At 41.3% G+C, this 60,948-nt stretch overlaps 1 protein-coding gene across 1 annotated transcript; it reads right to left on the bottom strand.

The window, feature by feature from the left end:
- Positions 1 to 9,794: 9,794 nt before the first annotated feature.
- On the bottom strand, positions 9,795 to 41,983 carry LOC105006385 (ceramide kinase). Its single transcript, XM_013131658.4, has 13 exons — positions 41,619 to 41,983; positions 31,528 to 31,662; positions 31,304 to 31,426; positions 30,998 to 31,123; positions 26,511 to 26,577; positions 25,812 to 25,957; positions 20,602 to 20,676; positions 20,051 to 20,203; positions 13,437 to 13,542; positions 13,199 to 13,284; positions 12,891 to 13,096; positions 12,573 to 12,784; positions 9,795 to 12,432 (listed from the first exon to the last, which is right to left on the bottom strand). The coding sequence occupies exons 1-13, from the start codon at positions 41,767 to 41,769 to the stop codon at positions 12,345 to 12,347; spliced, it is 1,674 nt and encodes a 557-aa protein (XP_012987112.1). The 5' UTR covers positions 41,770 to 41,983; the 3' UTR covers positions 9,795 to 12,344.
- Between the last annotated feature and the right edge of the window lie 18,965 nt (positions 41,984 to 60,948).

Below are 60,948 nucleotides of genomic sequence, written 5' to 3'. Positions count from 1 at the left end.
GTCAATGTTAATGTCAGCAAAGTCCTTTAAACTTTAACTGAGGACATAAAAATGTTATCCCGATCTGTCAATTCATTGGCTCAGAGACTGTCAGCTCAGGAATATAAAAAAGCACCCCTTTTCAGTGTAGGAAAACATGCTGTGCCCCTGAGCAAGACACTTAACCCTTTTATAAGTCCTCTAAATTACATAAATCCTGAACTATTAGCTCAAATACCACAATGAATAACATTTATGGCAGTAATCCTTAGCAGTGAATTCCTGGTCTAATAACTCACTAGGAAGTTCATCTGTTAAGGTTAAGTACCCTCAAAGCTAAAAGAGGTTATCAGGTACAGTGGGGAGAACAAGTATTTGATACACTGCCGATTTTGCAGGTTTTCCTACTTACAAAGCATATAGAGGTCTTATTGTAGAGGTCTCATTTTCATCATAGGCACACTTGAACTGTCAGAGATGGAATCTATACCAGAGAGTTGTGTAAGGACATCAGGGATAAATTGTAGACCTGCACAAGGCTGGGATGGGCTACAGGACAATAGGCAAGCAGTTTGGTGAGAAGGCAACAACTGTTGGCGCAATTATTAGAAAATGGAAGAAGTTCAAGATGACAGTCAATCTCCCTCGGTCTGGGGCTCCATGCAAGATCTCACCTCATGGGGCATCAATGATCATGAGGAAGGTGAGGGATCAGCCCAGAACTACACAGCAGGACCTGGTCAATGACCTCAAGAGAGCTGGGACCACAGTCTCAAAGAAAACCATTAGTAACACACTATGCCGTCATGGATAAAAATCCTGCAGCGCAAGCAAGGTCCCCCTGCTCAAGCCAGCGCATGTCCAGGCCCGTCTGAAGTTTGCCAATGACCATCTGGATGATCCAGAGGAGGAATGGGAGAAGGTCATGTGGTCTGATGAGACAAAAATAGACCTTTTTGGTCTAAACTCCACTCGTCGTGTTTGGAGGAAGAAGGATGAGTACAACCCCATGAACACCATCCCAACCGTGAAACATGGAGGTGGAAACATCATTCTTTGGGGATGCTTTTCTGCAAAGGGGACAGGACAACTGCACCATATTGAGGGGAGGATGGATGGGGCCAGGTATCGTGAGATCTTGGCCAACAACCTCCTTCAATAAGCTCATTGAAGATGGGTGGTGGCTGGGTCTTCCAGCATGACAACGACCCGAAACACACAGCCAGGGCAACTAAGGAGTGGCTCCGTAAGAAGCATCTCAAGGTCCTGGAGTGGCTTAGCCAGTCTCCAGACTTGAACCCAATAGAAAATCTTTGGAGGGAGCTGAAAGTCTGTATTGCTCAGCGACAGTCCCGAAACCTGAAGGATCTGGAGAAGGTCTGTATGGAGGAGTGGGCCAAAATCCCTGCTGCAGTGTGTGCAAACCTGGTCAAGAACTACAGGAAACGTATGATCTCTGTAATTGCAAACAAAGGTTTCTGTACCAAATATTAAGTTCTGCTTTTCTGATCTATCAAATACTTATGTCATGCAATAAAATGCTAATTAATTACTTAAAATCATACAATGTGATTTTCTGGATTTTTGTTTTAGATTCCGTCAGTCACAGTTGAAGAATACTTATGATAAAAATGACAGACTTCTACATGCTGTGTAAGTAGGAAACACTGCCGATTTTGCAGGTTATCAAATACTTGTTCTCCCTACTGTAAGTGCACTCAAAAGCATTAGTGACGTGACTTCCTAATATGAAAAGCAGTTTGTAAAGAAGCAGAATGGCTAAACTTGACGCGGTATTCAACTCAACCAAGCATGTTTGTTGTTGGGATGAGATGGGCCATAGATACTACTGGATATCATGAAAATTGGCAGACACAAAATGGGGCAAAAATCAGTTTGGACACTCTCAAATGAATCATGAAGGGCACTCATTCTTGCATGATATCCTATGTGATTGTAAGTTATAAAGAGTAAAACAAAAACAATTAATTGAGCCTTTACCTATTACAGAAGCCCTAGCTCTCCTTGTGCTGTTTACCCATAGAAGCCAGGCTTTGGTCTCAATGCCCCAGGGGCAGATCCCTTTATGGGCTTATCACTAGCATTAATGGGGTCACCTGAGCATCCCATTCCCTCTCAAATGGCACTGTCAACCACTGCAGGTATAGTTTAAAAAACATATCTGTAGGGTTAATATAATATTGTTTTTCCACTGTCCTTCAGAATTACATTTGTGCAAAGGTTCAGAGAGAAATTGACTCGTTGTATTGAAAACAGCACTGTGGGAGGCCTGAACAAGTTTTGACTTTATGGCAATGTTCCAGTTCTCTGAAAAGTATTTTTACCTCAAAGGGCTGGGGCTGGGTTGCAATTCTCATTTATTTTCCTTTCCCAACACACGCCTTTATTAGGTTGGTTTAAAAAAAATACCTAACATGAATCTCTGTCTAACTGATCTTTGCTTATAAACTTTACCTTTGCAGAGATCTACAACTGCAATACAAATTGAAATAAATAGTTAAAAAGAAGAAAAAAATACCAAGACACAGAAGATAAATTATAGAGCAACACCCTAAAGCACTGTGTAATCAAACGTAGGCAATGCTCATCGTGATGTCAGTTGGGAGCAGTCTCTGGGGTAGTGCTACTGAGATTGTATGGTGGGTTGAGACCCACATAGCAGGAAGAGGAAGTGGCAGGTAATACATTACCTACACATTTGGCATGACACTCTGCCGCAACCTTGCAGATTTCTGCTTCCTGACAACGGAGACAGGCATTATTTTTGCACTGATGTTGCTTCAGTAATGTAGCTGAGAGAGTTTCTGGGGAGTTTGGTTTCTTTACATCTGGATATTTGAGGTGAAACGTTCACTGCCACAAATTACAAAAACATTACTTAGTAACTGCATCTTCAAGGGGTATGTTGTCTACATCAGAGGGCATAGAGGATACAATAAATCTGTTTTGTATTGGCTGAGTGGTGAGAGAATGAGCTTTTTATTGGTCTGGGGGTGAGAGGAGATGAAGAAAATTGATATTTGATTGGTAGAGGGGAGAGGAGTGACCCAAGGTCAGTTCTTTCTGCTACAAAGGCAGCCAACCCATGATCAATATGGTCATTTTGCCTGTTCACTGAACTCAGTATCTGTCACCCCTCCCTCTCTTTCTCCCTCCCTCTCACTCACACGCACGAACATACAAAATGAATTGACAGTAAATGGACCATAGTGGGAGGGGAAAATGATCCAATGATACTATGTTGGGTGAACTGTGAAGAAAATACCTAGTTTATTCTATTATTGGGATTTAGTACATTTGTTCTTTCTCATCTTCCTGTTTGAGGTAGGAGTGGAGGATGGGAGTATTTATATTATTTCTATATGAGGGAGTATAGGATAAGAGTATGTTATCTGTAAGGTATTTATTATATTTTTCTATTTGGTAGATGATTTGTTAGTGTTTTGGTAGAGTGTTATTTGAAGTTTATTCTGAAATAAGTTCATATTTTCTGTCACAATAATAACAATTGATATAATTAGCGAAATAGCATTTTTGTTTATCATGGGCAGTAATCTGCCTTAGCAGTATACATTTGTTATTGGCAGTTGCAAACATTCCATTTGCTGAGGGCACCACGCAACTTGAAAAACTCAAACTAAGTTGGACTAACTCCCGGCAGGGGTTTGAGCCCAATTTGTGTCGTAGCGTCTTCAGCATCTTTCGGTAATCCAGTAAATGGCAGCACAGGCTGTTCAGAGAAACAGTTCCCGGTGGATGATCTCCAAAATGTAGATTCTGTATCTAGTCGATTAAACCCGCAGTGGGACACGACCCATTACAGTAACGTACGAGTATGTACGCTTAATAGCATAATTTACTGGAAAGTGTGTGTGTAATTACAAGCATTATACAATAGTACAACTTACGGCATCATTAGCTATGCAAAAGCACATGCAGTTACTTCCCAGCCATAGCAGTGTGGTTGATTTGCATGTTCTGGAAACATCTTACTGATAGGAAAACATATCGCCACAAACCAGAATCTATGGATTCAGGTGTCCTGAGAGGACTCAACAACTGAAGTAAATGGTAAAGAAAACGGTTTCCTTCTAACCAGATTTGGAATTCATTTAAATAAGCCCTGCACTGCCATTGTTCCACAGATTCAGGGACCCTGACAGGAATTACAAAAATTAATTAATAGTAATTAAATGACTGTCATAAAAAAAAATGGAATGCTTTAATTCACTAGGCCACATTCAAATCCCTTTGTTTTTAAACACAGGTAATTAATTATGTCACATCTTGTCAATTTATAACCTACTCAGTCCCAATCAGCCATTACTGAACTGGTACACATATTTAGACGTTCTCTTTTAGATTTGTCCTTACATTTCTGTGCTCCTAGTTTTGGTTGCATGGTGGCAATGTTTTAGACAGATAGCTACAGTACTGTAATTAGACACATTTATTGGTTACATTTGAAAAAAATATAAGCTCCACTATGTAGGATTCTTTCAGTAAAAAAAACAATTACAGCATTTTGAAATTTCTCATCAGTCAGAAAGCGATTCTGCACCAATGCCCGATAGAGAATCACTTTCCGAATAAAAATATGAAAAATGGAATAACCTGTTCCAAATAAAAGCACTAACTCAGAGTTTAACAATGTTCTTCTTAGCCTTGCTAATGTTAGCTTAAAGTTTCTGGTAGCTGGCTACAGAGAGTTGGTCTAAGCCTTCTTTCGCTTTGCTATTTTTGTACTGTATGCTGTAGTTGACAGTTTGTCGTCCTGGTCTCTAGCTGCCATTCTAGTTTCTTACAATAAGCAAACTTCGCCCCTTAAGGCATAGTTATGCTATATATAATATCATCCAGGTAAAATAAGCCACAGAGGAAAGCCTGCCTCGCAGAAGGCAATTGGCTGGAACGGGATTGGCTAGGAAGTTGCTGCATGCTCCAAAAATGATAAAATGACATAACTGCATAATGATATGTAAGCCAACCAAATTGATTAAGCCCCCCCAACAGATTAACTAAATGTTTGGACAGTGAACAGATGCAATAGATTGAGGGAAAAAAGAGAAATAGGCAGGTTTCTGACAGAGTTGAAAGACAAAATTCTACTGTTTCTCCATGACCCCCGTCAAGGGTGGTAGGGAGGTGAAAGGCATCCTTTCACCCAGGGGTGCTTTCGGGGCCCCATGGAAATATATCACACTATTTTATGTGGGGTGGTGTTCAATACGCAATAGAGAGGCTCCCTGGATGTTTACTTTTTGCCAAAAACAAGAAAAAAAAATAGGATGGGTAGATAGTATAGTTAATAATTTAATGTTGATTTTCTTTTTTTACCTGTGTTCTAAATTATTCTTTTAGGGCCCCAGTCAGTCACGAGCCCGTAGAATCGTCCTACCCCCCCACCCCATTCGGCGCCCCTGGGTGAAAGGATGCCTTTTGTTCTTCAAAAATTTGAACAAAAAGTGGTGTTGCCCGATGGGGAGGTTTCCTATTTTAAATGACAGTGTGTGGACAAAAATGGTCTTAGGTGGGTCGATTTACAGATAGGGTTGTATAGATTCAGGCATTTTTTTCTGGAGTCTGTGGGTGATTATGTGGTTTAAAGTCAATCACATCTGGCAACACTGACAAAACATCTGACAAAAGAATAAGGCAGCGGTTCCAGGCGCACTCTCATGCCTGCCATGGTTGGTACAGTGACTTACTGTAGGGATATGGCAGGTTTTATGAACACACGAACACACAAGAACAGCTGTTCATTTGTTGCATGATGGTTATTTGTCTCCCTTATGTCCTCGATGAGACAGCTCAGAATGAGTCTGGACGGTCATTGAGATTTTACCTGTGAAGTGAATAAATAAAGATAGAAAATAGTGTGTATGTGTGCGCGTGACTGTGCGCGCCCGTTTGCTCACGAGTGAGATAGGAACCCACTTTGCAGATGCGACAGCGAATGGAAAATGACCCTGCTTCATTGTCATGCTGGTCCAGATAGCGCTGTAATGTATGGCCGGTATCATAACAGTGAGCAAAGACGGCGGATGGGAAAGGAAGAGAGCAGAAATATCTCCCCATCATGCCAGGGGCAGTGGCATAAAAGCGCTGGTGTAGCTTTATTTTTCTTCCCGCTGTCATTTTTATGTAACGAGCCCATTAAACCGGGTGGCGTCTCGTTTGTCTACTCCCTCGCAAATGTGTGTTCGTCAACAAAATGGGGCGCTCACCAGCGCCTGGTGTCATTGAAGGTCCTTTAAGATAACAAGAGAGCACAAACTGGCTTTGTGTCACACACTGATAATAGAGCTGTGAGCCTTGGAGACAGGCTGCTATAGCTTTCATTGACTTGGTAAAGCCCTGAATCGAGGTCATTTCCCCTCCTAAGTTTATAGACCTGTCATTTCAAAAGATTTTACAACAACGAATTGCTTTAATTTGGCGCACAAATACTTGTACATTTGCGATGATTTAAACTAATACATTAGTTCATATAGTATAGTCTTATTGATTCCTTACGTTTTGAGTAAGCCTCTACAGTACTTGGTACTAATTCGAAACTAGCCAGTAAAAGCCTAGACCAAAGGGATTTGGCACATAGCCAACTGTATTACTTTTTATGACATGGTCAACATAAACTGTGGTTGTTTTTCTGAACATTGCTAGTAATTTTGCACATAGAGCACTTCTCAGCCTAGGGTAAATTTAATTCTCAATCTGAGAGGTCATGTAACCACAGAACCTGTTCACAAGCAGGGCCTAGAGGTCTGGAACCCTCTCAGGTGAAATTCCTCTACATTGACTGACTCCACAGTCTTGGTTGACAGGGCACCTTTCTCCAGAGGCAGCTCAGTGAAATAACTCATTCTATTACCCAAAGGTTCTTGTCACAACCTTTTGACCGACCTGGTCTCTCCTCTTTATTAGGTTAGGCAGGAACCATTATTTTAATGCAGGTGGTGTAACAAAGTTCCCTAACCTTTCTCTCCTGACCTTGGCAGTCAACTGGACGTTAATCCAGTCCAGTCACAAAGACCCGGTTAAGACAAAAGTCTCCCAATCCAACCACATTTTAAAGGTTTTAGCTATAGATAGCCTTAAACCAACAGGATATGAATAGAATTATTGTCCCCCAAGAAAATTATTTCTCTGTTCAATTAATTGTCTATTAATTTAGACATATACGATAGTCAAAATCCTGACAGATAACATAACAAATCCATACTGGAAAGAAATACATTTAAAATATATTTAAAAAAAAGTGGGATACATTTAACAATAACAAATTTTTTTTTTTGAAATGTAACAAAATACATTTAGAATTCATTTACCATATTACCATATAACCAAATGCATATAAAATGTATCAGAAAATGCTGTAGATGCATTTGAAAATGCATTACAAAATACATACTAAATATATTTTACAATAATGTTTTTAAATGTACAATGTCCTTTGGCAGGCTGTGTCTCAAACCCATGGTGTTTGGCTTTCCCATGATATTTGGCTTTTTTTTAGCATGCTAACCACTGATCCAAATAGGAATAACTCTTAGAGGGGCGAGTTGTGGTCTTACCAAGGTTGCTACAGTACATTAGAGTATATTGGTGACTGCAAGATGAAATGCATTTTGTAAACTAAATAAAATATAAGTGATGTCATCAATACATCACTAATGATGACAATTATGAGTGTTATTTGTATATTCACTGTGTGAAGACAAGTGCGCTGCATTTGTTTAGAAAACTCGGTCCTCGGCCGTAATATCAGTATTGATTTCAGCAAAGACCCGAACCCTGGGTTACACCTAAGGGACTCCACAGTCCTTGCCAGACCCAATATCCACTAAAACCTGAGGTCACTAAAGGAATAACACCTGTGTTTAGCTGTAAAGGAGTTCTCTCAGTTTGTGTTCCTTGTTGAAATAAAGGTATAATAATCTTCAGGTCTGCTTTGAAGAGATAAAATATAGCAAGTTTTACATGAATGTCATTTTGGACTGTGAACATTAATTGTTTTGTAAAACATTTGGACAAAATAGAAATGTATTTATACATTTTGACATACATTTCAGTGTTAAAGGTGAAATAAATAAATACATTCTTCAATTAAAACCAGACTGAGAATGTTTATTTTGTATTCAATGAATCAGCTCTTTCAATGTCGATGTGTGTTTTTAGAAATTAATTTGCTGGGAAATTTACACGAGACAAAGCTTGAGCTTCCTGGCAGAAAAAACCTGGTTTTTGGATAAAATGTAATGGTACTTGGTGGAATTTATGATGCTGTTAATTGACCTTAATAAGGGCCTTAGAACCATCAATTTAGTAGGTGCTGACAAATGTTATTAAGTAATATACATTACTGCACCAGTTAGATGAGCCAGACACCTCATCACACTTTCCTCCAAAGACATAAATGCATAGAAACAAAACCACCCATTCATGTCAAGGTCATTGTCAGCTTTATTTATAAAGCACATTTAAAACAACCATGGTTGACCAAAGTGCTGAACAATATAAAAATATGAAATACATGAATAAGCAAATACACATTTAGTAACAAATAGAAAAGAAACAGAAACAGAACCGCAGCACAATAAAATAAATCGGATGCTGGCATTAAAAGCCAGAGCAAAAAGGTATCTTGAGCATTCAAAGATCCACAACTATCTTTTACCAAAGGTATCCATTTCATCTTGACATCAAACCCTTGTGTGCATGACCAAAGAGTTCTATTTATGTTTCAACCAATGATAGCACCTGGTTCCAATCCATATATTTTTTTAAACCCTTCCAAGTCGACTGTAGGCATGGAGGTAGTGTTGTAGATTCGGAGACTTGAGGACTTAGTCGTACTAGTGGTAAATTTTTTGTTTGACTATTTTTTGGTACAAATTCCCCAATCCATGAGGATCAACAACCATTTGCCTCATTTGAGTTATTTTCCTTTACTCATTGTAATAACCGAGGGAAACGGTAAGCCGTGGAAGGCCACAGTACAGTCCCTTATACCTCAAAAGCAGAATATAAATTCAAATGTAATTTTGTTTCACTTTAGTTATAAGAATCCTCAAAGGTACTAACAACTCAAAAACATTGTTAAAAAAAAAGCTGTCTTTGAGCATTTGTATACATTACCTTATTATCTGTGCTTACATTATAGTCTTTTTTGCTCATTTTTATCAAGGGTGCCCATCATGTTTGAGCTGACTGTATTTCACTAAGCCTGCTTTGGTCCTTGAAATACTGATTGTGTGAGTGTTAGTAAATTTGTTTTAACAATATTTTTATACAAAGCCCTGATGGGCAGATAGGATGGGCAGGACAAAGAAATCAATCATTTTTAAGTTCTATGGGTTTACCCGGAAGAACAGTCATTGATCTATTGTAATCAGATCAGAGTCTGCAGTCATGATCAGAGCCAAAAGGTCCATCCCATCTGAACAGGCTGAATTCCGTTTTCCCCATAGTGTAAATGTTTTCTACTGCAGTGCCCATTAAAGTTAAGTTGATAGTCATAGGTTCCTGTGTGTTTGTAATTGTGGAATTTGATTATGCAGAAAGAAATCACTTTGAACCACTGTGTAAAAAAAGAAGCTTGGTATGCAAAACTACATTGACCAGACTTCATCCCATAGATATATTTAAACAAATGGCTCTGCCACAATTCCCCTGACAACATATTAAGTATTTATTAACGACAATGCTTCATTTTATCATTGAAATTAATGTCTGAAAACCAATTCTTATATCATCTGATTGAATAAAATGTCACCAAGAAGTCAACACACTTATTTTGAGATTTAAATACATTTTATTCATTCATTTATTAATAATCTCACATTTCCAACAAAAATAGACCTCCACGTCATTATTCATACATATTTGTAACATCTTGAAGCCTGCAAGATTTTGAAGAGTGCTTTTCGTTGACTGCATGTTCGGTGTTGTATCGATGAAAACATTAACATTGGGATCCTCATTGGAGCCTCGTAATGAGGGAGGGGTCGGGGGCCAGTTGGGCTGGTATTTGCTAAGTTCATTAGACTCTTGCACTGAGAAACCTTACTAGGCAGAGTTGATTTGTGCTACGCAGTGCCAAGTCTCATTAGGCCTGCCCCGCCATGGCGCGTTTACACTTCACTTCCCACAGCGCTGTATTGACATCGCACACACACTCCACGGGGGTGACGGCTGGGGCCCCACAGCTTCTGGTGGAGTAATGGCCTCTCATACACACACCCTCTCCATAGGGGAGCCACACACTGCTACAGTCAGCAAATTTCAGCATCGCTATACTATAAACTGGACGGGCATAAATGAGGGGGGCCACCTCCAGCTTTTAAGAAAGTAACATTAGGAGTGCCTCCCGCTGATACTGTAAGATTCGGTTAGAGTGAACTTAAAACTGCAGAGGCTGGAGTTCAAGAGTTGCAGGGGAGCCCAGTGCCGGTGGGCTGGGGGTGTCACAGTGGCTGATTAAACAGTAGTCATTCTGTTCTGCTGAGCTGAAGGATCTTGGATGGATTGAGGACCATCTGTCGGACTGCTGCCTGGTGGACCGTTCGCAAAGCATGATTCCCTCCAAACGAGTGGATGTTCTAGTTTCGGAAGGACAGGGGAGGGTACTGGTCAATGTGTTTCCTGGCGAAAATAAAGTTCCTCTATGGTTTCTCAAATCTGTCCAGACGGCATGTATATTATGTGAGAGCCCTAGCGGATCGATGATTGCATTTCAATAGGCTGGCAATGTTATACTTGTGCACATCCAGGGCACTGTGATTTGAAAAGGGGGACCACTCAAATTTCACACAGCACACTTGTGCCAACTCTTGTGACCTAATAGATAAAGACTGTCACCCATGTAAAAAAAGAAGTTACAATATCACTCAGAATTAGCATATTCAGTGCTCCTCCTTTTTAATTGCAATTCATGAGGTTGACAAAGTACCCTCCCCCTTGCTCAAGGGGCTCGTCCAAACTCTTAACTACCGCTAGACAGACTGAATGTTTAATGAGTATCCCTGCTCTCAGTGGCACAGTAAGACTATTTGGATACTAGATTTGAGGGAAAACTAGCGTAGACAATGAACAAAGCTGCCCTTTAAACACGGGAGGCAGATGGATCGGGAACTGGAGTGATGTTGATTTTGAAATGACAAGACCGGATGTCTCTTGGTCCCTCAACTGTGATGCCCAATCTGACAGAACAGTTAATTTTCAAGAGGACGCCATGAAAAATCACTTTTCACACTAGATCCAGCTTTATTGACACAGCTTGTAAAAAAACAGACCACCTCACTCCAACGCAACATTCTATAAGAATGTACTACAGTATACTCAGCTTTTTGATTTGTCATTTTTACAGCAGCTACAATGTTGCAAAGACACAAGTGGCAGAGCAGAAGTAACAAGTCCTTAGATTAGAGAGTCTGAAACTCTGTACTTCCAAAATCAAGTTGCATCACAATATTTTTCGGTTGGACACTGGGGATACAGTGTGTGAGTTCTGCTCCTGTATAGTCAATAAACAGGAGTATACCAGACATCTTAGTCAAAACCATTGCACAACAACAACGAACCAAGCCGCCTCACAGCAGTTGACAGTTGAGACTAGTGTTTTGGTCAGATATCGGGGAAACAGCATGTTCATGTTGAGCCCCCTGAATTTCTACAATTTCCCTCTTCTACAGTCGCAAGACCAGCTTGACCGTGCATGGGGGGAGGGGGGGGACTTCCAGCACAGTGAGTTTTTGTCCAACAAGGGGCAATATTAAACGCACGAGCACTTTGAGTGCAAAAAATGCACAGCACTGTTTCAAGATAACTAATTATGACATCACTAGACACAAACCTGGATGACACTGCAGCAATGGCAATGATTGCCTAGTGTAATGTGCCTAACTTCATCTTTTTTTAAGCCACAGAGTCACACGGTTTAGTGCACAAACTGTGTTGAGATGCTACATTGTTGCTTTCATGCGAATCTGTTGACTAAGCCACATAAGATATTTATCCAAATTGGTAATGGTTTGTTTCAATGTCCCGTTAATACATTAAGTTGAAAGGCTGCCTGGTGTCTGGTACTCCCTAGAAAGTACTTGCTTTCTTCAAATATCCAATCATCCACATAAATGTAATTTCAGATTCATGCTTTTTCAGTGCAGGGCACAGCAAAGCCAATGAAACACATTGGGCTTATTTCGAATAACAGTGAAAGCAGCTAGCAACAAACATCCTTTGGTTCCATTTTTACTCCAAAATACATGAATAAACTAAACCATTTTCAACGGAAAACATTCTATTACGTGCAATAGGGAACTCTACAAATGTCCAACAGGGTCCTAGATTGCACACGTGGCGGCGACGTCCTCAAACACAGGCGGCTCTTCGATCCCTCGTGCAAACAGCTTGATCAACTGGCAGTGCACTCTGGAAGAATTGTCAAAAAAATTTAACAAAAAACACATTTGAAAGGAAGGCAGGTAGGAATTCAGTTACAATTTTAAAGGCATTTGACACCGTGCTTTCACCAGTGCACCATATTTGCTTAGCCGCATTTGTTTTCGTACCCAACTTCGATTGCGGCGTGGGGGAGAATCTCGCCGTCGCAGTTCCAGCTGCTGAAGGCGGGGCTGCAGCCGCGGGCCGGGTGGTCCCGACAGATCTGGCCGAAGAGCCGCTTACCGTTCTCCCTCAGGTCCTGCTCTGAGTCATTCTGGCAGTGCCGTGGCAGGAAGCGGAATCGGCGGACGCGGTGGACCTCCACGAAGGTCATGTCAAACTGAGTGGAGGGAGAACGGAGGGGGGAGAGTGAAGTCTCAGAATGGAGGGATTGGAGAGTCAACTCGGAATCCCGGTCGGAGTGGCCACGTCGCCACAGTGGTTACCTGGTCATCTTTGCTGGTGTGGCGTATCAGGTGGCGCAGGAAGTTAAACCGAGAGCACTTGCGAACGAGGATCAGGTCAGTGGTGCCGTCGGCGAGGTGTGCGGCTGGGGACAGGCCCTTGGGGCTGCGCGGACAGGCACAGCTCATACTGGCTGCGTTGATAGCAAGGAACTTCCCGCGGATCACACGCCAACCCCCTTCATTTTCTGGAGTAGAACAGAGAAGAGAGGTGCTGTTTTGTGCTTTTCTTTGGAGACCTGGGATTTGCGGACGTGAGGTCATACGGGTGTTCAGGCAGATATGCTTACCACTGTCGGAAAAATCTGTATCGGTCTTGTACTTGTCGGATGAGTCCTCGGAATACTGCTGTCTGTTGTGCAGGCAAGTCAGGCACCTGCAAATCAGGAACAGAGTGAGGACAGGGGAGAAGGTCGCCTAGCCAAATGTGCGTTGTCAAGTTATCAGCCTGAAAAAAGATACAGGTGTAATACTGGACCAGGGTTCTGAATATGATTCGACTGGATGAGTTGGTAGGACAGTACACACCCAGCTCTACAGGGGCTCTTGTCACGTGGTGTTCCCAGTGTGTCAGTGGCTGGTTGAAAAGACACGGTCCCTTCATAGTAGTGATGTGTCAGAAACGTCTTAAAACCTGCACAAACAACAGCATCAAATATCATCAGCCTGCTAACTATACCGCTGACCTCTTTTAGTCAGAGGGTCAAGTGTTTGGTTGATGGGCTTTTGGCCAACCTAGATTTATTTTTCACACATTGAAATCAAGAATTTATGGTGGAACTGAAACCTGCCTGGTTGGCACCTAGTTCAGGAAAATTCCATTGTGTGTTGGACTTAATTCTGAAAAGACAGGTATATGCTAGGGCTCTTGACCATGACTTTCATTTTCCACATACATTTTTTAGACAAGCTGCAATCTCCTGAAACTTCTCATCCAAACCACACCCTTTGCCTGCAGGTCCACACCTGTGCTGCAAGGCTCTGGTGTAAGTTGACAAGCTCTCAAAAATGAATAGTAAAATCAGACATTTATTTACAGGTGAATAAATCCAGTACCTGGCCTGCAGACCCGTTCGCAATTTGGTGTTGGGGGAATTTCTCACTTGAGCTGAGTTAGTGGGTCCCTAGACATGAAAAATCACTGAGGTGCTCGTCTGCCATAGTGCCACAAATTACGTAATGGTCGAATCAAATATGGCCGCCATCGGATGATGATGAAAATACAACTTCTTTGTTTCTGAATGCAAATACACATGTAATACCTCTATTTTGACTAATTATGGTCTATTTTGATTAATAATTCATTTATGCCATTGATATTACCATATTGGCTGACTTTTTACCTTAAAAGGTCATGGTCAAGGTCATTTTCCTATTCTTAAGACCTTGGCCATAACTTGGCCATTATTAGGAATAAAAAACAGATGCATTGAATTAAATTTTACTAAATGTGACTTTAAAATTCATTGCTAATATTGTTTTTATTATTAAGGATCATCTTGTCATTGAAATGTTAATGTCAACATCATTTATAATCATAGTATAATGATATAAAATAAAACAATTGGGTGCAATTGGAGACCCCGGGGAAGACCTAGGACACGCTGGAGGGACTATGTCTCCCGGCTGGCCTGGGAACGCCTCGGTGTCCCCCCGGAAGAGCTGGAGGAAGTGTCTGGGGAGAGGGAAGTCTGGGCATCCCTGCTTAGACTGCTGCCCCCGCGACCCGGCCCCGGATGAAGCGGAAGAAGATGATGATGGGTGCAAATAAAACTATGTAGCAATAAAAGGGAAACAAATGACATAATACCAAATGAACTTAAAGTGCACCATATAGTCTGATTTCTCTCAGAGTTTACTGTATGTGTGCATGCATGTTAGTGGGATGGGTTTTTACAGGATCATTTTTCCATTTTTCCATGGCAGAATATGGTGCATGAAACTCCAGCAGCACGACAGCTACACCGGCGATTGTCACACTTGCCTGCACACTTACATACTGTGAGCAGACATGGTGGTAAGGGCTTCAGACATTTTGATGGCAGGAGTGTGCCAAAGTGCTCCTTCCATCCATGTTTTGTTGGTTCTAGTCTTACTTTGGCGTCCATGGCTGTTGCAAGCAAGTGGCATGCCGAATGAACCAGAAAAACCCTCGTTGGATGTGGCCTCTGATCCCACTACTTGTGGGAGGGAGAGCGTCAATTCCAGCACTTCCACTGGTGTAGATTTCTGAAGTCATCAAATGTCTTAGCTGTTGTAGTTGACCTGGCCCCAGCCCAGACACACACCAAGTACTTCTCAGCTAACGCTGCATCTTGCTCTGTCAAGGTGTCTGCCTCTCCAAAGTTGGCTAAGTATTGGACTGGGTCAGAAGCCATAGCAGCATGTTTAGTCCCCACCTTGCTCATACAGTCATCTCCAGTCAGGATATGTGCTTTAATCACTGTCTTTGTCAGTGACACTCCAAGACGTGAAACTGCTTGATGGAGTGGAAGCATTCGCCGCCTCTCACCAGTGCCATACTACTGCCAGATCTCCTTCATCCCGAGTTCTTGAAAGTATGGGCTATAGTGGAGAAGCAATGCAAACGTGTCTGTATCATTGGAGACTATGACAACTGCAGCTTGTTTGATTCTCTCATGTCCTGTCTTTTCACTTGTTACAGGCAATTTATTATCTTCTTGACAGATGATGCATAACCTTTGATTAAGATTGTCCTGATCTGCCATTGAAGCAACCAAATTCAAGCTTTTGGGGCCAGGTATTTTAGAATGCTCCATGTTGATCAATATGTGCGATGCTCAATAGTGAGACCTTGGAAGTCTTTTAAATTGTACTACTTTTGGTAAAATACATTTCAAACCTTGTCTTCTTTTTTTCAACTCTGTCCAGTGCTGGAGAAATACACAGTATAAAGGCAGACTGTAAATTTGAGTTAGTAAATTTGAGTTACTCATGTACATGTGTAATACTCACTGTTGATCAATTGGTGCAATGCTCAATAGTCAGATAAAAAATTTAGGAACCTTGGAAATCTTTTGATACTCCTGGTAAAATACAAGAAAAAGATAAACCTTGTCCTCTTATTTTCTGTGAATTCTGTCTAGTGTTGTACAAATACACAGTATAAGGGCAGACTTTAAATTGAGTTAGTTTGCATGTACATGTCTTTGAGATTCTTCAGAATAGGAAAACGACCTTGACCATGACCTTTCAAGGTCACAATAACCCAATATGGTAATATCAATGGCAGAAATGAATTCAACATACCATAATAAGTCAAAATAGAGGTACTACATGTGTATTTGCATTCAGAAACAAAGAAGTTGGATTTTCATCATCATCCGATGGCGGCCATATTTGATTCGACCATTACGTAATTTGTGGCACTATGGCGGACGAGCACCTCAGTGATTTTTCATGTCTAGGGACCCACTAACTCAGTTCAAGTGAGAAATTCCCCCAACACCAAATTGCGAACGGGTCTACAGGCCAGGTCCAGGACTAAATAGGTGAAGTGGAAAATGAGATACCAAGAACTGAAAGTGAAAAAAATTAACAGGACCACAGCTAGCAACAGCAGGATTAGCTAAGCTTTGACATATCACTTTTGGCCTTGGTGTATTTTCCTGCATTTTAGAGAACTTCTGGAGGTCTTCAGTTTTTCTATTTGCAAACTAAAGCTATCAGGTTTTATTATGAGGACCTAACATTTTACTCTTGCTTGACCAAAATATACATATAGTTATGTCCGGAAATAATTGGACACTGACAGATGTTTTGTTTTTTTGGTCTGTTTATCAAAATATATTAAAGTTACAGTTAAATATGGACTTAAAGTGGAGTCTCTCAGCTTTGATTACTATTCACATCCAAATTGGAGGAAGGGTTTAGGAATTACAGCTCTTTAATATGACTCAAAATCTGTTTCCTGGACAAGTGTGGGCTATTCCTTCATTATTTCCTCATCAATTAAGCATGTAAAATGTCTTGAGTTGATTCCAGGTGTGGCATTCACATTTGGAAGCTGTAGCTGTGAACCTACAAAATGCGTTTGAAGGTGCTCTCAATGCAAGTGAAACAGGCTGCAAAAAAACAACAAAAACATTTCCATCAGAGAAATAGCAGGAACATTAGGAGTGGCCAAATCAACAGTTTGGTACATTCTGAGAAAAAAAGAAATGCACTGCTGAGCACTGCTACACAAAAAAAGCCTAGATTTCCACGGAAGACAACAGTGGTGGATGATCGTAGGATCCTTTCCATGGTAAAGTAAAACCCCTTCATAACATCCAGCCAAGTGAAGAACACTCCAGGAGGTAGGCATATCATTATACAAGTATACCATGTAAAAAAGACTTCATGAGAGCAAATACAGAGGGTTCACCACAAGGTGCAAACCATTCATAAGCCTCAAGAATGGCCAGATTAGACTTTGCCAAAACGCATCTAAAAAAGCCAGTCCAGTTCTGGAACAGCATTCTTTGGAAAGATTAAACTAAGATCAATCTGTACCAGAATGATGGGAAGAAAAAAGTATGGAGAAGGCTTGGAACGGCTGATGTATCTGTAAAACACGGTGGAGTCAGTGTGATGGCATGGGCATGCATGGCTTCCAATGGCACTGGGTCACTAGTGTTTATTGATGATGTGACAGAAAACAGAATCAGCTGGAGGAATTCTTACCAGGGCTACACCAGTGATTTATCCTAATGTTGGCACCAGTCTTTTCTGTTTCCACTATACACTTGGTAACAAGGACTTAAGGAGGGTCTTTAGTGGGGAGAGAGGAGTAAACTATCAACGCGATTTGGTTTTCCAGTTACAAAAAAGGTGATATTATTCTTGTAGCAGAATAAACAATAACGCCATGCTCAGTTTGTTTACAATAAGACGTTTGAACTTAAGTAATAAAAACACTTTCTTCCTCAAACTCCTGCCACCAACTTCATCTCCACGTACACTAGTGACATTGCAACCAAGCCAGTGTATTCATTGTTTAGTTAAATAAGTATTTGGTCAAAACTATCTATCTTTAATCGAAGGATTTGGGTGAATTCTGAGGTCATTTTATGTTGCAATAGGTTCTGAAGGCTATGTCTCAGTCTCAGCGCTCCATTTTTCTATTGAGTCAATGGCATCGTATCACCTTCGGTTGTTCCAGCTCTTTCCATTTTGAGTCTTTGCTTCCCCGTACTGTTACTTCATTTTCTTTATTTTATCAGGGATCTGTTTGTTAGGTCGGATGAAAACCATTATAAGAAGCCTAAACAAACGATACACATCACTATTCGAATAGAACAACATGCCGCTTTTTCACACCACGTAACGTGTAAAGTCCAAAAGTCCAGGGTTTGGCAGCAAGTGAGAGCCGGGCTACTCGGCCATGGCCTAGTGGCAGACTGGCACTGGGCCGTGTCAATGGAAACAGGAACATTTCTGGACGTTAGGATAAAACACCAGGGTTTGGCACCAGTGGAAATGAGGCAACTGTCTACTCAGATACAGCCAAACTCAGAGAAGTTGATTGGACGGCGCTTTGCTTTACAAATGGACAATGACCCAAACATACTGCCAAAGCAACCCAGCAGTTTAAGGCAAAGAAGTGGAATATTCTGCAATGGCCGAGTCAAAAGAACTTAAGGCAGAAAGCATGCATTTCACTTTCTGAAGACAACACTTAAGGCAGAAAGACCCACAAACATACAACAACTGAAGACAGCTGCAGTAAAAGCCTGGCAAAGCATCACAAAGGAGGAAACCCAGCATTTGGTGATGTCAATGTGTTCCAGACTTCAAGCAGTCATTGCCTGCAAAGTATTAAAAATGAAAATTTTGTTGATGATTATGTAATTTGTCCAATTACATTTCAGCCCCTAAAATAAGGGGAATGTGTATGAAAATGGTAGCAATTCCTAAAAGTTTCAGACGATATTTTATTTCAATGCCTTGAAATAAAGCTGAAATTATGCAATTCAACGGCATCTCGGTTGTTTCATTTCAAATCCATTGTGGTGGCGTACAGAGACAAAATTATGAAAATTGTATCAGTGTCCAAATATTTCTAGACCTAACTGTATATACAATGGTAGTCAGAAGTTTGGGCAAACCTACTCATTCAAGGTTATTTCTTTATTTATACTATTATCCATGGTGTAATAATAGCGATGACATGAAAACTATGAAATAACACATGTAATCATGTAGCAACCCAAAAAAGTGTAAATCAACGTATCCTCTGAAGCAGAGGGAACTTCTCCTTCCCAGTGGGCGGTCTTCATGACTGCCAGTTTCATCACAGCGCTTGATGGTTTTTGCAACTGCACTTGAAGAAACGTACAAACTTGTTGAAGTTTTCCGGAATGACTGATATTCGTGTCTTAAAGTAATGATGGACTGTCGTTTCCCTTTGCTTATTTTTATAATTTCTTGCCATAATATGGAATACAACATTACAGACAATGATGGTCTTCTGTATACATACCCTAGCTTGTCACAACACAACTGATTGGCTCCAACACATAAATTAAATAAAAATTCCATAGATTAACTTAACAAGGCACCCCTGTTATTTGAAATGCATTTCAGATGACTTCCTCATAAAGCTGGCTGAGAGAATGTGTAGTGTGTGCATCAAGGCAAAGGTTGGCTACTACAATACAATATGAAATGTATTTTGATATGTTTAACACTTTTGGTTGTTAAATGATTCCATATGTGTTATTTCATAGTTTTGATGTCTTCATTATTATTCTACAATGTGGACCACAGTAAAACCCTTGAATTTAGTAGGTGTGTCCAAACGTATGACTGATTCGGTATATTTTGTCATTCTGCCACCCATGGGCATTGTTAGGCCTGGGCCTCCGGGGCTATAGCCCCAGATCTTTTACAAATAAATATTTGTATTTTTTACAGAAAATAGCCCCTGATCTATTCATCTGTAATTCTGATTATGCAATAAAGCCCTCAAAAGAAATATTGTTGATTAAAAACGTTTTGGGTCCTCTGTGTGTCAATCAAGCAGCAGATATAAGCCCTGAATTTATTGCGATCCTAGCAATGCCTCTGCTGCTGCCCTACTACCGAAACAGTCTGTATTTTTATGTTTCCTAGGGGTTAAAGCTACTCCTCTGACCTACCTGAGAAGTCGTATCTTGCTGGTCCCATCCACCGTTTCCTCTCGCTGTCTGCCAACACATCGCCATAGAAACCATATCCAAGCAGGGACACCGAGTACTTCAGGAATGTTTTGTTGTGATGGACGGAGCACACGTCCATTGGCTGGGAGTCACCTGTAAAGACACGCCCGAAAGTCTAGAGTCCGCCAGGGTGTGATGGTTCATAATAAGCATCCTCTTGCTTTGACTAGAAACATAAACCCCAGTGCGTGAACACACCCACCCACAAGCGGTCAAATCGCAGACACGCCCACACCTGCTAATTCACACCCACATCCACCGTTTCTCTTATCTCAAACCCATTCATTAGGCCACCCTTTCATCACCTGGTGGTCAGCTGTGGAAGAGACAACGGAAGTGACTAATGCGACAAGCGTTTCTGTGTGTACTCAGACAACGACCTGGTGATAAAAAGCTACTTGACTTTCAGTTCCACTTGCTTGACGATCCTTTTTAAAAGGCATGCTAATGGGAAGTGCAGCCATTTGTTTAATGTAGACGGTCAGACTCACCCACTATGATGTGTAAGGCAGAGGTCACGGGGTCGTTGATGCCTACAGTTCCATAGCAGATGCAGTCTGTTGAACCTGGATAACGCGGAATGATACGTTATGTTTCTGACTGCACCGACAACAGCTTTGTGTTTGTTTGCCCCTAAAATAATACAGCTCCGGAAAAAAATAAGAAACCACTGCACCTTTTTCTTTCCTCTCCAAAAAGGTTGAGTTTTGAGTGAGGAACAGAAGTGTTCAATTTGCAGTGGTCTCTTTATTTTCAGACTTCCGTTACTCACGCAAAACCTTCCTTTTCAACTTTTTTGGAAAGGAAAGAAAAAGGTGCAGTGGTCTCTTAATTGTAAGTGAAGGGTAGAAAATCAACAGACGCTGGACTTTGTTGTTGCTATGGGTGTGTTTGAATAACTTGATAATTGTATGTACAGGTGCTGGTCATAAAATTTGAATATCATCAAAATTCTGATTTATTTCAGTAATTCCATTCAAAAAGTGAAACTTGTATAATGTATACATTCATTCCACTCAGACTGATATATTTCAAGTGTTTATTTCTTTTAATTTTGATGATTATAACTGACAACTAATGAAAACCCCAAATTCAGTATCTCAGAAGATTTGAATATTGTGAAAAGGTTCAATATTGAAGACACCTGGTACCACACTCTAATCCGCTAATTAACCCAAAACACCTGCAAAGGCCTTTAAATGGTCTCTCAGTCTAGTTCTGTAGGCTACACAATCATGGGGAAGACTGCTGACTTGACAGCTGTCCAAAAGACGACCATTGACACCTTGTACAAGGAGGGCAAGATACAAAAGGTCATAGCTAAAGAGGCTGGCTGTTCACAGAGCTCTGTGTCCAAGCACATTAATAGAGAGGCGAAGGGAAGGAAAAGATGTGGTCGAAAAAAGTGTACAAGCAATAGGGATAACCGCACCCTGGAGAGAATTGTGAAACAAAACCCATTCAAAAATGTGGGGGAGATTCACAAGAGTGGACTGCAACTGGAGTCAATGCTTCAAAAACCACCACGCACAGACGTATGCAAGATATGGGTTTCAGCTGTCGCATTCCTTGTGTCAAGCCACTCTTGAACAAGACACAGCGTCAGAAGCGTCTCGCCTGGGCTAAAGACAAAAAGGACTGGATTGCTGCTGATTTTGCATTTCCTTTGGAAATCAAGGTCTCAGATTCTGGAGGAAGAGAGGAGAGGCACAGAATCCACGTTGCTTGAAGTCCAGTGTAAAGTTTCCACAGTCAGTGATGGTTTGGGGTGCCATGTCATCTGCTGGTGTTGGTCCACTGTGTTTTCTGAGGTCCAAGGTCAACGCAGCCATCTACCAGGAAGTTTTAGAGCACTTTATGCTTCCTGCTGTTGACCAACTTTATGGAGATGCAGATTTCATTTTCCAACAGGACTTGGCACCTGCATACAGTGCCAAAGCTACCAGTACCTGGTTTAAGGACCATGGTATCCCTGTTCTTAATTGGCCAGCAAACTCGCCTGACCTTAACCCTACAGAAAATCTATGGGGTATTGTGAAGAGGAAGATGCAATACGCCAGACCCAACAATGCAGAAGAGCTGAAGGCCACTATCAGAGCAACCTGGGCTCTCATAACACCTGAGCAGTCCCACAGACTGATCGACTCCATGCCACGCCGCATTGCTGCAGTAATTCAGGCAAAAGGAGCCCCAACTAAGTATTGAGTGCTGTACATGCTCATACTTTTCATGTTCATACTTTTCAGTTGGCCAAAATTTCTAAAAATCTTTTTTTTGTATTGGTCTTAAGTAATATTCACATTTTCTGAGATACTGAATTTGGGATTTTCATTCAGTTATAATCATTTCAGTCAGTTATAATCATCACAATTAAAAGAAATAAACATTTGAAATATATCAGCCCCTCCAAGAACTGCCACCTTAACGTGGTGGAGGGGTTTGAGTACCCGAGTGACCCTAGGAGCTATGTTGTCTGGGGCTATATGCCCCTGGTAGGGTCTCCCAAGGCAAACAGGTCTTAGGCGACGGGTCAGACTAAGAGCGGTTCAAAACCCCTTAATGAAGAATACAATTTTGAGTACCGTGACGTCGCCCGGTATGGCGCAGCCGGGGCCCCACCCCGGAGCCAGGCCCGGGGTTGGGGCTCGAATGCGAGCACCTGGTGGCCGGGCCTTCCCCCATGGGGCCCGGCCGGGCTCACCACCCACAGGAGGGACCATAAGGGGCCGGTGCAAAGAGGATCGGGCAGCAGTCGAAGGCAGGGGCCTAGACAACCCGATCTCTGGACACGGAAACTGGCTCTAGGGACGTGGAATGTCACCTCGCTGGCGGGGAAGGAGCCTGAGTTAGTGCGTGAGGTTGAGAGGTTCCGATTAGAGGTAGTCGGGATCACCTCTACGCACGGCTTGGGCTCTGGAACCACACTCCTTGAGAGAGGATGGACTCTTCACCACTCTGGAGTTGCCCATGGTGAGAGGCGGCGGGCTGGTGTGGGTTTGCTCATAGCTCCCCAGCTCTGCCGCCATGTGTTGGAGTTTACCCCGGTGAACGAGAGGGTCGTTTCCCTGCGCCTTCGGGTCGGGGATAGGTCTCTCACTGTTGTTTGTGCCTATGGGCCGAACGGCAGTGCAGAGTACCCGACCTTCTTGGAGTCTCTGGGAGGGGTGCTGGAAAGTGCTCCGACTGGGGACTCTATTGTTCTACTGGGGGACTTCAACGCCCACGTGGGCAACGACAGTGACACCTGGAGGGGCGTGATTGGGAGGAACGGCCCCCCTGATCTGAACCCGAGTGGTGTTCAGTTATTGGACTTCTGTGCTAGTCACAGTTTGTCCATAACGAACACCATGTTCAAGCATAAGGGTGTCCATCAGTGCACGTGGCACCAGGACACCCTAGGCCGCAGGTCGATGATCGACTTTGTTGTCGTCTCATCTGACCTGCGGCCGTATGTCTTGGACACTCGGGTGAAGAGGGGGCGGAGCTGTCAACTGATCACCACCTGGTGGTGAGTTGGATCCGATGGCGGGGGAGGAAGCTGGACAGACTCGGCAGGCCCAAGCGTACTGTAAGGGTCTGCTGGGAACGTCTGGCCGAGTCTCCTGTCAGAGAGATCTTTAACTCCCACCTCTGGCAGAGCATCGACTGGATCCCGAGGGAGGTTGGAGATATTGAGTCCGAGTGGACCATGTTCTCCACCGCCATTGTCGAAGCGGCCGCTCGGAGCTGTGGCCGTAAGGTCTCCGGTGCCTGTCGAGGCGGCAATCCCCGAACCCGGTGGTGGACACCGGAAGTAAGGGATGCCGTCAAGCTGAAGAAGGAGTCCTATCAGGCCCGGTTGGCTTGTGGGACTCCTGAGGCAGCTGACGGGTACCGACAGGCCAAGCGGGCTGCAGCCCGGGTGGTTGTGGAGGCAAAAACTCGGGCCTGGGAGGAGTTCGGTGAGGCCATGGAGAAGGACTATCGGCTGGCCTCGAAGAGATTCTGGCAAACCATCCGGCGCCTCAGGAGAGGGAAACAGTGCCCTACCAACGCTGTTTACAGTAGAGGTGGGCAGCTGTTGACCTCAACTGAGGATGTCGTCGGGCGGTGGAAGGAGTACTTCGAGGATCTCCTCAATCCCGCTGACATGTCTTCCATTGAGGAAGCAGAGGATGAGGGCTCAGAGGTGGACTCGTCCATCACCCGGGCTGAAGTCACAGAGGTGGTCAAGAAACTCCTCGGTGGCAAGGCACCGGGGGTGGATGAGATCCGCCCTGAGTACCTCAAGTCTCTGGATGTTGTGGGGCTGTCTTGGTTGACACGCCTGTGCAACATCGCGTGGCGGTCGGGGACAGTGCCTCTGGGATGGCAGACCGGGGTGGTGGTCCCTCTTTTTAAGAAGGGGGACCGGAGGGTGTGTTCCAACTCTATACCCTCTACGGGGTGTTGGAGGGTTCATGGGAGTTTGCCCAACCAATCCACATGTGTTTTGTGGATTTGGAGAAGGCATTCGACTGTGTCCCTCGCGGCATCTTGTGGAGGGTGCTTGGGGAATATGGGGTCCTGGGTCCTTTGCTAAGGGCTGTCAGGTCCCTGTACAACCGAAGCAGGTGCTTGGTCCGCATTGCCGGCAGTAAGTCAGACTTGTTCCCAGTGCATGTTGGACTCCGGCAGGGCTGCCCTTTGTCACCGGTTCTGTTCGTAATTTTTATGGACAGAATTTCTAGGCGCAGCCAGGGGCCGGAGGGTGTCAGGTTTGGGGACCACACGATTTCGTCTCTGCTCTTTGCAGATGATGTTGTCGTGTTGGCCCCTTCTAACCAGGACCTTCAGCATGCACTGGGACGGTTTGCAGCCGAGTGTGAAGCGGTGGGGATGAAAATCAGTACCTCCATGGTCCTCAGTCGGAAAAGGGTGGCTTGCCCACTTCAGGTTGGTGGAGAGTGCCTGCCTCAAGTGGAGGAGTTTAAGTATCTAGGGGTCTTGTTCACGAGTGAGGGAAGGATGGAACGGGAGATTGACAGACGGATCGGTGCAGCTTCTGCAGTAATGCAGTCGATGTATCGGTCTGTCGTGGTGAAGAAAGAGCTGAGCCGCAAGGCGAAGCTCTCGATTTACCAGTCAATCTACGTTCCTACTCTCACCTATGGTCATGAGCTTTGGGTCATGACCGAAAGGACAAGATCCCGGATACAGGCGGCCGAAATGAGTTTTCTCCGCAGGGTGGCTGGGCGATCCCTTAGAGATAGGGTGAGAAGCTCGGTCACCCGGGAGGAGCTCAGAGTAGAGCCACTGCTCCTCCACATCGAGAGGGGTCAGCTGAGGTGGCTTGGGCATCTTTTTCGGATGCCTCCTGAACGCCTTCCTGGGAAGGTGTTCCGGTCCCGTCCCACCGGGAGGAGACCCCGGGGAAGACCTAGGACACGCTGGAGGGACTATGTCTCCCGGCTGGCCTGGGAACGCCTCGGTGTCCCCCCGGAAGAGCTAGAGGAAGTGTCTGGGGAGAGGGAAGTCTGGGCATCCCTGCTTAGACTGCTGCCCCCGCGACCCGGCCCCGGATAAGCGGAAGAAGATGGATGGATGGAAATATATCAGTATGTGTGTAATGAATTAATATAATATACAAGTTTCACTTTCTGAATGGAATTACTGAAATAAATCAACTTTTTGATGATATTCTAATTTTATGACCAGCACTTGTATAAACGTTGACGCTAACCTGCGGGGATAATGCCAATGCGGAGACTACAGGCTACCAGCTTCTCCTCTGGGCTGTTCTGGTCCACACCATTGTCCTTCTGGGTCCGAGAGACCAGGCCGTGAACTATCTCGCTGAACATACCATCCCCACCCACACACACCACTCTGCAATAAGGTCAAAGGTCAGGTCACCAACACAGGTCCAAACAACATTAATTACACTCATGTTTTTCTGTTGCTGAAGAAGAAAATACTGGGCCTGAGGTGTTTCTCATTTTAACTGGGCTTAGAGCCAGAATACAAAAGATTACAAAAGAGGGCTTCCCCACCAGTCTTTTGAATTCAGTGATAATGACACTGACACCCAGTAAACTGGGAATATTCCCTGGACATTAGCTCGCATTCTCATTTAGTAACATCGCAAAAACATTTAAATAATGTTTACATAACATTTTACACATACAATTTATCAAGAAATGGGTTCAAATTAAATATCAGTTAGATGCCATAACATTAACTAAAATACTAACAACCACAACAGAACATTGGCCTGGTAAATGTTTTTTATACAAAATATGTATTATCATCTGCACTGGACAGTTTTATTACTAATATATGTAAACCTAACATATATAGGTAACATATAGTAATATATAGATAACCTAATGAATGCTCTGGGAACAATCATGGAACCAAATTAGTGAAATCAATGACTTACCCATCATATTGTTTTAACTCCGCCACTGTCCTTAGGTGGTCTCTGGCATGATTGGCATGCTCTGTAACTATGGAATACAAGGAAAAGAAAGGTGTTAGCAAGTCGTTTCAGCTAGTAACATGTAACTGTGTCTTGTCTTAAGTACTGTGTTCATCACTGTGGCCAATGATTGACAAATGTGTATTTTTAAATATTTGCTAAAATGAGTAGCAAAACATTTCAAATCCAAAAAATAGCACAAACTGTTTAAAGGTGGACCAAAGAATTGTAAGACATGTTGAAAAAAGTTTTTATTTGTAAATGTATTGTTATTCAATCAATTCAGTATATTTGTGATATGGATTTCATTACAAATGGTACATAGAGATCTCAATAACTCGGTGACACAGTTATTGTATGGCCACACTGTTTTTTGTTAGGAAATATTAGTAAGGGAAAGAGATCTGAAATGGTGGTGCCAGTTTTTGCTGCAATAAGGGCTTCTGGTAAGTATGTACCTTCTTTGCACACAGTGTAAGAGAGATTTTGGCTCATTCTTCTTGGTAGATTTTCTTCAGGTAGTTTGAACAAACCTTGTGAACCACAGTTTTCAAATGGTGCTCAGATTCTGAACATGATTGAGATCAGGACTTTGACTGGGCCCCTGTAGATCAGTCTGCTTGTTTTCCTTGAGACACTTCAAATGTTGCTTGTGTTCATTGTCCAGCTGAAAGGTGAATTTCCTCCAAAATGTGTTGTCTTGCAGTCATTTCTAGTATTTTGCTCCATCCATTCTTCCTTTAATGTTAACAACGTCCCCAGCCCCTGTTGATGAGAAGCATCCCCACAGCATGATGCTGCTACTACCATACTACTGATGTGTGTTCAGACATGAGCAGAGTTTCACCACAAATAGCAATTTCCCAAAAAGTTCTATCTTGATCTTATATGATCACAAAATCTCTTTCCAAATCCCTATCATGCTTTCAGATTATAGATTTTTAATAATGGCTTTTTTCTTGCCATGCTCCCATAGAGTCCAATTTTATGCAGACCTCCAGATATGATTAATCGGGGCACCATTACTCCACCCCCACCCACTGAAATCTGTAGCTCTTTCAAAATGATTATTGGCCTTTGTGTGGCTTCTCCCACAAGTTTCCTTCTTGTTTGAAGGATGTTTTGAAGGATGTCCTTTTCTTGGCAGTGCCTGGGTGGTTTAATGTGTCTTCCACTTCCTTATTATGGATCCAACTGTGCTCAATGGTATATCCAAACACATGGAAGTTATTTTGTACCCTAATACATGGATTTGTATTACTTCATCTTCATCTGTAGAATGCTCTTTGGTATAGATTTTCCTACTGCAGAATGCTCGTTGGTATTCAGATTCACAGCCTGACCAATGATCCTTCAACAATGTTTTTTTTAATCCATCTGCAAAAATAATGGTTCACAGATGGAAGTCAATGGTAAAGTAAATGTGTCCTCTTTAGGGCAATTCCTTTTCATCTGTGTTAACTGGGTGCTTCCACAGCAGATGGGTTGAATACTTATGCAAGCAACATATTTCAGTTTTTTATATACATATTTCCCAACATAAAACAAATTTCACCATAGCATTTTGGATTTGTTAGTGGAAGTGTTAGTGTTTCAAAATAAAACATCAAATAGAACAATATTTTAAAGTACGATTTGTAATTCAGTGAAATAGGAGAATTCGTCAGGGGTCTGAATACTATTTCAAGGCACCGAGTCGGTGCCTGAATTGCAGATGCATTGGTTACAGAAACTGCACAATTATTCAATGTGTCAAGATTAGCTTAGCCTAAACAATTATTACAGCATAGTATGTCGGACATGGACAAATTGTTATGGCAAAAAGGAACAGTGGTCGCAAGTCAAAAATGACCAACAGGATAGTTGGTCAAGGTTCAACCTGAAAAAAGGCCAACTCCAACTATTTAATGTTTCTGCTGGCCTATGGTAAGCATTAATGTCATTGGCAGTCATTTTTATACAAATAATATTGTAATAGTGGAATTGACAAACAACATCCATGGTATACATACATTTTTGATCTGTCCTGCACACTTTATGCTTCTCCTGTTATTCAAAAACAGCATGGCTGAATTATGCATTTAATAAAGACCATCATGAACCATCCATCAGAAAAGCAACCTGTTTGCAGGCCCCCTCCAGAACCCCATTCAAACCACATTTCAGTCTAAACATCAAAGCATAGTATCTTGAAAAGGTGTGATTCAGGGTTGGACCAAATCCCTGCACACTCAGCACTTCGCCAGAAAAGAGTGGCTGATGTGTATTATGCAGTAGCTTAACATAGCTGTTATTTCACTTGGTGCCTTGACACAACAGTAGGAGATGGTAGAACTATTTCTGAGACCAGCAACCTTCCATTTAGATTTACATGGCCTACAAACAGTTATGGTAATTTGATGGCTGAAATTTAAGGGCTGTGACACCCTAGTCTAATGGACTGATTTGAATAAAGACAGCTCCTGAACTTAAATAATGAAGTAGTAAAGCACTGTCCATAGTTTACAATAAAACACAGTATGACTTTAACATAGTACAATGTGTTTCAAACAGAAAAGTGTGTGTTTAGGACCAAATGTAAACACATTTTAAAACTTGGATTAACAGCAATTAAATACAGAAGATTTTGCGATTAATCAGAATCAGAAAGAGTTTCATTGCCAATTTCACAACACATGTTTATTGCCATATTCACACCAAACAAGGAATTTGTTCTGGCTGTCATGGAAATGATCACAAATTATGTACAAAAGTCTGAATACTCAAATCGAACCTTAATTGATACAGCAATTGCAGGAAACAGTGGTTAGGCTTGATCCAACACACTGCTTGTTGAATGATGTTCGGATCTTGGCTAAATAGGAGTCACCCAGTTGGTCACCCACTTCCCAGAGGAGTCACCCCAGTGGGTCACCCCCCTTCCCAGAGGAGTCACCCCAGTGGGTCACCCCCCTTCTCAGAGGAGTCACCCCAGTGGGTCACCCCCCTTCCCAGAGCCCTTTGGGCTTTCTCTTTGCAGAACAACAAACAGATTAACAACCTAACAGTTTCCTCTGTCCCTCTGACCTACAGTAGCCATCTGTCCAGTTCATTACTTCCTCAGTTGCCCCAAGAAACAACAAGATTCCTTTCATGTATTGCAAGCAAGCCATTAACAAAAGCCTGTTGGTTATCTTTTTGTCAAAATTTCCTTTTCCACATGCCCGTTAATCGCAATTAATTATTTTTATCGTTTGAATACACTAATAGATACAGTAGCATTCAAAGGTTTGAAAAACTGGTACTCTGTGTGTGTATATATACATTTTTATAAGTGTAAAAAATATCTTTTTTTTTTGCAGTATATATATATGCAAACAGACTCCATGAGGGTGGCATGAGGGCCCAACATCTTCTAGTGGGACCTGTGCTCACAGCCCAGCACCATGCAGATCGATTGGCAATTGTCAGAGAAGACCAGAATTGGCAGGTCCACCACTGGCGCCACATTTTCTTCACAGATGAGAGCAGGTTCACACTGAGCACATGTGAGAGACGTTAAACAGTCTGGAGATGCTGTGGTGAATGTTATGTTGCTTGCAAACATCATTCAGCATGACTGGTTTGGCGGTGGGTCAGTGATGGTCTGGGGAGGCATATCCTTGGAAGGTTGCACAGACCTCCACATGCTAGCCAACAGTATCCTAACTGCTGTTAGATACTGGGATGAAATGCTCAGAGCCATCATCAGACCTTACACTGGTACAGTGAGCCCTGGGTTGACAATGCCCGGCCTCGTGTGGCCAGATTGTGTAGGCAGTTCCTGGATGATGAAGGCACTGATGCCACTGACTGGCCCTCACGATCCCCAGACCTGAATCCAATTGAGAACCTCTGGGAACTTTATGTATCGGTGCATTTGACACCAACTAGTAGTGCCACAGACTGTCCAGGAGCTCACTGATGCCCTGATCCAGGTCTGGGAGGAGATTCCCCAGGACACCATCCACCATCTCATCAGGAACATGCCCAGACTTACATACTACTGAGTGACATTATGAGTTGCCGTGATGAAATTCACACAAGTTGGAACAGCCTGTGATTTCAATTGTTCTCAACGAATGACACAATGTACAGTAATGATTTTGATCTTTAATGTTTTTCGTTCATTGAGACCAAATGTGTGATTAAAGTGTTTTGAGCGGTGTATATAAACACCAAAGCTGCAGTATTGTTGGAAATATAGTTGGTCATAATGTGTCTATGGTTGTTCTCCAGTCCAAGAAGCAAAACGGACATAAAGAAATACACAAGGATCTAAGGTGATGTGTGGTGGCAGTAAATGATGTCATATTCCTGCCCAGTCAGAGAGATTCTCCAGCCCATTTACATACAGTGAGCGATTTGACTTCGGCCATAAAAACTCATCTTTTATTAAAGCGTGTTTAATGTCGTTGGCAGGAGCTCACCAATCACGTCCGTGGAGATGGAGGCGCGGGCGAAGAGAGGGGCGACTTTCTGCTCGTAAATGCACGTGCCCTGCTGCTTTCCGCCGTAGGGGTTGATGTACACCAGTAAATGCTTGGGTCTGCTGGCTGCAACCGCCAGAAAAGTGAAGTGAAAGATGGTTAGACTGGTTTGTCCACATCGATGCATGTGACATGGCTGGAGGCTGAGTAACAGTAAAGGCTCACTTTCATTTTAGCCACATTCATTCCAAGCAGACAAAGCATATTAAGTGACCATTAGAGTTGCCCAGTAATACTCAGCCCTACTCAATTCTGCCAGCTGCTCTTTTATGGTCTGGACCCATTGCTGGCACAGTGCCCACTCTGGACAGAAGAAGGTGACATCAGTACACCGCCAGCGGTGCTTCCGTGCTCTCCGCACATAGGACACTGTGGAGGACAACACACACACACACACACACACGGAGGGTGTTTACCTCATGGCAATTAACACACTGAGCATATCTGTCAGAGGATCAACGATTTGCTACCTGTAAATGCATATGGGTAGGCTTCAGTCGGTTTCTGGGACATTTTCTGCCACCTGCCGTCATCTTTCGTCCCGCTCTCCAAGTCGAGCTCCTGGACTGCAAGGATCTCTGACACGGATACGGAGTGGCTGGTGCCTGTTAAACCCAAATCAGTCAGTCAAAATGTGTCCGGAACCGGAGGGGTGCCCTTCTGAGATCACACTGTTATGGAAAGAACGCTATAGTAAACCCCATTTTCTACCAGACCAGCCAAGCAGACTGGCTAGCTGTATCAATTACAGCTTGGATAGTTTCACGCTAATAAAGTTTAATGTGATGAGATGGGAGCTTTAATGGACTAATTACCGATTTGATTCCGGCATTAGGGTGGAGCTAGTGTTGGCCTGAGAGGGAGAGTCATTAGTCTAGTGTGGCTGATGACGACCGCCCTTGTCGTGGAAAAGCGCTATTGATGGATAATCGACCCTACACACCAAACGGCGTAGAAAAGCGCTATTGTTAAGCCTAGATTATTACCCGCCAATGGCCCTTTCCCGCAGTCATCATCATTGTCATGATCCATGTCTGCAGTAGCTCTACAACAGCACTTTAGGGAAATGGAGAGACATGAATTACCTCGAAGCGTTACCTCTGTTGATCAATCGTTAAGGCACTCTGGAAAAAGCCACATACAGAGATCTTAAAATTGACACCATAGTAAAAAAAAAAAGGAGTTCATCTCTGCTTGGATTCCACTTCAGTTGCTGTGCCAAATAAAAATAAAGCCACCTTTCATCTATGAATACCTGTTTCTGACCGGTTTATGATATTGTCATTTAGGTGGATGAAAGTCCACCGATGCAGAAGGTCCCAAAAGCCCTGTGGCTGAAGAATGTAAATAAAGACCACTACAGAATGGTATAGGGACTTGGCACTACATACTGAGGTACAAAAAGAATCCAGAGGAGACACGCTATGTGAAAATGAAAGAAACGTTTTTTTTTTGGAAACTTCGGAAATGTTCATCATCATACTACGTCCGTGACAGAGTTGTGTGAAAACTACAGTTACGTGTGCAGATTTAAAGTGAAGATTCATCCACTCAAACATAATTCAGCTAAGTCACGGAAAAGAAGCTTAAGGACATGACTCCAGTCAGTTTTATTTGAGTTGGCTTTTCGTTTTACCAAGTCAAGTCACATGCATCAAACCATTCTGGTTAATAACTGCCTCAAAGAGAGTCTCAGCAGACGATGCTAGTCCTCACTACCACATCTCCGAGGACCTATATGACAAACGGCTCGGAGGGGAGGCCAAAAAAAACAGGCTAGGAGCCTGGAGTGGAAATCACACAGGGGTTGCAATACATATCCGTATACATTAGCAGAGAGGAGGTGGGGTGGAAAAAACGGATTATATTTTAACAGTGCTTTGGCAATGAAACATGTCCTTCATGCCAATAAAGGAATTAGATAGAGACCTTTATGCCAATAAAGACATTAGAGAGGAAGGGAGTGTTAGAGTGAGCAAGTGTGAGAGAGACATCTACAAGAATAAAGCATCATTTCGACATTATTTTAGCAACTGTGTGTTTATAGCAGTATCTGGCCCACTTCATGGACCCTGTGGTTCACTGGCCCTAAGGGTGCCAGTAACAAAACCATAACGACAAGAGTACCATATTGATCGCGTCACAAAGCACAACCCTTTAACAAAGTGAAACAAATTGGCAGGAACCAGACACAGGAGTGTCATTGTTCTGTTTGCTACAGGTTAACAAAAGATCACCCTGCCACCTCGATGGGATATATGAAAAAGCCAAATGAAAACCATACATCAAAATGTGACGACTCAGGGAACTGTAAACAATAAATACACACACACCAATTCAAAGTACCATATAATTTAAGTAATGAGCATTAATGCGAAATGTATGATCCCAGATTCACCTTAAAAGGGAATGGTAATGGTAATGTATGAAAAATAATCGGCAAGGACAGGATATAAAGGCAACATTTAGCCACATGTTATCACATTCCACAAAAGTGAATACCCGTTTCCAGCCATTCATCTCCTAACAGTGCAGAATGCCACTGCAACACCATTTTATAAACCAGTTCATGTCAAACCAATTAGGTGAGGGAGAACACTATATTCAAAGTTCACCCAGAAACAATCACTTTTTGTTTACAGTAGTTGCACTTTGGTATTGGACCTTTATAACCTATGTATTAAAAACCCAGTGAAGGCTATAAACATGCAGAGATGTGTGATCGATTCCCTGTAGGAACATCACTTGACTGAGGGCAAAACAAAAAGAAAGACTTCACATTCAACATATAAAAACACTTGTCAACAGTACACAAGCAGCTCACTAGATTTTATATAAGTACAGCTAGGGGGGGGCAGAATAATTGTACATTTAACAACTTTAACCGAACGAGAAGTTAGGGAGCTTATGTCTTATTTACTTCGAAGCATCTTCATCATAGCCTGGCTATGATGACGGTGTTCCTGAGAGTGCAGGGAGATCTGTGACTCTCGGGCCTGTACAGGAGCCTATTGTAACCACAATATTTGTTAAGAAAATGTGTGAGTGTTTTGATTGGTTCCTTAAAATCCATTTGCATTCAGAACTCGGCAAACTTTTTCATGTCATAGATTTTACAAGTAAACATTACAGTTTGGTTTCGTGGGGCGCTGCTATAGGAAAACAGATTATTGTATGTTGATTTTGAAAAGGGATATCCAACCAGCCATGCGCTTCCCCTTCTTTATTAACAGCTCTTGCCGACAACATCAAAACAACCTTTACAGACTCTGAAGTCAGGAGGAATTAAAGTGAGGTGTCAGCCAGGAAAAAGTCATCATGGCTGCACTTCCAAATTCTGCCCCATTCAGGAGGGACATTATTATTGCAAACACGTTTCATTTAATCTCGGCCGTGTTTTTTATCTGATCTAGAGGAACATTGGTTGACTGAAGGGAAAGCCCATTAAATACAGCTTGCAAAGACAACTCTTTGACCACATTCTGGTAAGAGCGATCCTTCCTGACGTTGCTGTGTTGAAACTCAGGAATACTGATATCTGGAATGGGAACAGTGGCGTTAAGGTTGGCTACACCAAGACCACCATGTGAATGGCCGTACCACACATACAATTGTGACATATCTTCAGCCGAACAAAAGAGTCAGAAGGTCCTGCATTGGCTTGCTTTAAAACTTAGCCAGGGGTGTTCAACGCTCAACAAGCGCTTCTCTTAACAAACCACCACAATGGCACCATAAGGTATTCATTTGGAAGCCAAGATACAGCAGATATGGTGGCTGAAGTCAGTAGTTTCAAGATATAGAGCCAGTGTTCGATCAAGCAATTTTTACTCTGAAATGAGGTCTTCCATCTTTTGATCCCTTTCAGCTACAGAATGGAAAAGAATAACTTATGAAAAATGCATAGAAATTCATTTACCCTTTAGGTCTTTTCAAAAAAGGTCATTTTATCAAATACTCCCATTCCCTTTTCATCTGGAGAGATGATTATTTCAATATTGCTCCTTGTGATTGCTCATTTTCAGGCCTTATGTCCTTTAAACATCCAGACATCTCATAATGAAATGCTATTTTTTAAGCTCCCGAAAGGAATAGACTCAACTCCAAAGCCTATCCATTCTGAAATAAATGGAGACCTTAGACAGCCTCAAGATCTAAGATGGCAGATAGCTGGCTTCCAATTGAACTAACATGATAGAGGTGAGTTGTCTATGTTTACCTCTGGGCAGATATATTGTCAACATGGGAAGCCATTAAATACAAATACCATGGTCATTTAATTCTGCAATGGTAACTTACAGCTGTAGCTATAACAATGTAAGAGATCTATAGAATGTACATACAGTTGTGCTCATAGGTTTGCATACCCCGGCAGAAATTGTGAAATTTTGGCATTGATGTTGAAAATATGACTGATCATGCAAGGATAGTGATCATATGAAGCCATTTGTTATCACATAGTTGTTTGGCTCCTTTTTAAGTCGTAATGATAACAGAAATCACCCAAATGGCCCTGATAAGAAGGGTACATACCCTTGAATGTTTGGCCTTGTTAAAGACACAGAATGTGACACACACAGGTTAAAATGTCAATTAAGGGTGAATTTCCCACACCTGTGGCTTTTTAAATTGCAATTAGTGTCTGTGTATAAATAGTCAATGAGTTTGTTAGCTCTCATATGGATGCACTGAGCAGGCTAGATACTGAGCCATGGGGAGCAGAAATGAACTGTCCTGTGTAACAAGGTAATGGAACTTTCTAAAGATGGAAAAGTATAGAAAACAAATATCAAAATCCTTGCAAATGCCAGTCGGTGATCTCTTGATACCAAGTCATGGTCAGGCAGACCAAAAAAAGTTTCCAGCCAAAACTGCCAGAAGAATTGTTCAGGATACTGTGAATCCCATAAAAAATAAAAGACATGTTTTGCCTGCTCACTCATGTTTTCTTTACAAAATGTACATATATAACCAATTCTCCAAGGGTATGCAAACTTTTGAGAAAAACTGTATATCATACATTTACATTTTTGTGGCCTTGGTTAGTCCAGGGGTCTAATCCGAATCTGGCCCACTGCTCTTCCCGCTCTCTCCACTATCTTCCCACACTTTCCTGTCAAATAAAGATACTCAGATCCTAGTCCATTATATGATCCAATTTCTGGGGTGAAAGTTTACATTTTTATTTTGCAAAAATAATCAAATGGACAACACCTTTATCAAAAAATTATCCATATTATACTAAGAAGCAATAGTATGTTTTGAAGAGTGCCCTCCTTGATTACTGGCATCACTTGCAGTGTGTTTTCCCACCTCATCAAACATTGAAAGAGAAGACTCAGCTCTGAGCTCTGTCATCCTGGCAAGGGGAGGTTGAACAAACATAGGGATGCCAACTACTGTGAGATCTTTTTTTTCTTCATAAAAATATGTTTTTTTTTTTTTTCAAACATAATAACCACAAGTAATTTTGAGAGTAAGATCATTAGAGCTAAGAAATGTTTTCAGTTTGTTTTTGCTGGTCTTTACCAAGGGTACCAGTAATTGTGGAAGGCACTGTATAATGACACAACTTCAAACTTTAAGAGATAGGGTTCAAGAGACTCGTGGGAATATGTGATGTCATCAGCCTTGTCCTTGCTTGAGGAACAACAACAATACATAAAATGAGGAACAACCCAACATCCCCTTGAGCTGCATCTTATGAACCTGGACTACCTATTCGGGTTTGCATTTTGATACAATTTAAATTATTAAGCAGGCCCTCAAATCAAGAGCAACTTACAGCAATGATAGCATACATGCAATGATAGCATATATGTTCATATTGACCTCCCATGGGAATCGAACCCACAACTCATACACTACTAATTTAGCTACATAGGGCAGTAATACAGTGAGGGGATCAAATACGTATTTCAGTCTGGATTATTTTGTTATTCTGTCTCTCACTGTTCAAATAAACCTACCATTAAAATTATAGACTGATCATTTCTTTGTCAGTGGGCAAACGTACAAAATCAGCAGGGGATAAAAAAAAATTATGCCCTCGCTGTAGGTAAGCAAATCATGCGTTAAATGAGGTAAAAAGGAGACTGGAGTGACACTGAGATTACTTTTGTTAGCTCGCCTAGCCTGCAAGATGCTTGCTCTGGTCTCCTTTCATCTAATTGTATCAGGTTGCAGCACAGCTCTTGTCCTGAGGGGACATTCACTCCCAGCTGTACTGAATGTGGGACTGCGGTGAAGGGAGGGAGACCATTGCTTGGATAATATGGGACCAGGCTAGGATTTTGCTCCCGTGCTCTGGATCAGTGAGGCAATTCTGTTAATCTAGCTTGGGAAAACGTCAGCCTATGGCTTGTCACAGCATTGAGTAACACCTCAGCGTCTCCACTGCGAAGGGACACTTTCGAATAGAACAGTCACCTACACCACTCAATTCACATTGTCAATAATGTAGCATTGTGCGTCAAGAAACATGCATAATCTGTACCTCCATTAAATATATAGTATGTTTGAATTTCCATTAGTCCAGGGGGTCCAACAGAGGGCAGAGCAGTTGGCCAGCACTGTGTGGTTTTGGGTGGATGGTAATCAAATATGCCTTGCCTTGTTATGCTCTAGCAGACATTCAAGCATGTGGTGGCTTGAATGCCTGCGAGCTCAATCAAGGTAAAGGGCTGTAGAATGCGTTGCTTCCGGCATGTTAGGACTCTGGTTTAGACTACCTGTTTGAGCGAGCAACAACAGAAATGGCATTGAATGTGCTTGGAAGACATAACTACTGTCTCAGGTTCGCTGTGGTGAAGCAGGGCTTTAATCACAACTGGAATATCATGAGATGATAACAAAAAAGTAAAAAAAAATAAAAAATGCTTTCATTCGGAAGGCAGGTAAAGCGTACAAAAATAGTTCTGAGATGTGAAAACAGTTTTGATTTTAGCCATCTTTGTCCAACGACCAGAATGGGACTGCCTGGTTAAAAAACTAATTTAACCTAATTGGAAAAAAAGGTTCAACTTTAAATCTAACTTTGTGTTCAATGCTTGCTACAGTAGTTTGTGCCAGGTGACTATGGTTAGTCTCTTCTGTCTTGTCTCGTATCCTGTTGGATCTAAGGAATGCTCTACTTTCACTGGTTCCCTGTTGGCTATTATGAGGAATTGAGTCCTTGCACCATGCCTTAGAACTACCTTGCCTGACAACACCAAACTGTACCTGTTGAAAGACCTATAGGTTGTGTTGCAAGGGTTGTGTCCAACGGTTCTTTTCTGAAAGGAAAGGGCATTCTGTCCACTTCAAATGGACAAAACGAGGCCATGGACCAACAGATTGCCACCGAGGGACTTTGCTTTCTTTGACACATTAGAAACGATTGTCGTTCACGTTCAGTGGTGATGGCTTTTCCAAATACTATAGTTTGGAGAGAATGGTTGGAATTGTTGCTGACAAAGTACACCCTGATGAAGAATGGTTGAGTTTGAAATCATAATGAATGTAGGCTAGTCTGTGTTGTTTGTCTAGACGTGTTTCAAAATGTATGTAGCTGAGAAATACTGTATAATCCAGGCTATTTTCAATTTCAAAATGTCTTCACAGTAAAGGCAATGCCTGACAATAGCCGGTCGGTCAAAGTATTCATGCCCATAGTAACAGACTGTTACCACCCCACTGAGAAGGCCTGCCCCAAAGATGTTGGATTGGTTCCGCAATGCATGGCCTTTTGCCCACTCTCTTATTATTTGTCTGCCCAACTCTAGCTACATATTGTAGATTTCAGTCACAAGTGTCTTCTGTGAAAGATTTAGACTGGCTTGCAAGTGAAATGTTTGAGAGGTAAAATTTTGACCAAACATAAAAAACATCATTATAAGTCACTCTGATTGTGTGCTAAATAAGTTACATTTAAAATACAAAAAGTATTTATTAAAATTTTTTCCATTCAGATTCAAATTTTTGAACACCCTGAACCATCTTCCAACACAGTTTGAGAACCATTGTACTGAACAGCCCACTTTCTATTTCAGAATTAGGCCACAGACAAGACTGCAACTCAATCGGTGACAACGATCGGCTTAACTGCAAAGATGTTACTGCTCAGCTACTGACAGATTATTGAAGGGCACCTATAAACAATTAAGGATGCTGCTAGACAAATTGTGTACAACTGTTATATTAAACCTTTTTTGATTTGGAAAGCAAAATTATTTTATTCAGTTCATATCTTCCACTAGGCCTATCATTGATTTTTTTGGCCACTAAATGTCAAAAGTGGCACTGTCAGGCCAAAATGGGTACTGTCATTTATGTGCAGATACGTATATATGTCCCATATTATCAAAACTGTAGTGTAATAAGAAATGACTGTTGAGGAAGACTGGAAGTCTTTTCGATGAAGAGGAGTGATTGGCTCCAATCAGGTGTCCTACATCACATTTGCTTCTATAAAGGATCAAACCGTTCAAGAACATAATAGAACGTTGCAGTACTGAGAACAACAACAGGTGTCAATGCCCGATCCAGTCAGTAACTTGGCATTTGATTTTTTGTGTTCATTGTGTTAACCAGGGTACGATTATTTGGGTGAGTGTTTCAGATGTCGCGGCTGCAACGTCGTCTCTGTTACATTACATTACAATGTGCTACCAAAATGTATGATACATTACAAACACTACTAAGACGTATCATATATTGCAAATGCTACTAAGGAAAGTTTTGAGTGAGGAACAGATGCATTCAATTTGCAGTGGTCTCTTAATTTTTTCCAGAGCTGTATTATCAATGCAATAAAGATGTATCATATATTACGAATGCTACTAAAACATATCATATATTACAAATTCACATAAAACATAAACTCTTAGCGACTGCCAGGCAGCGTCTCGAACTGGTGACCTTTGGCAACCCAGACAGGCACACTACCCCCTGCTCCAAATAGGGATATCCCATTACTAAGGGCTCTCATTATGTTATGACTGCATTTTAAGGTTGCAGTTAACATTAGGTATCACATCACTGGAGTTAAAGTTAGGGTTACGGTTTGGGTTAAGTTTATAAAACAAAAAGGGTTTGTGGTAGCTACCTTTACTAGATCCTACCTGCATATTATGGTCACTTACAATCACATATATTTACAAACAATATGGAGTCAGATTATCAATAATAAAGGCTATATTCTCTTACGCAAATATTTTGAGGCTGTCCCCTCAGTAACCTATGTGGTATAATTTCACCAACATTCTACAAAACCACTCATTTTCAAACTTGATTTTAAAGTGATTGATTCTACTTAAAAACTATGCACATATAAAGAGCATATTACACATCAAGCCCAAAATACAAAGTAGGAAAAAATATTATAAGTTTGTTCATTTCCAAAAGTTCATACTCAGAAGTTTACTTGGTGGAATTATGTTGCTATTTGTAGGCAATGTATAGGCATAGAACACACAAAATACAGACAAAGTTGATGTACATTTATATACAATGGGTGGTGTTCCCACAGTATCTGCTAAGAGCTTAAGATCTTAGCAGGGAATACTGAGTTGAATACTAAACATTCCAAAGCCTTCATGACCTTAGGGATACCATTGCCTCTCACCTGAATCTCACACAATAAGGTATTTCATTGCTATATAAGCAATTCTTCAGATGTGCCTATGTCAAATAATAGGCTGCAGTTACAATAAATAACGTTGAATCTGATCAAACAAGTGAACACTGTCCATCTGGCATTTCAGGCAAATACCAGATGAGCTGGTCCATTTTAACCCCAGTGGGCCTGTACAATAACAGTCTGTGTTAGAAATTCCAGGGCTGATCGCTACTCCCATTACACCCCTTTTTAAAATAATGCAAGTTTTTGTGCATTTAAATGCAGTCTCTGCCGTCTAGGGGTAAAATAGGCTGAAGATAGTAGATTAGTAGAATAAAACATGAAGGCTAATGTGGATGCGTTATGGTGGGAATTACGCAATGATGCGATGACAAATGTCAAAAGGAAGTCCGAGGCCAAATTGCGTGCCATCCAATTGACCGACATAGCGAGATTACCCAAGCCAGGGTCGCCGCACTCCGCGGCCCAGCTGTCAAACATGAACAGCTCTGAATCCGGTTCTTTTAATAAAATGACCCTCTGGGCAATGGATGTCTTGCTGTTATAATACATGTAATCAGATAATACACAGAATAAACAGGTAAAAGACTAGACCTACATTAAAAGGTTACCGGTGGTGGATAGGCTTTGGCAATGTATTTATGAAGGCCATAATTCCATATCAATCGTTGACATTAAAAATAATGCATTGTTTTTCATTGTCCAAAATGTTAAAGGACGCTACCGTGCATTTATATAGCCTATTACACATTATTATAAAGGTTAACCTTCAGTGGATTGCGAATGAGCACGTCATGCGTTTACGCGAAAGTAGATAAGGGATATCCAACAAAGAGAAAATAGCGTATCACATAACTGTCCCTAGCGCTCTCAATGTCCTTCACCGTTAACGGCGAAATATCTGTGTAATATCTCTGCACTTAACGATCTTTTGACACTTACCGATTTTGAACGGGTGGTGTATGTTGCCCGAAACACGTTTATTCTTGGTCGGAATTTCTTTCCATGTCAGAATCACACGGTTTAACGAGACTTCAAAGACGCTGTTTTTTAGAAAGAGTTGGGATGACAATAACCTCGGTTGTTTTTCCATTTCTTCACCAAGAAGCCACCGCACTGGATGACTTAAAGACTGTATGAATGTTATCTTATTCTAAGCATCTCTTTAGTATGTATTGGGTTACCGAGGCCCTTTTGTCTACAGAATGAAACGATATTTTCGAGAATAGCAGTGCTACAATTCGATAGCGGATTCTTCATTCACCAAACTAGTATTCTGCAAGCACTAAACACGTCACAATCGTTGTTCACTAAAGGGGACGTCCGACACATTACGCGTAGCGTCACGACGTATTCAAATCTTGAGTAAAAGCTAACATGAAGAGGAGTTAGTGGCTGTTAGGATGTCTGATTCATTAGGTGAGATTCAATCCCTTTAGCTACTAATCTTGACAGAGGTGAAACAAGTACAAAGTAAAAGTACTCGGTTGCGTCTGGCTGTGTTCAGCACTTTAGGGAAGTTTGTAACTAAGACCTAAGTTACCAGATAAGAAAATAAGTAATTAATTAACCAGTGGCTAATACAATAAAAAGAAACAGCGATAAAATATCAATTTAGGTCACTGGTTAGTTACCTGGTAATTTAAGTCTTTATTTGGAATTTCCTAAAATTAGTGAATATAACCAATTACTTTTCCTAGGTACCTCTACTCTCTGAAACTTGATGGACTTAACAAAAGCATTCTCTCAGTCATACATATTTTGGACTTGATGAAGCCTGGAAGAGTAGCCGCCACAAAGGGCAACAGCTAATTGTGATGCTAATAATAAACTAAACAGTATCAAGCATTTGCTTATGACCTGACTGACCTGACTGACCATGGAAGTTTTAATGACTAACCACTTACAGGAGAGTCAATAGACTTATTGCTCCAAATGTATTGTTTCAAAGCAGAACAGCCTAATTACAATTGTATAGTGTGGCAAATAAATGATTTATCTAACAAAGCCTCATTGGTTTCATTGGAACAAAAGACATGTCTTGTATGAAGTGGCTGTCTTAGTAGTAGCCCACAAGACCATAAGCACACAGAGACAACTTTTTCAGAGATCCTTCTTTGGTAACACTTTAATTGTAGTGTCATAACTGTGTCATAACCATGTCATAAGTTATTTCAGCTGACATAACATGTCATATCCTGTCATAACATGGTCATGACACTGTAATGACTCATATTTAGAAATATTACATATACTGTGTTATTGTATTACAGGTAATGACAACTACACAAGTCTGTCAAAACATAACCCATTCTGTGACACCAGTCTTCTTATATACAGTAATTTTATGTAACATTTTATTATAAATGCTTTATTTCAATATAATTATGCATGAAGTTATGTCAGATATTTACCTTCCCCAAGGTAACGTTTCTCATGACGAGGATGCCATCAGTTGTAGATTTCAAATGCAGGCCAGGTACTGGGAGTCACAGCAAATCTTCTTGTGATGGCATGTATGGATATGCCATTCTGGAGGAGCTGGACTACCTGTGCAACCTGAATGGGCTGCAGGTACCACCTCATGCTAGTGACAAGGACATCTAGCAAAACAGAAAACTAGAGAAGCATCAGTCACTGTTCTGAGAAATGAAGGCTATTCCATGCGAGAAAGTGCCAAGAAACTGAAGAGCTCGTACAATGTTGTGTACTACTCCCTTTACAGAACAGGGCAAACTGCCTATAAACAGGGTAGAAGGAGGAATAGGAGGCCCTGGTGCACAACTGAGCAAGAGAACAAATACGATAGTGTCAAGGTTGAGAAACAGACGCCTCACAGGTCCTCAACTGGCAGCGTCATTAAATAGTACCCGCAAAACACTAGTCTAAACGTCAACAGTGAAGAGGCAACTCCGGGATGTTGGCCTTTTAAGCAGAGTTGCAAATAAAAAGCCTTAGACTGGCCAATAATATATAAAAAATGAACACAGACACTAGACAGAGGAATACTGGGAAAAAAGTGCTATGGACAGACAAATCTAAGTTTGAGCTATTCATATCACAGACAAGAACATTCTTGAGATGCAGACCAAATGAAAAGATGCTTGTATGCATGTGGGCGCTTTTGTGGTGGTAAAGTGGGAGATTTGTACAGGGTAAAGGGGATCTTGAAGAAGGAAGGCTAGGAAGACTCCACTTTGCCATGCCATGCCATTCCCTGTGGACAGCATTAATTTCCTCCTACAACAGGACAATGATCCAAAGCACAGCTCCAAACTATGCAAGAACTATTTAGGGAAGAAGCAGTCAGCTGGTATTGAGTGGCCACCACAGTCACTAGTTCTCAACCATATTGTGCTGTTGTGGGAGTACCTTGACCTGATGGTACATACAGCTCCAGAAAAATCAAGAGACCACTGCACCATATTCTTTCCTTTCCAAAAAAGTTGAAAAGGAAGGTTTTGAGTGAGGAACAGAAGGGTTAAAATTAAGAGACCACTGCAAATTGAACGCTTCTGTTCCTCACTCAAAACTTTCCTTTTCAACTTTTTTGGAAAGGAAAGAAAAAGGTGCTGTGGTCTCCCCTTTTTCTGAGATGTACATGCACATCAAGTCAGTTCAACTTGGAGGTACTTCAGGAAGCATGGGGTGAAAACCTCTTCAGATTGCCTAAAAAAATTTAAAACTAGAATGCTGAAATTGCTACATACGGAGGATTCTTTGATGAAAGCAAAGTTTAAAGGACACAATAATTAGTTCCATTTAAAATCATGATTTCTAACCATTTTTATAACTAATTCCAGTTCATTTCCTATTTAAATGCATTCTATGTATATTCATGGGAAACAAGGACATTTATAATTGACTCCAACCTTTAGTTTAATGGTAGTGTATATGAATACACACTCAAACAGTTCTGGAAAAAGAGACCACTCCTAATTTTCCTTTAATCAGAATCTCTACAAGAATGGTAGCCATTCCATTCCAGTGTCTGTTAAATTCCAACACAGGCACACCTAATTTTACTTAATGAGGTACTGGTTAGGTGATTACCTGAACCAAATCTAATTTAACAAAGAAAAGTATAAAAAACACTGCTGTAGTCATCACTATCCTCTTGCAAGGTTAGTGCAATTTATTGATGGCCATTCAAAGCTTCCTTAGTATTATTTAAGCAGCAGGATATTATGCTGGAAGCACTCAGATTTTCTTTATCACAATAAATGCCATCATTGAAATGTATAGGGCAATATAGTTAACAATCTGTGAAAAAGAACAGACAATAATAACATTGGAATGGACATTAAACATAAAATGTACCATCTAGATTGTTAACTATATTACCTTATATATTTAAATGCTGGCTTTTATTTTGAAAAAGAAAATCTGAGTTAGCACTGCTAGCATAATATCACTGCTAGAAGAACGATAATGAAGCCTCAAATGGCCACCACTAGTTCAAGTAGTACCTCAAAAGTAATTTGAATAGAAAAATAACTATTCAGCATGACAAAAGAGTTTAAAAGAAAAGCTTTGAGTGAGGAAAAGGGTTCAATTCTATACAGGGAATGTCAGGTTGCTTCCATCCAGAAAATTTCAAACACGGCGGTTCATAAGAACAAGTTCAAGCAACAGACATTGGGGAAAACAAAGCTACAGACTGGCAGAGGGCGAAAACGACTGTCCACTGACCGAGATGACTGTCAACTCATTTGAATGTGACTCAACAACCGTAGGATGACATCAAGTGACCTACAAAAATAATGGCAAACAGCAGCTGAGATGAAGCACGGCGAGGACGGTTTGAAACAAGCTCCTAGGGGCTGGGCTGAAGTCGTGCAAAGCTAGAAAAAAGCGCTTCATCAATGAGAAGCAAAGAAGAGCCAGGCTGAAGTTTGATAAAGACCATAAGGATTGGACTGTAGAGGAATGGAGTAAGGTCATCTTTTCTGAGGAGTCAAATTTTAAGCTTTGCCCAACACCTGGTCGTCTAATGGTTAGATGGAGACCTGGAGAGGCCTACAAGCCACAGTGTCTCGCACCCACTGTGAAATTTGGTGGAGGATCGGTGTTGATCTGCAAGGCTAGAATCAGGCAGATTTTTCTGACTATTGACTATTTATACACAGACACTAATTGCAATATAAAAAGCAACAGGTGTGGAATATCCAAGACAAACATTCAAGGTAATGTAAACATTTGGTCAGGGCCATTTGAGTGATTTCTGTTATCATTCTGATTTAAAAAGGAGCCAAACAACTATGTGATAATAAATGGCTTCATATGATCACTGTCCTTAAATAAAAGACAGTTTTTTGCATGATCAGTCATATTTTCAAAATCAATGCCAAAATGTCTGCCATGGTATGCACATTTATGAGAACAACTGTCCTAATCTTCTCGCTAATCTGGCATACAAAATAGTATGCAAGTATGCGATTTGAGATTCAGCCTATATGAGCAGTGCATATAAAAGGTATATGCACTCTAAACTTTACTTTATATATAAACTTTTCTTCTCAACTTTTTTGGAAAGGAAAGAAAAAGGTGCAGTGGTATTTTAATTTCTTCCAGAGCTGTATATGCTGTCTCGGGGTGATGTCATCCGGAATCCCAATGTCAATTTTCACTGTCATGCTGATGACACACAATTGTATATTTCAATGAAGCATGGAGAAGCCCCAAAATTAGCTACTTTGGAAGCATGCATTTCAGATATTAGGAAGTGGATGACAGAGAACTTTTAGTTTTTAAATCAAGAAAAACAAAAATGCTTGTTCAAGAAACAAAGATTTTTGTTGGCAGATCTCACTGTGAACCTCGACGGCTGCATGGTAGTATACCAAAACAGTGTAAGAAACCTCTGCGTTACCCTCAACCCTGACCTCTCCTTTGAAGAACATACAAAATATATCTCAAGAGTTGCTTATTTCCATCTTCAGAACATTGCAAAAATCAGAAACCTTTTATTAAAAACTGATGCAGAATTAAAGCTTCAAGCAGCGTTTCAGGGGGCCAAGCGGGGCAGAGGAAGCATCTCACTGCTCTCACTAGAGAAATGTTTTGCTATTTAAAAATGCCCAATGCTGCTAGTAGTCAGGATGTCCAATTGAGGAAATAAAAATAAAAAAAAGACCTTGAAACAAGAAAAGGAACCAGGCAATACTAGTTCAGCCGATTAGAAGGGATGAATATTGTTGTCTCTGGCAGGTTTCAATCCCTGGTTTTCTGTGTGGCAGACTGTCTTTAATCATTACACTATTTAAACAGCAGAATGCAGCATTTACCTCAGCCATTACATTTTGGCTGAAATAACGTGGACAACAGAGCATTTATTAACGGAACTAAAGTGTACTGTTGTACAAAGATTACTATAGATGGCTAGCTAATAGCTATGCAGCCTACTTATAATGAAATCAATGACTCCAATCACTCCATGGCTGGTTCCTTTCTTTGGAAAACAATATCAGTTTTAAAAGGGTCACGTAATACAATTATTCTCTCAAATATATGAAAATCATGGTATTACAGGTATGTATTGTTGTGTGAAGGCTGAAAAGCACCTAGTGGATAAGCATTTAAGAGATACAGAATTTGGTAATTGAACTGGAGTCACAATATTGAAGGACCGGGATGTTCCCACTACACCACAGGGCCTGCAGGCAGACCGAATAGTCTGAATGGGTTGTGATCTATAATTATCCAAATAGCATACACAGACGCATATTTTGAAAATCCACCAGAAACATGTACAATATAACTGTAAACAGCTTTGTTGTAGGCATACTATAAGGCAGCTACTGAAGGTTGCAGCCAGCAAATTTTTTGTCTATTCTGTTTTGTCTGCAGCGAGGCTGGAACAGCGGTTGGCTGCATGGCAGTCTGTGTCTCTAACCACTATCCTCACTTACTCAGTTCGCTCTTCTTGGCCAGCTTCGCTTATGCGGTCTGGCAAAATCATGTATGTAAAGAGTGGAGAATGTGTGTATGTATTATGTGTAGAGATATGGGACATTGTGCTTGTTGGGGAGGAGTCAGGTTTCTTGGATGAAAATAGGAATGTCTGTATGCTGAGTGACAGGAAATTGTGTGTGTCATTTTATGTGGAGATGAGTGGGGTCAGCTGAGGTGGCTTGGGCATCTGTTTCGGATGCCTCCGGAACGCCTTCCTGGGAAGGTGTTCCGGTCCCGTCCCACCGGGAGGAGACCCCGGGGAAGACCTAGGACACGCTGGAGGGACTATGTCTCCCGGCTGGCCTGGGAACGCCTCGGTGTCACCCCGGAAGAGCTAGAGGAAGTGTCTGGGGAGAGGGAAGTCTGGGCATCCCTGCTTAGACTGCTGCCCCCGCGACCCGGATAAGCGGAAGAAGATGGATGGATGGATATAAGAGTGTGTAAAGAGAGACGGGAGAAAGTGTATTTGGAGGGAGGGAGTAGAGGGTAGGGTAGGAATATGTGTGTGGAGCAAAGAACGTGTCTTGGTGAAGAGTGGGGGAGGAGAGTGTGGATTGTGTGTGAAGAGAGGATATAATGTGTGTGTGATAGTGTGGAGGGAGTAGTCCTTATATTAGCCATCTTATGTTAGCCACACCGCTGAGTGACAGCTAAAATCCTCTTCCTCTAACATCACAGGCACATGCCAAAATTATGTCACCCTGGCTAAATTCCTAATACCAATAGGGAAAAAAAGGGAAAGGGTTTAGCTTGTTAAGCTGAAGAATGTTTGGCTCAGTTACCTCATTTAGTGATTAACATCTCCTGAAAGTTTTGTCTCTGACATATTTGGCAGATATTAGGTGAATTTCTTAAAATCGGTGAGGTTTGTAGCACCACCATGAGAGCTAGCTGTTCATACCTTTCAGGGTTCATTCCTGGCCTTGGTGTTTATTTGTAAAGCAAGTAGCATCTTTCTTGGATAATACTTTTAGGATTTATATCCTTATATAAGATTTGCCACAACTATGTCAAATTCTATTGCGTATTGCGTCCACATCCTTTGAGTTATCAACATTTTTTACAGACTTTTAAAGATAATGGTCCACAGATCCTTCACAGCAAACAGCATGCCAATCATTTAAGATGTCAAAATACTAGTGAGGTTTATAGTGCACCCATAAGTTCATTATATACTTGACTGCTGTCCATTTGTGGCAGTGTTGTTAATGGGCATGATTCGTTTGGTAGCTGTCGGATATTCCCATGTGGATTTATGGCCTTATATAGTCATAGACCCACCCGCATAAATTTCAGTCGCTGATTTCAGCCATATTCCAGTGGACGGCAATGTGACTTCGTTAAAGGCTTTGTTGTGCTAGCCCTTTCGGAATATTTACAATGATTTTCATTGTATTTCATTATATAGAAAAAAATGTTGACCACTTTTTAATCGTCTATTCCCTAACCGGTAACCTAACGTGTAACATGTACAGTTGAGTGCGCTTTAGAATATTGTAACGTAAATATAAACATTTTTCTATCTAATTTATAAAACTAGTCTGCTAAATGGCACAATAGCATCAAGCTTTGATGCTAAAACCCTACTCGGCTGGCTAAATCTCTGCTGGCTAAAATCCGAACGGCTAAACCCGTCTGGCTAAACCTCATACTTTCGTTTTGTCTTTTCCTGACTACTCGTTATTTCAAACTGTTGTCACTTGCTGAACCACCGTTTTCAATTCCAACGTTTACTTCCATTTCATAATTTCCCTTACATCTACCTCTTGCTAAAACCAGCTTATTAAAAGCATTATACATATAGCAGCGCTATTAAGCAAATTATAATAATAATTGCAATTTCCAAATCGCCAATTTACGCGATTTTCAGCTCCAAAGAAACGGAAAGAGATGCGCTTCACACCAGTCAATTCGCCTTATTCACCTACGACACTTCCTTTAAACCAAAACGAGGCTGTGGGGTACGGAAGTAACGTTGGCCCGCCCAACTGTAGACTTCTGTCATAACGTTACCTACAATGCTGCCGCATTGTTGTGTTCCCAAATGTATGTCTTCAAAGAGAAGGAAATCCTGTTCAGGTCAAACCTTCCATCGTTTCCCCAAAGATCCTGTACTTTGCCGTGAATGGATTCATAAAATAAGAAGAGATCCCGGTCGCCATTTCAAGGTAAGATATTAACATTAGTTTACGATGCTAACGTTAGCCATATTTACGTTAACTGTCATAGAGATAGCTAGCTAAACCTTCCGGCTAAATAGGCATGACTTGATTAGCCACGCACCGGTCCTTTTTAAGTTATAACATGCGAAGGGCTGATTCGGGGGTAACGTTAAGCAAGTTGTTGCTCTTTTTACTAGCCTGGTCAGCTAACGTCCTGCCGTGGTGTCTTAGAGCAAAATATAAACAAGACGTGATCTGTGCCTGTTTATGACATAGACTGTATATATAATGGACGACGCCCTTTCGCTCTTTTCCATTGGTGAAAAATGAAGCCACCAGTGTCCTGATCATAGACTGTATATATAATGGACGACGCCCTTTCGCTCTTTTCCATTGGTGAAAAATGAAGCCACCAGTGTCCTGATACGGCGCTGACATCTTGGACTTGCGTCTGCGCAGATAGCGATCTTGGGACCAGTTCTGCGCAGTAGTTATGCGCAGTAGCGAGAAGGAAGTAAAGCCATAAAGCAGCGAAATCAACGGCCCCACCTCTGTGCCCCGCCCCCACTCTCCCTCGCAGAATGCGCATACCGTAATCAATCGCAAGTCCAAGTACAGTACAACCTTTGCTTGTTAAACCTAGACGATATGTTATAGCCTAACTTACATCATGTTTAACCTTAATTTAGAATAGGCCTAATACAAAAATAATTGGTAACTTCTGGCTAACGATCACCTGCTAGCTATTAACATGGCTATTAACGAGGCTTGTTGTCTTTTAGCTAACGTTAGCTAGCCCATTACATTTATTTACTAATTAAATAGCTTATAAATTTAACTTACCGAAAAAAATTCAAAGATCGATTGGAAATGCCAGATCGGTTAGCACAATGTACTGCAGAACAACCCATTATGTCCGTGTGAAATTATATCAATTATAGAAATTTTGAGATTACATGTTAAGCTCCAATCTCCTCAGTCCTCCGAAGGAGGATGGTGCTTCAGTGGCTCCTTGGCTCAGATAGCTGTCAATCAAAGCTGTGAATCACGACGTCACACCACCGTTTTTAGAGCATTAAATAACTAACTAAAAACCAACTTATTTTAAAAACAAACTCTTGAATTTACATTAGCGTGATACAAACTACAGTAAATGACACTCACCAGGGGGCGATCGAGACGTTTTGGCTTCACTTTTCAGGGCTTGTGCGGCACGCTTGGTTTATGATAATAACCATTGCTAATCTAGACCAAGCGTGCCGCACAAGCCCTGAAAAGTGAAGCCAAAACGTCTCGATCGCCCCCTGGTGAGTGGTCCCAGTATAGGTCATAAACCCCGCCCTCCCCATGTTATTCAATGGGACGCGAGACCAACTAAACAATTAAATTACCCTTCAAATATCTTTTTTCCGAAGCTGGTTTCTGTCATTTACTGTAGTTTGTATCACGCTAATGTAAATTCAAGAGTTTGTTTTTAAAATAAGTTGTTTTTTAGTTAGTTATTTAATGCTCTAAAAACAGTGGTGTGACTTCGTGATACACAGCTGTGATTGACAGCTATCTGAGCCGAGGAGCCACTGAATCTTCGGAGGACTGAGGAGATTGGAACTTTACATTTAATCTCTAAATTTCTATAATTGATATAATTTCACACGGACATAATGGGTTGTTCTGCAGTACATTGTGCTAACCGATCTGGCATTTCCAATCGATCTTTGAATTTTTTTCGGTAAGTTAAATTTATAAGCTATTTAATTAGTAAATAAATGTAATGGGCTAGCTAACGTTAGCTAAAAGACAACAAGCCTCGTTAATAGCCATGTTAATAGCTAGCAGGGGATTGTTAGCTAGAAGTTACCAATTATTTTTGTATTAGGCCTATTCTAAATTAAGGTTAAACATGATGTAAGTTAGGCTATAACATATCGTCTAGGTTTAACAAGCAAAGGTTGTACTGTACTTGGACTTGCGATTGATTACGGTATGCGCATTCTGCGAGGGAGAGTGAGGGCGGGGCACAGGGGTGGGGCCGTTGATTTTGCGGCTTTACGGCTTTACTTCCTGCTCGCTACTGCGCATAACTACTGCGCAGAACTGGTCCCAAGATCGCTATCTGCGCAGACGCAAGTCCAAGATGTCAGCGCCATATCGGGACACTGGCGGCTTCAGTTTTCACCAATGGAAAAGAGCGAAAGGGCGTCGTCCATTTTTTTTACAGTCTATGATCTAGACCATGTTAAGCACACAACTACGTATATACAGTAACGTCCATTTTACTGGGTTTGTGCATCCCAGTAGACTACATTACTGATTCGTTTTTAGCATCTGTGTTACCTGTGAGACCTGAATAGTACCTTCCCCAACCCTACGTAATATCGCTATGTGAACTGAGCAACCCATGCCTGTAAACAAATTAACTAACTTAATATTTAATCATTTTAATAACCAACAGTAGAACCCTGCCTTGCTTTGTAGTGATACATTGGAAACAAGCTATTTTGACTGATGGTTCCAATACTCTTAGCTTTTAAGATCACATCAACTGCACATAACATTTTTAGTCTAGCAGGGAAAGATGAACTGTTGATATGAACGATCAAGATGAACTGTTGATATGAACGATCAAGATGAACATTTGAACGTTTAGCAAGCGTATTTGTTCTAGCAGTGGCACCACTCCTCAAACTGAGCAGTTTATCCGCAGTCATGATACTTGAATGTTGTAAGGTGCCTCGTTTTTTCGCATTGAGCGAAAAGACTTAGCTCTCACACTGACTGTCTCGCTCCTCTTGACTGTCGGTAAAATCATTTCATGCAGTCCTTATTGGCCCATTTTTTCGACATAGTCCATTGTTATTTCGCGATGACATGAAAGACTTGATGTCCACACAGGTATCGCCATGATGACAGACGCCCGCTGCTGCGCTCTCTCAATGAACTTCCGGTTTAGAATGTACCTCCTAGCCTCGTTTTGGATTTCAAGATGGAGGCGCGGTGAATAAGGCCAATGTGCACGCATCGTCATCCGTAATAGTTTTTGTTGCAGGTGCTGTAGGTTTTTTGTGTAGAATTTTTACTAAATGCTTGATTGATTTTCAATGTTAATTTGAGTTAACACTGCAACTGCTAGCAAAGACGTATGCTTCAAGCTAGCGAGTGGCACCAATATATTGTCCCATACATAATAGCGTGGTTATTAAAAGTTTTGGCCTCAATGTCGGTGCCTACAAATATACTTAAATTGGGAGAAAATATACCTCAATCGTTGAGGCAAAATTTTGCCTAACTAGCTACAGCAACGACACAAACATAGCAAACGCCATAGCATTTAATGAGTAGTTAAATGTTTTTTCATTATTATTCAGTTTAATAGCACACTATGTAAGCTATGACCTCTATTTTTAAGTGAGATTGTGCTGTTTAAATCCATGTTTGAAAATCTCAAATAAACCGTAATTGCAATATTTATCAAATAAATATTGCAATTATTATTTAATATTTTTCAATATTTTATCCAAATTGGGCAGCCCCAGTTACACTTAATACAATTAAAAACAGCACATGTAAAACCTACATCTAAATTATTACAATATGGTTTAGAATATATTAGCATAGCTAAGTAGTTTTACTCAACCCACTAACAACATCTATAGAATCAGGTCAGACAGACATAAGACAAACTGTTCCCCATGTTATGGTTATCCCAACTAAACATCCTGTAATGTTATTGACTAGGAATATTACATTTACATTACTAGTATTAGCTTACCTATCTCTCGAACACTATTGTTTAAGCTCGACACCAAAACAACTTTGTTTCACGTTTCCACTTAACTCAAATCAGTTAAAAGGCTATACCAATTTTTTGTTGTACATCGACAATGATAATATTATTCGCATAGATATGCCAAAATGATCAGAGAAACAATTTCCCAAACATTCAAGCTAAACACCAAATCAAATCTTAAAATGTTTTTATGTGCATTAACAAAATATATTTTCTCAATGCGACAACTTGTATAAATAAATAATAAAAAAAGCCTAATACACAGTCCATTCTCCTGCCCTAAAATTGACATTCTAGGCACTGTCCAGGAAAATATCCCTGGATAACCCCACACTCCCTGTTACTGTATACCACACATTCTTTAAAAAAGCACTCTCTTGCAAATAAAAATCTAAAATGGGATTTATTTTTTTCTTACAGCCCTGTGCATCTTGTTGAGGTTCGCCACACCTAAATCAAAAACAGAGAGAGAATGATTAGAATGAGCATGCATATATTTACAATACTACCTAACACAACATAATACATAAAGCAGGTGAATCTCTGCAGACAGATCACTGTCATATATTTTACAATTTAACTTTGCAGGCCTACAGGGACCTAAACCCAAAAAATTGAGCATGGAGGACAATTGGAGCCATTGTGGGTTCACCACGTGGGTGTGATATGAATGCAAAAGAAGGAGAATGAGTTAATAATACCGGAGTTTATACTGGTTTGACCGGCTAGGTACGCACATGCACATTGGATGGGTGTAACCATGTTAGGCAGATTTTTCTTGCAGTTCAGTTGTCGCTTACCCGTCTGCAAGTGCCTTTAGGGCAATTCCACGCAAATGTCAACCTTGCTGTGAAAAATTTAAGTTATCATAAAAAAATCAAAACCCTTTCTAAGTTGTCCATTTGGATCTGTATTTTATTGTATTGATGTGCTGTCATGTAAATTTTAAGGAAATTTCTGTTTATTCACCTCAGATAAGGTGTGCACAGATACTAAAATTGCTTTTTTTATACAAACCTATTTCATGCTTTAAAAAGAGGGATCAAAGACTCCTTTAATTATACTTTATGTTGATAGTAAGGATTTTGCAGAAAGATGGGGGCATGACTGAGATATAAATACACTCACTTTGTTATAACTGCATTTCCCTTTAAATTTATAAAGGCTATATTTAGGAAGTCACGACGCTTAAGTGCTGTGTCACGTCCATAACGATTTAAAGAATAAGTTTAGATTGTATAATCATTATTATTACAATTAATTTGAAACTTTATGTACAAAGCCAAAATATGTCCATTCTAGTTATGATTGACAAATCATCTCACTTAATTGCTCTAAACAACCTAATTATGCGTTACGGACGTGACCGTTACGGACGCTTCACATTAAATCATGCATGATTTGACCAGCGCATATTTGTTTAATTAATTCATTCATTTATTTATTTCAAGCAATATGATGACACATAACAAAGGCAATCAAGAAGCATTCTGATACGAAAAGATAAATTCATCAACTTTACAATATAAATCGATCTATTGCTTGAAATGGAGTGGAAAGAAGTCAAACTTATTTAAACTCACCTTGGTCTTTCATCATTTTACTGTTAAAAAAACCCCACACATATATTAAATTGATCTCTATTACTGTACATCAGAACTTTTTAGAAATCAATTAATACTAGTACCATGGAGTGTGCGTGCGCGTGTGTGTGAGAGAGAGAGAGAAATATGAGACGCGCCTTCTGTGATGACTCACTTTCTTTCCCGCGCACGCCCTCTGTGGTCAAAGGCAGTTATTTCTGTGGTGATTGTAGATCTGCGATTTCTGGACAAAATCTCTACTTTATTTGCAGTAATTGGTAAGTATTTTGGGCGTCTCTTTCACACAGATCGTCTTGATCCTCCTGACATCCAAACCAATATAAACGTGGCAAAAACCCATCGGGCCTAATGAAATGAAGTAATCATTGTGATTTTGACTTAAGACAATAACATTTCAATTATTATTTCAATGCATTGGCTAATTTTGCAATAATGTGGCTATTTTAAAGCACGATTGCGCATTCAACAACGCAAAACGGGTATAAACATTGCGATTAGTTTGACACAAAACATAATATTGCGATCATTGTGACATGATTGCTTTTTTGCATGCAAAAAAAAAAAAAAACGCTCTCCAGACTGTTTGTTCTATATAGACACAGGCCAACACACTGTTACAATCAGACAGCGTTTCAATTCACTGACGGGACTGAGGGGAAACCGGTGCTCTTAACTCCGGAGAATATCGATATGATAAACTGCATATATAATGATTATGTATCTTAGCATTATCAATTCCATATCTTTCGGGGTCTGAAGTAAACACCTTGATGATAAAAACACATTATCAAGCAAGCAATATCATGCCCGAATTGAGTTTTGAACAGGCTCACATGCCGGTTACAGTTTAGCAGCATGAGAGATATGCGTGAACTAATCTATAACACGGTGATTTCAGTTTAAATTTGATTAATTGTGCAGACTTACCTTACTGATGTCTCAGATGTTTGTTGTTTCAAATAAAAAGAGACACACAAAAAGGTCTGTGTTCAAGTTTTCCAGCGTCAGCCAAGTGATGATTTCGGAACGGTCACGTCCATGACGGAAAGAAGTCACATCCGTAACGTCCGTTTTTCCTCATAAATGGATTTTTGAAAACTAAAATAAAATAAATAATGTATGTTCTATAGAGAGCCGACACTCATCCATTCGGCTGGTATTATTTATTTTGGCTTGTGCATTTTAATTCACAGAATTTCAACAAAGTATATTGTCTCCCACAAACTCGCGTCTTTTTTTTGTCACGTCCATAACGCATGTGTATTTCCCTCATATTAAATATAAAACGCATGTGTAGATTGATATTTTTCTAATGTCTGTACTCCTTTATTAAGGGAGTATGGACATATAAACAGACATTTAAATATATTGGTATTAAATGCATTTTCTGAGAATTTATATTTTATGTTTTAACTGCAAATGTCACGTCCATAACGCTGGAATTGCCCTTTAGGCCTATTGCCATGCGCTTGCCCGCGCGTGACCGACAGCTTGAACAAGATAGGCTACAATGTAGCACACCATAGTCAACTTTAATCAACTAAAATGTAAGTTTCCCAAAACAAAATTGTGGCTTATGAAAATGCTAGCTGGCTAGTAACTTTGTAAAACCACTAGCCACAGTGGCTGGTGAGCAAAAAAGTTTATGTAAACGGAGGTTGGCTAAGCCCACCTTTTCCGCTTGCCCTGGATAGCTAGCTAACAAGGATGTAAACTGTTCGATAACCGGGAACAATTCTTATGTCGGAAATCAAAGTTTTTAGATTCTCTAAAATAACTTTTTTGTGCAAAGCCTAGATTGCAGCACTCAAACATGAAGGATGGGTGCCAAATGCTAACTCGAGGGTCTGTAGTACCCATTTCACAACTGGTAAGTTGCTGCTATTTACACCTCCCTTATCCTTAGCTATCTATCTAGCTAGATGGGTAATCAATGGGTCTAGCTAAAGATAACCATCAGTTAGTTGTCGTTACCATCCGTAACATTAGTAACGTTAGTTAGTTAGGTTACGTGGCCTTGCCCCTAAAATTATGAAATTCCAATCCTGCTACACACAATGTCAGAGCTAGTGTTAGTCAAATGCCACCTGCACTGTTACAGTCAGCTTTTGCTAAATCACGGCAGAAGTTACTGGTGCCATTAGTGATTAAAATTAATTTCTGTTGTGCTTTTCTCAGGCAAGCCATCAAATGACCCCCATCATCCAGATTATGCTCTGTCAAGGATTGTCTCATTGCCCTGACAGAACAAAGGGAATGGGGAGATATTATAGGTCTCTCAACAAAGCAGTCAGTATTGATCTTAAAGAGGTGATGGAACTAGAAGGACACACTACTGAAAAACCCCAAGAAACCTGCACCTCCACAATCCACTTCGAACAGACCTTTCAATGAGGGAAATTGAAGAGCTGCAAAGCTGAGAGTACAGCACTAAAAAAGCAAATTAAACTGCTGAACACACAACTGATGCTAAAGCAATGTGATCAATTGAAGTCCAATGCACTACACTGGCCTCCCCTCTGTTTCTGTGGTTTTGACCCTGTTGGCTCATCTAACTGCCTGGGTCCCTTCAACTTCAACCATGTCACCAGCTAACCAGTTCCTGATGGTAATGATGAAGCTGCGACTGGGCCTGGCTCACAGAGACCTGTCCTACTATCTTTAAGAGTATTTGTGAAACAGTCTCAGCTGTGTTCCATGCCTGGCTGAATGTCATGTCACAGCCGCATGCTTGCCTGGTCCACTGTCCATCTCAGGAAAATGTTATGAAGAATCTCCCAGCACTGTTTAGAACTTCGCCATTCAGCAGAGTAAGATGCATTATCAACTGCAGTGAAGTGTTCATCGAACGACAAACATCTCTGAGTGCCAGGACATTAACCTACTCCAACTACAAGTCACACAACACTGTTACATTTCTGATTGGAATAAGTCCAACAGGAGCCATCACTTTCATTTACAAAGTTGTGGGGGTCGTGGAAGTTACAAGGTGATCACAAAACGATCTAGTCTTATAGAGAAGCTAGAAGTAGGAGACATATTTCTGTCCGACTAAGGTTTTAATTTTCCAGAGTTTTTGCCACAAAGAATGTCCAGCTGCTAGTACCTGCCTCTACACGCAGAAGAACACAGCTCATTGGGCTGGAGGTTTCAAGGTCTCAGCATATGTCACAGGCCAGGATTCCTGTGGAGAGGGCAATAAGTAGAGTCTAGAACTTCCATATTCTTAAGAACACAGTGCCCATCAGCATGGTCAAACAATGTGACAGAGAGAGTATGGCTACAGTGGACAAGATATTGCTTGTTTTTGCAGCTTTGTCTAATTAGGACAAACCTCTTGTTAGATAAGCACTAATTATTTATTTTAATAATTGAATATAGTCAGTATGTACATACTTTGTTGTTTATATGAATGACTGTCTTGTATTAACAAAATATTGTAGAATAGATTTCTTAATTGGTAATATTAGGTAAGCAGTGAACAATTTACATCAGTTTGAGCTGTATATTAATTGCACATTAATGTGTAGGACTTTGTACTAGTAACTATTAGATATTGTGACATTATGTGAATCTAATACCAGTTTGTTTCAACAGTTGTTACAATAGTTACATTTATTGAGTAGTTTTATACTATCTATAGCAATTGTTTGGGTGCCTTCCACCCACCCAAATCCCAGACATGCTGAAGCTTTTTATCTACAGCTATCTCCTACTTTATTGATGAGCACTGGGGACACAACCATGGTTCATGGGAATGTCTTCTCAAACCTACACACTGCAAGTGGTACACTGTGTTACGCACAGCACTGAGTCACATTTACCTTGCTCTCTCTCCTATAACTAATGTCTTTGCCAACTGAAACTGAGGGTGCAGTTTGTGAGTACAGATTTCTCTTAAAACATGCTGACAGTTAAACAGATTCAACTTGGACTGAACCTGTGCCAGGTTATCTTCTGAAAACAGTATCGTCTCTACATGACAGTCTCTAATGGTCCACACAACAAAGTAAGCTGACGTAACATTTTACATGGCCATTTGAACCTGCATCTGAGTAAAATACATGGTCTGTCTTAAGATTCTGGCTTGACTGGAGATAAAAGTCTTTCTTTGACGCAGCCTCACATATGGTCATGTTTCCATTCTGGAAGGCAATATTCACAGTGCACAATGCCACCTGGGCGTGCACCTAAATAGGGGCAGAGACGATTTACAACCAATCCAACTTCTTCAATTCTAAGTGCATTGTGATTTTTTTTCATCTAATAAGATAAATGCTTCTTTAGCTTGCTTCTCGTGATCACTTACCTAGAGAAGTGTTGCTGTGTTCTTACTGGAAGTGTAGCCCATGACATTACATGTTATGTTGGTTTGTGCTGTCTTGCATTTAACCAACTGCCCAAAATTACTAGCTGTGATTCGGCCCTGCATTTGCTCATACCATAGACTATTGGAAGATTGTCCAACTGTACTGTGTTGTAGATTTAAACAGCTTGAATGGTTATACTGTATGGGTTATATTGTATGAGCATATAGCTCTCTGAATTCACTTCCTCAGAAATCTGCTAATGTTGCTATTCCCATTGTAGATAGTATGTCATTAAAGGTGTTCCTGGTCTCCACTTTAACTGTCTCATCTGCTGTCTTCCTGTAGTAATCTGCCTGGCTCTCACTCTCTGATGCAGAATCAGTGTCACTGTTGTCACTCATGATCGTAAACCAGGCACATTCTGGAAAAACCTCCTATAGTCACAAATACAAATTTGATAAAATCACTTATATTGTGTGTGATTATGTTGTATACCAGATGCTATGCTACAGCTTATTGGGAGAAACTTGTAGTTTCATAAAATGGGTTTTTTTGTGTGCTGGTTCACATAATATGTATGTATATTGTTTTTATAATGGGTCTTTTTTTAAATTTAAACTTGGAGTACCCCTCCAAGAACTGCCACCTTAACGTGGTGGAGGGGTTTGTGTACCCGAGTGACCCTAGGAGCTATGTTGTCTGGGGCTATATGCCCCTGGTAGGGTCTCCCAAGGCAAAGGGTTAGGGTTAGGTCTTAGGCGACGGGTCAGACTAAGAGCGGTTCAAACCCCCCTTAATGATGAAAAAAATTATGAGTACCGTGACGTCGCCCGGTATGGCGCAGCCGGGGCCCAACCCTGGAGCCAGGCCCGGGGTTGGGGCTCGTATGCGAGCGCCTGGTGGCCGGGCCTTCCCCCATGGGGCCCAAACGGGCGACGTGGGTCCGCCCTCCCGTGGGCTCACCACCCACAGGAGGGACCATAAGGGGCCGGTGCGAAGAGGACCGGGCGGCAGTCGAAGGCAGGGGCCTAGACAACCCGATCTCTGGACACGGAAACTAGCTCTAGGGACGTGGAATGTCACCTCGCTGGCGGGGAAGGAGCCTGAGTTAGTGCGTGAGGTTGAGAGGTTCCGATTAGATGTAGTCAGGATCACCTCTACGCACGGCTTGGGCTCTGGAACCACACTCCTTGAGAGAGGATGGACTCTTCACCACTCTGGAGTTGCCCATGGTGAGAGGCGGCGGGCTGGTGTGGGTTTGCTTAAATAGAGCTCCCCAGCTCTGCCGCCATGTGTTGGAGTTTACCCCGGTGAACGAGAGGGTCGTTTCCCTGCGCCTACGGGTCGGGGATAGGTCTCTCACTGTTTGTGCCTACGGGCCGAACGGCAGTGCAGAGTACCCAACCTTCTTGGAGTCTCTGGGAGGGGTGCTGGAAAGTGCTCCGACTGGGGACT

Source organism: Esox lucius, chromosome 19, assembly GCF_011004845.1.
Source record: "Esox lucius isolate fEsoLuc1 chromosome 19, fEsoLuc1.pri, whole genome shotgun sequence".
In the NCBI taxonomy this organism is placed as follows: domain Eukaryota; kingdom Metazoa; phylum Chordata; class Actinopteri; order Esociformes; family Esocidae; genus Esox; species Esox lucius.
The sequence above is the reverse complement of the archived record's forward strand: the minus strand, read 5'-3'. Positions and strand labels throughout refer to the sequence as shown.

Coding starts and splice junctions, on each gene's coding strand:
- LOC105006385 (XM_013131658.4), bottom strand. CDS start 41,769: ATGGAAAAACAACCGAGGTTATTGTCATCCCAACTCTTTCTAAAAAAC. Junction 26,578..30,997: donor CATCTCCACGGACGTGATTG/GTGAGCTCCTGC, acceptor TGTATTCCATAG/TTACAGAGCATGCCAATCAT. Junction 25,958..26,510: donor GAGTTAAAACAATATGATGG/GTAAGTCATTGA, acceptor ACCTTATTGCAG/AGTGGTGTGTGTGGGTGGGG.